Source organism: Mangifera indica, unplaced genomic scaffold, assembly GCF_011075055.1.
Source record: "Mangifera indica cultivar Alphonso unplaced genomic scaffold, CATAS_Mindica_2.1 Un_0025, whole genome shotgun sequence".
Lineage (NCBI taxonomy): Eukaryota > Viridiplantae > Streptophyta > Magnoliopsida > Sapindales > Anacardiaceae > Mangifera > Mangifera indica.
In genome coordinates, this window is record NW_025401117.1 from 292,284 (window position 1) to 358,764 (window position 66,481).

The 66,481-nt window shown below is 33.3% G+C and overlaps 2 protein-coding genes across 2 annotated transcripts; both read right to left on the reverse strand.

The window, feature by feature from the left end:
• Positions 1 to 6,866: 6,866 nt before the first annotated feature.
• Positions 6,867 to 8,508, reverse strand: LOC123206133 (spermidine hydroxycinnamoyl transferase-like). The gene has a single exon (XM_044623265.1). The coding sequence runs from the start codon at positions 8,473 to 8,475 to the stop codon at positions 7,114 to 7,116; it is 1,362 nt and encodes a 453-aa protein (XP_044479200.1). The 5' UTR covers positions 8,476 to 8,508; the 3' UTR covers positions 6,867 to 7,113.
• A 42,049-nt stretch (positions 8,509 to 50,557) lies between these two features.
• On the reverse strand, positions 50,558 to 60,719 carry LOC123206136 (villin-4-like). The gene is made up of 22 exons (XM_044623267.1): positions 60,714 to 60,719; positions 60,483 to 60,551; positions 60,154 to 60,390; positions 59,872 to 60,049; positions 59,660 to 59,792; positions 59,031 to 59,193; positions 58,791 to 58,938; positions 58,557 to 58,657; positions 57,583 to 57,738; positions 56,458 to 56,526; positions 56,291 to 56,359; positions 56,046 to 56,183; positions 54,665 to 54,793; positions 54,207 to 54,354; positions 54,044 to 54,054; positions 53,648 to 53,788; positions 53,213 to 53,338; positions 53,072 to 53,137; positions 51,908 to 52,232; positions 51,365 to 51,567; positions 51,090 to 51,290; positions 50,558 to 50,986 (listed from the first exon to the last, which is right to left on the reverse strand). The coding sequence occupies exons 1-21, from the start codon at positions 60,717 to 60,719 to the stop codon at positions 51,177 to 51,179; spliced, it is 2,730 nt and encodes a 909-aa protein (XP_044479202.1). The 3' UTR covers positions 50,558 to 50,986; positions 51,090 to 51,176.
• Positions 60,720 to 66,481: the final 5,762 nt, after the last annotated feature.

Below are 66,481 nucleotides of genomic sequence, written 5' to 3' on the forward strand. Positions count from 1 at the left end.
AGATAGTCTAGCAACCTTAAGTCAAAGAATCACATGCACCTATGGTGTTTAGAGAATTTGTTCCATAAACACTTGAGAAACCATCCATGTGAATATCCTTTGTTGATAGTCAATCTGATGAATATGTCTATAACATGCACCTATATGTTGCACAAAGCTGTTAAGAAACAATTTTGACACATGAGAATTGTCGTTACCTTTTAGTGTGGTAGCTCAACACTATGATAATCTCATTATCATTACATATGTCTTTGGTCATTATAATGTTGGTATTATTGACATTTCTAGAATGACCATCTAATGTATGCATAGGGCTTTCATAATCAATTGTCTGATCCCCTCGTCATAATTCTACCATTTTTAGAGCATGTTATTCACACAATCATATAACAGATAGGCATATGAACTAAAAAACTATAAATCCTTTTATTAACTAATTAGATAAATTGCAATTACAAATGTCAAATTAATTAGCTCTATGGCATATACCCTAACAGGTATATTTCATGATAACATGAGTATGGAATTCAATTATATGTGTAGTAAAGGCAGTTTAGAAGACTTGAGGTATAAGGGCAACTTCTTCACTTGGTGCAACAAAAACAATAGGTATATTTCATGATAACATGAGTATGGAATTCAATTATATGTGTAGTGAAGACAGTTTGGAAGAATTAAGGTATGAGGGTAACTTCTCCACTTGGTGCAACAAAAACAATAGAGAAAGAAAAATCATTTGTAAGCTTGATAAGGCTTTTATAGATAATGTTTGGATAAGAGACTTTGTTGATTCAAACACACTATTTCAACTTCTATCAATTTCAGACCATAGTCCTTGCATTATGTATTACGATGCTAATAAAGTTAAAAGGAAGACTCCTTTCAAATTCTTCAATATATAGGTGGATCACAAATACTTTATTCCTTTAGTGAGTGAAGTTTAGGCTAAGAAGATTAGAGGATCTCCTATGTTTAGGCTTGTCTCTAAGCTAAAATTGTTAAAGTCTAGACTAAAAGAGTTTAACAATAATCACTTTAGGAATATCTCATAAAGGGTCACTTGTGTTAGAGTCAAATAATGACCAAATTATCTTAGAGGAGACGACTACTCTTGATGATTTTATGACAATGGAGGAAATTGAAAATACCATGTTTAGATTGGCTACCAACAAGGCCTTGGGTTTGGATGGTTATGGAGCTATATTCTTCAAAAAGGCTTGGAGCATTGTTAGAGGTGATATTGAGGCGACTACCAAGAGCTTCTTTAAGACTAGTGAGTTATTAAAATAAGTGATTTGCACTATTATTGCTTTAGTTCCCAAGTGCCCAAACTTGTCTACATGTAATAAGTTTTGGCCTATATATTATTGCAATACAATTTATAAGTGCATAACCAAAATCATGGCTAATAGAACCAAAAGTGTGCTTCTGAGGATTATTGATCATGCTTAAGTAGCCTTATGGGCAGTAGAAGGATTAGGGACAATATTCTTATATGTCAAAAATTCCTCTAAAATTATCATAGACAATCAGAGAAAGGAAATGATTACATAATAAAGATTGATTTGATAAAAACTTATGATTCGATAAGATAGAGCTTCATTCTTGAAGTTTTTATAGTGATAGGGTTTCTCAACATTATGATTAAATGGGTTAAAGCTTGCATCTCCTTTCCTAAATTTTTAGTGTATTTGAATGCTGAATTGGTTGGTTTCTTTGATGGCTCCAAGGGACTTAGATAAGTCGATCCATTATCCCTATATCTCTTTATGATAGTGATAGAGGCTCTTTCTAATTTGCTTAATAAGATATATATGAACTGGAATTTCAAACACCATAAGGGATGTAATGCTTTGAATATAACCTATTTGTGTTTTGTAGATGATCTTATGCTTTTTTACAGTGTTGAGGAATCTTTAATCCTTCATCTCTAGGAAACCCTTAATATCTTTGGTAGTTAGTCAGATTTAAGGGCCAATTACATGAAATCCAACATTTTCTTTTCATCTAAGACTACTTTTTTCATAGAAGGCTTGTGGAATGTATTGGTTTTACCATCAACTCACTTTTAATCAAATATCTCAAAGTCCCATTGATCACTACCAAGTTAAGGAATGGCGATTTCAAGCCTTTGGTTGAGAGAATCATTGCAAGGGTTAATTTATGGAAAAGTCCATTCTCTTCAACATACAAATATACTATTTCAGCTTGTTTATTCTCCTGTCAAACATCCACAAAAACATAGAAAACACTCTTAAAACTTTCTTTTGGTTTGCTTTTTCAAGGGTGAAATCTAGAGCTAAGGTTGTTTAGGAGAATATTTGTCTCCCTAGGCAAAAAGGTGGCCTTGGAATCATGCGCATTAAGGAATGGAAAAAAGTAACTATAATAAGCCATATGTGGAATATTGCCTATAGGAAAAAAAGATTTAATTTAGGTTCAATGGGTTTATTGCACTATGTGAAGAATGATTCCTTTTAGAAGGTAAGTATTCCTCAAAATTGCTATTGGACTTGGAAAAGTATTTTCAAGCTTAGTGAGAAGGCTAAGTGTGGATGATGGTAAAAATATTAGTCTTTTGTATGACAAATGACACCTTTTTGGTTCACCAGTTGATAGATATGGCAAGTGAGTTATCTATGACTTTGGTATTGGTCACATGGCTAAGGTGTAAGATGTCATTAGGGATGGTAATCGGGCTTAGCCTAATGCTAACTCCTAGGAGTTGATGGGGATTAAGAAGGGAGTTAACTTTAATCCGATTGGAAAGTAAGATAAAATAAAATGGAATGCCATCTCTACTAGAGATTTCACCACTCATTCGACTTAGGAGCTTTTCAAGTCTAAAGAGTACTCTTTTTGTTTAAGCACCAAATCCCTAAAAACTCAATCATATTATAAATGGCCTTAAGAGATAGATTGCAAAACCAAAGACAAACTAATGCAACTTGGCCTGATCAATAACATGGATTGTGTATTCTATAAAAAGCCCTTGGAATCTATTAATCACCTCTATTTCACTTGCATGGTCACTAGACGGATTTGGAGAGAGGTTCTTAGATGGAGCAACATAGACTATAATGTGTTGTCGTGGTTGGAATATATTAACTTAGTGAGTTTGAATTGGTAGAATAAAAAATTGAAATTCTTGTTAGCCAAGTTTAGTTTTGGTGCTACTATCTACCTTATTTGGAGAGAGTGCAATAATAAGATTTTTTTCCAAAAATGTCTGAGATACTCATTATCTAATTATGGAGATTAAATCCTTTAGAGAAAGAGCCTTGACAATGTAAGGTATCAAGTATGAAGATAAGGATAGTTCCATCATTCAAAGTTAGGGGTTGTTGTGTAATCTTGGTTTGGGCGGAGTGAAGCTTTTCCTAATAGGCCTGGTTAAAGCTTTAGTCGTTAGTGGCCTTGGTGTGTTTGCTTTAATCTTTAAAAAATGGCATATTTGTTGAATTCCAACATTCGGATTGTCCTTCCTATGTTTGAGAGTTGTTTTTATGTTTTTTACTCTTTAGATTCTCTTGATTTCTATCTTTCAATGCCTTTAGATAGACTCTTAAGAGGATTACACTTTTGTGTTATTTTCTATAAGCTTTGTAATACTCTTCACCTAGGAAATTGTCCTATAAGAAGAAGGTTGTTATTAGTGCTTTTATATGATCCTTTTTGTATAGATTTTGCTAACTTGAAGATTCACTCTTCAAGCACGCTTAAGTTGTTTTGTTCTCGCTTTGCACTTGTTAATTTATACTTACCAAAAAAGATGTTTATTTTTGTCAATTGAATGAATGATTCCAACACCTTTAATAGGTAATTCTTTCCCATTAGTTATGATAAGAAATTTATATGTGAGAGATATCTTAAGGTTGGAAAATACTTGTTTTTGTCCAGACATGTTGTTCAATGTAGATAAATCAATAAACCAAGGGATTTTAATTCCTTTACCTAACAAGCTAACAACAGAGAAAGCAAAGAAGATAACACTTGGAAGTGTTGATTGCAAAGAGTCTTGTATCATCTATTGAGTAGCTTCTTATGAGATATGATTGCCGCTGAAGGTGGATCTTTCCTCACTTGAAGTAAAGAATGCAGGTTGATTTTGTTTATTCTTCAGCAATCGGTAATCAAGAATTATATGCTTATTCTTTTTGCAATAATTACAAAAATTTCTCTTCTTGCAATGAGATTGTATATGTCCAATTTCATTGCAATGTTTGCATTGGACATTATTGTGATCACCATGCTTTTGTTTTGATTGAAACCTACGACTAGAAGAAAGAAAAATAGTATCTATTGAATTATTTTTAGCATCTAACATGGCTTATGTACTCAGCCTAGTTTTCTTTTGTATGAGTTCACTAAGAGCACTATTAAGCTTCTTAATACCTTGATTAATAATGTTTGCTCTAGCATTTTCAAATTATGGTCTCAATTTTATAAGAAATTCCATGACTCTACTAGAAGTTCAAAATCTCTTTCTTTCTTTAATTCTTCATAGGTTTGCTCAAAAATAAGACTGTTGACATCATATCTTCTTCTATCCATAATTTTAGAAGTTCAAAATAAAAAGTTCTAACATCTCTATCTCTTAGGCAAATTTTTGCAATCTCAAATTCTATCTCTAATTGCCTAGATTAGTTGGTTTGAGAATATATTTTCTCCAAGTGTTTCTAGATTTCAAAAGCAGTTTTAAATGGTCTAAAGACATTATGCAATATTTATTTCAACAAAATTCAAAATCCAAATGGTGACTAGCATTTTTAGTTTTCCATTGACTTTTTTTTTTTTTTTTTAATCTATAGGTTTAGTTATACATCTATCATGGATTCAAAACAAATCCTTTCCTTCAACAAAGGTTAGAAAATGAAATTCTCATAGAGAATAATTCTTTCCATTAAATTTAAGTGATATGGTTTTTGATTTTTCAAAATTCATCTTAATAAAGAAAATATCACAAAGTAAATGATTAAAGTTCATATCACACTTGTCCTTTAATTGACAATAATTAGAGAGCGAATCACCACAAAAGGTTGATACTTGATCACAATTCAAATAATAGCAAACTAATGCCTAGAAGTGCTGAATGTAACTAGTGTTTGTTGATAACAATATGATTAATGATACTCTAAAGTATTTCCCTCAAGGAGGGTTCAATAATCTTGAAAGAATTTCTTTTAACCTTGCTCTAATAACATGTTAAGTAAAGAGAAAAATAGGTATGATATAAAAAAAATCAATAACCAAGAAGAAGACAATCAAATTCTATATCTCATTAAAAAATTATAGATTTATTTATATTACAACAGTGAACTATCCATAGTAATTAAGAACTATTATTTGCCTAATAAAGAAGATTTTTCTACATAATTTCACAACAAATTATACAACATAATTACATAATATTATGTAATATTTGATCATAATTAACCTTTTCGATTCTTTCTATTTTGATTCTATTCACACCGTAGTTTCACATCCAAGTGCTAAGGTAGCTTAGACATTGGCGTGTTATCTATTAAGGTATGGAGGTTTGGAGATCAAGAAGACTCAAGATTGGAATAAGGCAACAATTTAAAGCATGTTTGGTGACTTCTCATAGATCACGACTCTATTTGGTCATCTAATGTTTATAGGGTTCTTCTTTGTAGTCAATAATTTTGATATATCAAGGTTACCTCCAGGGTTTTGTGAATGTGGAGGAAGATTCTCTATAGCAGAGTTTCGTGCAGAGACCTTTTTTAAGTTGCATTGATGGGTGTGATGCTTTTCTTTGGCTAGATTACTAGTTACCATAAAGCCCAATTGGATAAAAATGTTATTAGATAACACCAAACATCCCTTAATATGGTTGATATGTCCATTATAAAAAATTTGCTAATAATCAATGCCATGGTCATGCTTCCTTTGATGCACAATCATGCATCTGATACTTAATCTCCAACATGACAGATATTTATATCATTCATGTGACAAGTTGATAAAAAAGCATGCACCTTACATGTATACTTGTACATCAGACTAGAATTCACATCCTCTTTAACACTTAGAAATTTTCAATGCATAAACATATATGAAATACATAAAATAACTACTTGTACGTGTTACATATTGCATATTTCAATGGTTAAATAAGATTTCAAAAATTAAAATTGTATCAAACCCTAAATTTTAAATTTTAATCACTAATTTCAGTCTCTGAATTTTAGATTTTATAACCTACAACGTCTAACTTTGATAACACATGTAAGATTTAATTTACATTAACAAAATAAATTCATTCAATCCTAATATGCAAGATCTATGCATAGAGCATAAAATACTAAATTAAAGAAGAGATTTTAGGAAAACTTGAAACGAAATGCTTTCTAAATTCGCCAATTTCCTAAAAATTTCTTGCATTGAAGTAATAGGTTTTCCTCCTTTAAAGCTCTTTGAATAACGACTTTCAATGGATAAAAATATTCTATTAGGGTTTTAGAAACGACACTTAACCCTTCTATAGTAGGTTATTGGAACATATTAATAATGGTCTATTAACTCTTAAGATCCATATTTATATTGTTTATCTATATCATAACTTTTAAGTCTATTAGGTTATTTTTGTTGATCATTTAAATTAATTTATAAATTATTATTGAACTATTTATTATCTGATTTTATTAAAACAGAAAAATATGATTAATATTAACCCGTATCGAAAAATTTTCTAACAAAATATGTATAATTTGTACTAATTATATATATTCAATTTGGGTCTTTTGCAATAAGAAATAGTTAAACCATTGATATGGTATTTTCAACTCATTAAAGGAAGATATAATTCCATGAAAACTAGAAGGACGAGGACTATATTACTATGATAATAAATAAAAACTCAATAATTTTTCCTTGGATTAACGTGAAAAAATAATAAACCTATGAAACTTGCTCATTCACATACAGCATCGGAATAAACTTCATGTATATATGTAACGTGAAAATAGATCTCGAAATTAAATTCAAATCAAATCCAAAGTGACCAAGTTTCATATATTCTTCTTCTTTAAATTCCTTTGTTTTTTTTAACTCTTAATTCTTAATTATTCTCAATATGTTTAATTTCTCCTACATTATATCTTCATAGAAATACTTCTTGAAAGCTTCCATATGTCCAACTTGCAAACACAATGCAAGAATCAACCCTCCATCTTCATTAGGATTTTGCAAAATCAAAGAATCCCCATCAAAATCATGAGTTCCTGGCCCCATATAAACCTCCTTCCCCCACCCGAAATCGAGACCGTAAATCGGCAGCGTCAACCAACTCACCACACCAAGATTAGGATTTCCATAAAAGGGTCCTTCTGTTCCCCCCAATGCATGAATATCTTGAAACTTTGTTAAGCTCGGTTGTTTCTTCAAGAACTCAATCCCAGACTTAATGAATTCACTAGTCACTGCCATTATCGCTTCTCTTATCTTGCTCACCGCATAACCTAATGGCTTCGAAACGAGCTCACCAGTGCAGCTGATGGCGATGACATCAAGAGTTGCATTGCCAAAGTAACCAAGTGGCAATGCTGGCTTAATGCGGCTGCGTGAATCGACGCATACGCCTAGTGCGGTGGGCTGCTGGGGCATGTGCCCGCGAGCCTTGCAGGCGCAACGCCACACATGTCCTGTCACTGTCTCGTACCGGCTAAAAGGGCGAGTGTATCCTGCGTTTTTGCTTTCATTAGCCATGTTTTTAAGCTTCTCTACTTGGAATTTGCTCAGCTTTAACATGGCTACGATGGTCTTCTTCTTTCTCTCTTCTAAGTTGTTCGATTGCCCGAGCAAGAGCGGTGGGTGGTTGAATTCTTCATGATTATGATCATCAGACTCTTCAAGAGAACCCACCACAGGCTCTCCAGCTCTCAGGACTCTCCGGTCAAGGAACGGCGCCACACTTAAAGGCTCACCACGGGCTATTCTCGCCCACTCGGATATGAAATGAAGCGCACTCTGACCATCCACAATTGCATGAGATATAGTGAAACTGAGACTAATACCCCCACATTGAAACCTGGTAACTTGCACTAGCAACAGTGGGATTTCTTCAATTGGGATAGTATAATCAACAGATGGAACAAGAAGTTCATACTCTGGAGATGGGGTAAAATCACCCAAAGATTCAAGTTTTGTTTGAGACTCGGCCTCAATGAGCCGAACACCTTTTGCATTGCAGTCGAGCTCTAACCGACCATTACCTATCCAACGCAAACGGCCCGCAAGAGGGTAGAAATGGACCAAAGCACGGCTAAGTGAATCCTTCAAGGTATCGAGAACGGAACCTGAATCGAGTTTTAGAGATTTTTTATAGAAGTAGATGGTGGGAACATGAGTTATGGTGCCAATTTGATCCCACTCTGAGAGGGCTACAGTGCCAGTCCATGTCGTTTCAGCTGGCTTCACCATTTGAGAATTCTTCAAGTTCACAGTTGCCATTTGTTGGTTTTGTGATGGTCGCTGGAGATATAAGTATTGTATATATAATTAATGAGGTATTGGCCTTAGCGATTATAGAGACATAAATAGGCGAACTTGAAGAGTAAAAATTGCAAGGAATTGATTTCAGTTACCGATAATGCAGAGTGCAGTTTGAGAAAATGAATGTATCATGAACTTGGCAGTTCCCTGGAAGAGTAAGAATTTATGGGAAAATTCTTGGCACCTGTGTTTAATTTAATATTAATACTAATATATTCATGATATATTCATTTTAGAATATTTTAATCTTGCAAAATTTTAACTATAATTTGTTACATGTTACATCTCGCTCACAAGTGTAAGAGTTGATAAGTAGTATAATAGATATTAATCTCACCAGAATTAAGAAACTAATTACTAATTTATTTTAAGGTTTGTATTAGTTAAAGAGACTGTTATTAAGGATCGTAAGGAAGTGATAATAATAACTCCTAATATTAATAATTATACAACTACTAATATGATTAACTAATGCGGTTGAATAATACGATAGTATCACTGTTTCTTAACCTCGTATATGAAAGGCTCCTAGCACTTGGGACTTCATTGAACCCCATGTGGGACTATAAATTGTGTTAAATTGTTATAATAATCATAATGTATTGATGGTTGAATATCTTGAATTACCTTAATTCCCCTTACGAAGTTGACTAAACATGCAAGTGCTAACCGAGAAATTTTATTTTTTGGTGGTAACAATTTTTCTCACAATAAATCTAATTTTTGTCATAATATATATGTAGTGATAATATTTTCTGTCATCACTATTATCCAAATAATTTCGTCTTTTTAAGTTTATTGTAATGAATTTTATTTTTGTCATTATATTTTCAATATATTGTGAAAAAATTTTTGTCACAATTACTATGAACTATTATTGTCATAATATGTATATAGTGACACTATAAACGTCAAAATAAGCGCGTTCTTTTAAGTTTATTATAATAAGCTTTATTTTTGTTACAATATTTTAAATATATCATGACAAAATTTTTGTTACAATTACTATAAATTATTATTGCCATAATGCGTATATAGTGGCAAATTTTTGTCATTCCTATTGTCAGTTTAAGTCCATCCTTATAAATTTATTGTGATAACATTTATATTTATCACAATATTTAAAATATATATGACAACTACTTTGGCCACAAAATGTATGTCTTATTAAAGTTGTGACGAAGTTTTTAAAGAAATTAAATTAAATACCCCATTCTATCCTAAGCTAAGAAGAAATGTCTCATTTTCCATTTTCTTAGTGAGAATGGCCTATTTTCAAAGCCACAAGCAAAAATGCCACAAATTTTTTTAAAAATACCAAGACTACCCTTCACTACTTTTATATAAACTCTTATTCTCACACTTTCTCACATCATTCAAACTCTCACCCTTATTCTCACATTCATTTTTAGTTAATATTTAATACTATGAGTTCGTTCGAAAGAAAAAAAAAATTTGTATTTCTAAATTCAAGTAAAAAAATTAATTCATAAGAACAAGTTATTTATACGAATCTTAACCCTAAATTTAATTTTATTTATTAAATCAAATTTTTATATTATATAAAGGGGGCATTTTGATATTTGATAATATATTAGGGTGTTAAAAAATGTTAGAAAAATACAGGGATATTTTGATAAAATGTAGGGTTATTTCAATACAAGACAATATATAAGTCTTAAATAAAATGTTAAATAAATATAAGGGATATTTTGAAATTAAACAAAATATTAGGGTGCTAAAAAATATGTTTAAAATGAGGGGGCATTTCGATATTATGAGAATATCAAAGTCGTATATATTATGAAAATATAGGTTGCATTTTGATAATTTGTAATATATTAGGGGGTAAAAAAAATATTAAAAAAATAGTAGGCATTTGGATATTAATCAATATATGAAACAAACATTTTGATTTCAAATAATGTATGGGGTTGTTTAATGAAATATTGAAAAATTAGAAGTGGCATATGATATTTGACCATAAATGAAGGGGTTAAATGAAATTATAAGAAAATATAGAGGTCATTTTGATATTGATAAATGTTTGTTCTGGATTTTTTATAATAAATATTTATTTTTTTAACCAAAATTTTATATTGTAGAATTGATAATTGAAATATCTAGTTATGCTACTGTGATCAAAACACAGTGAAGTATATTGAAGGCTTTAAAAAGTTGGTTAAAATTCCATATGGAACAATATTGAAGGATTTATCCAACTTTTCAATTAAAAGTGTGGTATTGTTTCAATCTGAAACTACATTCAACTATGCATGAAACCAAAAGTATCGAGGTCGACTGTAACACCCCAAGTCCAATAACCCGACCCACTGTTAAGATATTGTCCACTTTGGACATACAGTCCATCATGGGTTTGCTTCTGGGCTTTGCAACCCAAAACGCGTCTTAACAGTTAAAGAGCTCACAGGCTATTTAACCAATCCAATTCTCCCACCACTAACCAATGTGGGATCCATAGACAGAACACACACAGACCCAGCATCTCTCCCGTGCTTTGTCGATGTGGGATTCGCCTAGGGGTATCACATACACCCCCCCTTACGGGACTCAGCGTTCTCACTGAGGTTTGCCCTACCATCGTTCAAGAGGACACGCGGAGTTGCTCTGATACCATTTGTAACACCCCAGGTCCAATAACCCGGCCCACTGTTAAGATATTGTCCACTTTGGACACACAGTCCATCATGGGTTTGCTTCTGGGCTTTGCAACCCAAAACGCGTCTTAACAGTTAAGGAGCTCACAGGATATTTAACCAATCTAATTCTCCCACCACTAACCAATGTGGGATCCATAGACAGAACACACACAGACCCAGCATCTCTCTCGTGCTTTGTCGATGTGGGATTCGCCTAAGAGTATCACATACACCCCCCTTACAGGACTCAGCGTCCTCGCTGAGGTTTGCCCCACCATCGTTCAAGAGGACACGCGGAGTTGCTCTGATACCAAAATGTAATACCCCTAATTTTTTTTTTTTTTCATACCCTTGGCAACAATCTATATTATTACTATTTTAAAGAGAATAATATAATAGCCATAAAATTCAATACTTGTGAGAAACCATCATAATATTTATTAGAAATCAATGAGTGTCTCAAAGTCTCCCAAAAGAAATTCATAAATTATAAATAAGCTAATAAATTTTCGAATGGATAAATTCTATTAAATATCATAATAACAAACCAAAATAGCTGTAAAAATAAGTGTAGCTAAAAGCGCATTTCAACGTGTTGATCTGCTCGCCTCCCTGCCTGCCCCATTGTTTTTCCTACCTGCAACACCCCAAAATAAATATATATGAGCTATAAAACTCAATAGGCCTTTAGAATAAATTCGACATCTCTTATGATTATTCTCGATGGAACTTTACCATCACATGCGTCATTGACGCACTCGGCTGGACGCCCATCTCAGGTGTCTCTTACGCCAACGTATTAGGGCATCCATCTCAGATACCTCTTATTTCATACTTCTCAATTTCGAACATCCATAACAGATGTTGTTTACATAATTACCACCAAACTAGTTAATAACTATATATATATATATATATATATATATTTTCATTAACTGAAACCGTGACGTCTCATCAAACGGTTCAAACATTAACCAGATCAGGACGTCTCATCCACTGATTTCTAATTACGAGTGATGCTATTGATTCAATTAGTATGATTATATTATCCCATGAATATATATATATATGTATATATATATATATATATATATATATGCACATAAAATTAATCTGGAAAAACAGTCTACAAAATTAATAATCAAGACCATATATGCACATAAAATTAATCTGGAAAACAGTCTACAAAATTAATAATCAAGACCATAAATTAATCATCATATAACTTATTCTATCCATAAAACTAATTAATATACTTTCTGTGATTTAATTAAAAATGGTGCAGGTGCAATATAATAAGTGTGGAAGCATGCACAATATCCTATCCACCCAAATAACTTACACATGCTTAATTCCTTCTCCTTTTCTTTTATTTCTTCTTCAACCTACAGACTACGTAATTTAAGCTGGCTTCCTGGAAAGAAGATGACGGTAACTTGCATGTTCTTTCAGATTTCGCTTCCTAACAGTTTCAGGTGGTGACTCAGTCACAACACCATTACATCAGTTTCGTGCAAATACGCCTAGTGTCTACTGCCACGCATATAATAGTCGATCTCCGTTTGTTCATCAAAGATCCATGATCACTCTCTCTCTAACTCTCAAACATCAAAACATCCCATAACTAATCATTATCATCAATACTGTACGCTACCTCCACATAATACAAACATATAATCACACACACATATATATATATAAAACCAACTTTCAAAATCTAGTTTACGACATGCAAAGTTTTACATGGAATTTATGGCCTACCTCTCCTCCGGCGATTACGTCGGTCTTCACGTGGCAGTTATCTCCTCGTCTAATTCCTTTCCTGGTCGACAAGCAACAGGTTCAGCTCTCTCCCTTTTTGACCAAAAGAATCGATTTTAAGAAAAGAAATCTGTGAAGATGTGAACTGTAGCAGCCAGAAAAAAAATGGCTGTTTTTCTTTTCTTTATATAAGGAAGCAGCAAAGTATTCGCCCCCAGGAAAGTAACCACTTTAATAATGAAAAGGAGACGTTTCCCTTTCTCTGCCCCCATTTTCCGGCGTTGATATCACTCCAAAACGCCTCCAGAACAAAAATTTATTTGTGGCCTTAAATTCCCATATCAGTGTGACTTTTAAAACTAAACGTGTAAATATACATATATTTAATTCGTATATTAAAAAAAATATAGCAACGAAATGCTCTTTCGAATTCTCCCTTGATGTATATAATTTCTGGATACAAGCATATACACACAATTTTAATACTAACAAAATAATCGGACAATGATAACGAAATGACTAAATTGTCTTTTTTATTAATTTGAGAATATTACAATTCTCCCCCCTTTAAAAGAATTTCGACCTCGAAATTCACTCAAATAATTCAGGAAATTTCTGTCTTATATCCTCCTCTATCTCCCAAGTAGCCTCTTCTTCCCGCTGATTTCGCCATTGGACCTTGACCAAAGGGATTTGTTGGCGCCTAAGTATTTTAATCTGTCGATCCATTATCCGTGCGGGACATTCCTCATATACCAAACTGTCCTCTAGCTCAATATCTTCAGGTCTAACCACTTGGGATGGGTCACCAAGACATTTTCGCAGTCCAATAACCCGGCCCACTGTTAAGATATTGTCCACTTTGGACACACAGTCCATCATGGGTTTGCTTCTGGGCTTTGCAACCCAAAACACGTCTTAACAGTTAAGGAGCTCACAGGCTATTTAACCAATCCAATTCTCCTACCACTAACCAATGTGGGATCCATAGACAGAGCACACACAGACCCAGCATCTCTCCCGTGCTTTGTCGATGTGGGATTCACCTAGGGGTATCACATACACCCCCCCCTTACGGGACTCAGCGTCCTCGTTGAGGTTTGCCCCACCATCGTTCAAGAGGACACGCGGAGTTGCTTTGATACCATTTGTAACACCCCAGGTCCAATAACCCGGCCCACTATTAAGATATTGTCCACTTTGGACACACAGTCCATCATAGGTTTGCTTCTGAGCTTTGCAACCCAAAACGCGTCTTAACAGTTAAGGAGCTCACAGGCTATTTAACCAATCCAATTCTCCCACCACTAACCAATGTGGGATCCATAGACAGAGCACACACAAACCCAGCATCTCTCCCGTGCTTTGTCGATGTGGGATTCGCCTAGGGGTATCACATTGACTTCCTTGTAAAAATAAAAAAAGATGAAGATATAAGGGCCTTATTGACATGTCAAAATACTTCCAAGAATGTATTCCAAATTTTTTTTATATGTATCACAATCCAAGGAAAAGAAAAAGAAGAAATAGACAACAACAATAATAATGAAGTAAAAAAGTAATCCGATGGGAAAGACTTGATTAATTTCCATAATGATGCATTCTATACTGTTATAGAATGGGTTCGTGATGACAAAGAGAGGGTTCCAAATTAAGGTGACTTTGATGGGAGCAAGATGATTGATGTTCTTTTTAATGAGCTGGATTTTAGGGATGTGTCACCTGTTAATTGTGATATAAATAGTCTCCAGCTTAAAGATCCTATTATGGGTGACAAGAATTATTTTGGACCATTTTTTAATGAATGTGGTGTAGGGTTGCATCCGTCAAGCAAGCCTATCATGTTTACTTGTATAAGTTGTCTTAGAGTTATATACGATGATCAACTAATCATACAAACCAAGACTTGATGACCTAATAGGCACAATCAAAGTTTATAATGATGAAAACCTAGAAACATCGAGAAATTATAATGGACGCATTGTTGTGTAGAAGTAAATTATAATAGAAACACACATATACAGTACCCTATCGACCTCTTACCATGGTTTGTAAAACAAATCAGGCATGTAATCTGTCTCTACCATGTTTGTGAATAGCTCAGGCCACTCGTACTCATTTGGCAGTGTGGTACTCCAACTCTCATATACTATCCTGATATGCCTCATGAAGAAGTTATGAGTCGTCATCCAATTCTGTAGGATGATGACTAGCTACTCGTGTTGATGTTGATGTAGTAATGTCAAGAAGGAATCTAAATGATGAAATGGATATAAAACATGAATTGTATTATGTTTTCACGAATATATAAAATATTTAAACAAAATCAATAGATACATACCACTTACATCATCAGTCAACCACTCACGTAGCTTGATAATGGTGTGCCAAAAAGTGGCTTTGGACTTCGCTCCTATGAAATACATATCATGGTTGTCGGATGTTGTACCTCTAGTGTACCACATAAGTAAAGCTTCCTTACGCTCTACAACAGAGGATGGAATGGTCTGAACTAGTCATTTTGCCTTCAATTTTATTGGATTTGTATACAGAGTACAAATGAGTGGACCCATCTAAATGACCCTACCATGAGCGGTCCACACCAAATGAAAAAATTACATAAATTGTTAATTCAATAATTCATCTTAATTAACAAACATGATGAAATCAATTAATGTTACCTTCTCGACATACGATGGAGAAGGTTTGGCAGAAAAATCATCTATTGTTGTCAAGTCAACCATCTGTACCCCACGATGGATTAGAGAAGTAATTTAATATTACCAGTGATCAATATATCTATAAATATACATTTAATTATGGATATATCTCATCATGCTCTCCCTGTTACATAACATCGAGTGACTCATCCCTTTGTGAGCTAATATCAATGACCTCTTTGCTTGCACTAAGGAGGTCAACAATTAACCACAATCGTTCATCCTAAAAAAAAAGGAAAAGAAAAATTTAAATATACATAATAATATTTAAATACATTCAACTAACTGAATAACAAGAATCTACCCTACCTTTACGATCAAGGAAAGTGTACGTAGAGAACTCTCAACCGATACTATTTTATGACCAGTACTCTGTACGAATATTAATAATAAATTATTCAATGATATTTCATATATAATATACTAATGAAACAGTCTAATGACCTTAAGTCATAGGATGACATGCACTTATGGTGTTTAGAAAATTTGTTCCATAGACACTAGAGTAACCATCCATATAGATATCCTTTAGAGAGATCAATTTAATGAAAACGTCAATGACGTGCACCCATATATTGTACAAAACTATCTACATGAGTGGAGAAAGTTGATGAGATGACTTATAGGTTTGCGTTGCCAATCTAATCCTTACAACGATACATTGGAGAAAGTCGGTAAGATGGCTTATAAGCTTGCGTTACCAACGAGCATGGATTGTTTTCATGATGTATTCTCTGTCTTATCATTATGCAAATATATAGTTTATCCTTCTCATATTTTAAGGATTGAGGTGATTGAACTCTCAAAACATTTGAGTTATAATGAGAGATAAAAGAATCAAGCTTGCGTTTTCATGATGTATTCTAACATTTGGCTTATATAGTTGATCGTTTTCATGCGTTTTCATGATGTATTCTTTGAGATAGAAGAATCAAGCAATTGAGGAATTAACAGATTCTCTTGGTTAAGTTCTTTAAAAGAATCACAAGATTGAGGAAGCTACCTAGGAAATAAAGCAAACTATGAGAGATAAGTATCCTGAGCTATTTCCAACAAATTATAAGGTTGAAATTCCATTAAAAGGATAGGAATTGTAACACCCACAAGTACGTCCCAAGGGTAAAATAGTCTTTTCACATAAGTTAGTATGTTTTTTAAACTCCAAATATGAGTTTTAGGTGACACATGGTTATGTATGGGTAGGCCAAGGTCGTGTTTCATTACTATGTTAGTCAGATAAAAGGAATTTGTGTAAAATTCAAATTTAATAGATGCATACTTATGTGCCTCAACACAAATCTATGTGTATTGAACATGTAATCAATTTTTATATAAGTCATGTTCACTACGTTTAGGGATTTTTAACCTTAATCAAACACACGTATTTCCTTGAGTGACAGAAAGATATTTGAAGCTTGATTTTCAAGCTTTCTCATGGCAGTTCAGTAACCTAACATTGGTGTTTGTACTTAAGATATAGCAACACTACTTATATGAGGTAAAGGGTAACATCTACACTAATCACAAGAGCCTTAAATATTTCTTCACTTAAGAGGAACTGAACATGAGATAAAGATGGTGGTTGGAATTCGTAAAAGACTATGATCACAGGGTAATTATGAGGTCTCTAGATTTAGTCGACCCTTTTTAATGAGATTTGTACAACACAAGCTTCAGATGATGAATTTCTATAGCTTAGATGAAAACTGGTTAAGAATACTGAGATCAATTTCAGTATAATAGAAGATATCATGAGGTTTTGAGAGAGGATATGTGTTCCCTGAAAGTAAAGTTTAGGAGATAAGATTATAGCAGAAATGCATAATTCCTTTTACATAACCTACCCTAATAGTGTAAAGATGTATCAAGAATTAAGGATATCTTTCTAATAGTCAGGTGTATAAAAAAGGTATAGTAGATTTTATGGCCAAATGCCTAGTGTGCCAACAAGTTAAGGTTAAACATTAGAAACCATCAAGACTATTGCAACCTCTTAGTATTCTAGAATGGAAATAGGAACACATCTCAATGAACTTCATGGTTAGATTATCAAGGGTTAGAGGTGACTATAATGCATTATAGGTTATAATAGATCGATTGACCAAGTTGATGCACTTCATTGTAGTTAAAGACACCACGAGTACACATAAGCTTAGTTAGATTTATACTATAAAGATAGTTAAGTTTTATTGGGTACCCAGAATGGTAATACCAGATCAAGATACTAGGTTTGTCTCAATATTTTTGAAAAAAGTATGTAGAGGTATTTAGGTATAAGGTTAACCTTCAATACAACCTATTATCCCCAAACAAATAGTTAGGCTGATAGAGTTAACCACGTGATAGAAGATATATTGAGGGTTTGGTGCCTAGATACAAAAGCATGTTGGATTCATAAGTTATCATTAATAAAGTTCGCATTCAAAAATAGCCATCAGACAACTATATTAATAGCTCTATATGAGGCACTTAAAGGTATAAAGTGTCAATCACCTTCACATATGGATGAAATAGGTGAGAGAGATGTCTCATCATAGTCATAAAGGCTAAAGTTAACATAAAGGTTATTAAAAGATGTTAGGAAATTCAGAGATGGGATAAGTAAACTAAAGAATATCGAGGGAGTATGTTGACAAGAAGAACTAAAATCTTGAGTATAGAGTAGGCGAAAAAGTTTTTATAAGAGTAACACTTGCAAGCATACTATAAGTTTTCACAGAAAATACAAGTTAGCACTAAGGTTGGTGGGACCATATAAGATATTGGAGGAACCATCTAGTCGAGAAGGTCACATAAGAGGATAAGGAAGGCATGAGAAAGAGGTTCCCATAACCGTTTGGCTGAATTTCGAAGACAAAATTCATTTAAGAATAGGAGAAATGTAACACCCACAAGTAAGCCCAAAAGTATTTTACTCTTTTTCTTATATTTAAAATTATGTTTGGAGTGTCATTCAAATGGATTTATAGTTGGAATGATTATGCATTGTAAGAGTGATCTTCGTTCTTACCTAGATGTATAGTTGTTAATTAAAAAAGGCATACCCCCATGTGTCGTGTCTGGGCAGAGTTTTATTTAAATGTGAAGTTTAATCGTTTTACGAGATGTTTTACCCTAGCAACTGCCAACCAAGGGAGAAAAAGTGAAAAGAGAGAGAAAAGGACCTTTATTGCTAAAGAGGAACCCATGGTCATCAGAATCCTTATAGCAAGGCCAAGAACTTGCAAGCTTTGGATGAAAAGTAAGTATGGTGACCCTTTGGCATGTTTATGTGAGATTTATAGTTATTATGATGTTTACATGCTGTTAAATTCAACTAATGCTATAAATAGTTGCTAATCTACATAATTGGCATAAAGATAGTGTCAATGATATGCAGTGATGTAGTAGAAGTGATCATAATCATATCTTACTTGTTTGGTGCCTTAATAATATTTTTTAAGGGGTTTAGAGACAAGTATGCTAGCTTTGATGTATGCTCTTGCTGTGGAATTACAGTTTGAACTGCATAGAAACCTTAGGATATGATTTCTAAATCACAACACATGATCTTGTATGGTCTCATATATGTCTGTGTGTCATTCAAAGATAAGGAACTTTTAAGTTTCCTAAGCTCATTTTGAAGGGAGACATGCACAATCATGTGCTATGGGATGCACACCCGTGTATAGCTTTCCAAAAACGAATGGCATTTATCAAAAGACACATGGCATAGTACAAGTGATGAGTTATGCATGGAAATGTGTCAAGAGCACCTTCCCGTGTGAACCTACTCTATACATAGTCATATGTTGAGTGTCATACACTTATGTATATTTGCTTGGAGGCACATGGGCACAAGTGGAAAGTGCATAACTATGTACTCTTTATAAAGGTAAAAAAACAATAATACCCCTAGGTTATGTGCATAGAAAAGGGAAAGTTAATAAAAGAGAATAAAGAGTAACCAGAGGATACAGTAAATCAAAAGAAACATAGAATAAGTGTTTGACTACGTGGATGACAGCAAAAACTTAGATCGAGTCGAATTTGGGTCAAAAATTAGAAAATCTAAATATAGTGGTACATAACTAGATAGTCATTAGCTATATGCGTAAGTAATGATAATTTGTGAAAGCATTAAGGTCATATACCTATAAGATGCATCATGCACTCAGTGCTAAAGCACATAACCACCTAGTTTAGTTCAGTTATGCATGGTAAGGATGTGGCTTTTAGTTATTCCTCACATGATCAACGAGATACACCATATTTGTACCCAAGGTAAGAGACAACTTTGGATCATTAATCAATAGTTTCGATTAACTTATGTGGTAAGGGAAGGGGCTACTATAAAATATTTCCCTGTGTGATCAGGATGTCCTAGTCAGCTAGCCTAATAGCTCATATGGCATATGCACAAGGCATAACAGTTAATAACATGCAAGGTGTTTTAAGCTTTCACTACGACATTAGCTATGTCGAGTTTAGCTTAGACACTAAGTATCCTTAAGGATAACTTATGTCAAGGCACAAGAGTGTCAAGTTGTGACCACACCCAAATTCATAAGTAGAATGTCAGGTTCATCAAATTGATATGTTATTTGGGCATCTTAGTTAGTTAGCATAATAGGCCACATAGCATGTGCACAAGGTTGTCGTCCAGGAGCGCGCCATGTAAGGTAATCTTTCCAACCTTAATTTCTACACTTTCCAATGGTGAGAAATCCAAGATCCATTATGCAAAGACAAGCCAATAATCATATGAGCAACCAGCTATTAACCTTGAATTTAATCCTGCATAAACAATTAAACTCAAGAAAATTTTAGGAATAATCACTCAATCAATTTAACTTATCTTTACATTGTTCTTGAATTTAACAAATCATGCAGCAACAAGATTGCAAATTATTTTTACCAATTTTGGGCTTTTGATTATTGATCAATTATATACAACAACATATAAATATAAGCAAACCTTTTAGGTATATTTACATAAAAATATACCTAAATGGTGGCTTTGATACCAGTATAAGGTTTCAGGGCACCGTTAACCAGCAACACAATGGAATTAAAAATTTTTTAAAAATCATAGATCCTAAAATCCATCCAAGATACCTATTTTAATATATTGATGCATGAACATTTTAAACACACATAAAGTGTTTAGAAATTACACCTGCATTGTTAGCTCCTCCAAGATTCACGTGACTATGTAAAGATCGTTATCCAACCCTCTTAAGGTGGTACCTTAGTATCCATGTAGAATATGAATAGAAGGCGATCTAAAAAAAGGTTCTTAAAGCTTCTATCGACTAGATATTGGAAATTAGATCACAACAATGGAAGTTTATGTCAATAAGAATCTAGAAGCAGAGATGTGTGTTTAAGATTATTGCGTTAAGAAAAATTTGAATCAAACTAAACCCCTTTATTTATAAGATATGCATAAATCCTAAATTAGTTAGTACTCTAACTACTTAGGTGATAAAGTATCCAAAAGTTCTTATTAAATTAAGACTTTTAAGTTATTGAATGTTTTAATGCATTAGAATCCTAATTAAATTAGGATTCCAACTTAACCTAAACTTTCTATCAAATAAGGACTTTGAAAAACCCTGTTTAACTAAAACACCTTATCCATAAGTTAACTCAACTAGTTAACTCGCACATATCATTTGGACTTGCTAAATTGGACTCCTAAGTTGGTCAAGCTAAAACCATTCTGCGTATTTGCACAATGCCATATGGCATTGGGCACACCAAATGATTCTAATCAAAATACGTCTATACATTTCTCTTTTTCCATGATCTCAAGATTATTGTTAAAACATCCTTGCCTCTTGGTTCGTATCAACCTCTTAATACATATGACCCATAAACTCTCTATCGAACTGGTAGTGTCTGAATTTAGATCAAATTTGGACATAGACCAAGATTGGTCTATAGAAAAGCCTCATCGCCACCTGGATGATAGAGTGTTAGCGAACATTTCTATAAGATTTTACAACATCACAGTTACATGTAATTCAATCCTTTCGCTAAATGATATCTCTTAAGTCTGAGACATAGAAGTGTGTTTATCTCAGTAGTACCTTGATATAAGCTAATACACATTAATGACTTATACGGATTAGGTTATAACCTCATCCCATTGTGGTCATAGATTCAAGCAGTCATGAATGTCTTTTAGCATTCACATATAAGATATTTTCTCCTTTGCTCAAGAGTAAGGAATCCTTTATTAATCATATATAACTTCCATGTATCTCACAATATGGTAATTCATTACCTTTATGATACCTCTATTATGATGATACATTGGATAGTGTCAAACCATATTGATCATTACACGAAACGATTTAATAACCTTAAGTCAAAAGATCACATACACCCATGATGTTTAGAGGATTTGTTCTATAGATATTGGAGTAATTATCCATGTGGATATCCTCTGGTGGGGTCAGTCTGATGAACACATCTATAACATGCATTTATATATTACACTATGCCATCAACAAACAACTTTGATATGTGAAAACTATCATCACCTTTCGGTGAGATAGCTTAACACTATGATAATCCCATCACCATTTCTAGAATGATCGTCTTATATGTGTATAAAGTTCCTACAATTAGTTGTCTGATCCCCTTGTCACAATTCTAACATTCTAAGGGCATGTTATTCACACAATCATATAATAAACAAGCATATGAACTGAATAACTATAAATCCTTTTATTAATTAATGAGATTAATTACAATTACAAATGTCAAATCAGCTAGCTCTAGGGATCTACCTTAACAAATGTCTATAGCTCCCTCTTTGCTCATCCGTTAATTTTCAACACCCTCATGACTTTAATATATAAGTCATCTCATATAGATTGGTAAAGCTTAAATTGATCCCAACATATCTGATACCCCAATAAAAGCATATGACATCTTGCGTATCCACTAACTGTTGTGCCTTGCGTACATGCCATATGACTTATTGGCTAACTAACTATGATATCCTAAATAATATATCAAGTTAATGAACCTGACATTCCACTTGTGCATTTGGGTATGGCCACACTCAAAACTCTCTTGCCTTAATATAGGCATCCAAATGGATCCTTAGGGCCTAAGCTAAACTCCACATATCTGATGCTCTAGTGAATGCATAAGCCATCTTGTGTGTCACTAACTATCATGCCTTGCACACATTTCATACGACCTATTGGGCTAACCAACTAGAACACCCTAATCACACAGGAAAATATTTGGTAGCAACTTTTTCCCCTCCTACATAAGCTAACTATAACTATTGTCTAAATCACCCAAAGATAGCCTTTATTTTGGGTACATATGTGGTGCATCTCACTAATCACGTGAGGAATAACTAAAAGCTACATCTTTACCATGTACACCTGAATTGAACTATGTGGCTATGTACCTTAACATCAAGTGCATGATGATTTCATAGATATCTAGCCTAATGTTTTCATTGTTACTGTTATTTACACACATAATTGGTGACTACCTAGTTATGTACCGCTGTCTATAGATTCTTCTATGTTTCAACCAGAATTTGACTTAATATGGGTTTGTGCCACGTCTATGTAATCGAGCACCTATCTTAAGCTTCTTTTGATTTCCTTATTCTTTCGTTGTTCTTTATTCTCTCTTTTTAGTTTTCCCCTTTTATACATGTAACATAAGGGTATTATTGTCTTTTTACTTTTGCCTAAAGGTACACAATTGTGTGTTGCCATCTATGCTTATGTGCCTACCAATAGACAGATACGGGTATATGGCATTAAATGTACAGTCATGTGTCACGATCTGGAAATTGAGTCTTATGGTTTCTATGCAATTCATATTACAATTCCATGGCAGTAACACATATCAAGGCTAGTATACTAGTCTCTAAACCCTATAAAACACATTATTAAGGCACCAAACAAGCAATATATGATTATGATCACTTCTACTACATCACTACATATCAGTAAAACTATCTTTATGCCCATTATTTAGATTAACAACTATTTATAGCATTAGCCGAATTTAACATCATGTAAACATTATAATAACCATGATTTCATGCATTTAATACACTGGAAAAAATCAAGGAAAGATGTATAACCTTACATGCAAAGACTATTACTCCTTTACCCATGGATTCCCTCTCTAAAAAGCATCATAATAATTCCCTATACACAGAGATTAAAAGCATGACTTTTAACCTTTTTTTAATCATCTCTATTCAATAAATCGATAAACACAACTCTAATATCCATAAATCTTGCATAAACATGCTAGAGGGTCACCATATTTATTTTTCATCCAAAGCTTACAAGTTCTTGACATTGCTATAGGAATTTCGATGGTGGTGGGCTCCTCTTTAATGACCATGGTCCTTCTCTCTCTCTTTTTCCCTCATTTCTCCCTGGGTTGGGTGACTGCTAGGGTAAGAATTTTCGCAAAACAATCAAACTTCACATTTTGGTAAGTGCTATCATCAACAAAAATGCAGTAAAAAAAAGTAAAGATCGTTCCCTTGAAGAGTTCCAATTAGTACGTCGTCACAAATCAATCAAAATAAGGAAATAAAAAGGGTTTTGAATAGAATGCAAATTATAATTAAAAATAGTAAATAAAAACTCAGCAAAATAATCTAAAACAAATAATTAATTAAACAAACATTGGTTTACAGTCACATCCACCATTGAAATACAATTGATCATCGACACCCAACATATCAAATTAATTATTTAAATAATCGTTGTGTTATTAATTACTTGTCATTCCTTATGATTAGTTAACCAAAAACATGTATTTTAATTAACCCTTATTGATTAACAATTCAAATACAATTTCAAATTTAATTAATCAATAGCATTAAGAATTAGAAAGACCAACAAAACAAGACAACACAAGCATATAACGTTGCAAACAATAAATCCAAGTGTAATACCCTTAAGTACGTTCCAAGGGCATTTATGTCTTTTAGCCTTGCTTTGAGACATTTCTAGTTTTAAATATATGTGTTTTATATGTATATATATATACAAAGCAATTACAAAAAAAAAACAAAAAATAAAGATATATATGTAGATATATATATATATATAGAAAGAAAAGTCAAAAAGAAGGAAACTTATACTTTTTCCATCATCGTCTCTGTCTCTTCCAAAAAAAGAGCCTTTTTCACGCTTTTTCTTTGTTTTTAAAAAGAAAGTGGATGATTTGAAGGGTTTTGGAAGAAAAGTAAGAAAAGAAAAGAATACGAAACACTTTTAGAGCCTTGGTAACCAAAAGATCTCTTTCTTTTCCCCTTTTTTCTATGTTTATATATATTGGATGCATGTTATATGAAGATGTTAGTGTGTTTCGATGTTGATTTAAGGTGGTTTTGGTGATCAAAGAAGGAAGACAAAAAGAAGGGAGCTAATTTAGCAAAGATTGACTTGAAATAAGGTAAGGGGTATTATCTTTGGTATGTTTCATATTTTATGCTTTTGGTTCCTTGTCTCTATGTTATAAATGATGATTTTGAAGTTGAGGAATGTTGTTTTGCCATTTGGGGTATCTATGTGTGTTAGTTTGTTCATGGTAGAAAGTTGGATGATATTTACCATGTTGCCACTAATTTCGTCCCATATTTTGGCTATCTTATCTGATGAATCATGAGTGCTATTACAGCTTGTTTGAAAGATCTTTGAATCCTTGTTTCAATGATATATAGCTTGTATGAATTAGAGATTGTTTGGATTGTTAAATTGTATGAACAAAAAGACTGTCTTACCAAAATAAACAGTGAATACAGTTTTTTGCCACTGATTTCATTCCACGTTTTGGCTGCCTTATCTGATAAATCATGGGTGCTATTATAGCTTGTTTGAAAGCTCTTTGAATCCTCATTTCAATAATATATAGCGTGTATGAATTAGAGACCGTTAAAACTATTAAATTGCATGAACAAAAAGACTATCTTACCAAATGAACAGTAAATACCATTTTTTGTCATTGATTTCATCATATTTTTTGACTGCCTTATTTGATGAATCGTGAGTGCTTTTATAGCTTTTTGGAAAGATATTTGAATCCTCTTTTCAATGATATATAGCGTGTATGAATTAGAGACCGTTTAGACTGTTAAATTACGTGAAGAAAAAGACTACTCTATTAAGTGAACAGTCCCGTAAACAGTGATTTATAGTTTTGGAAAGAAAGAAAGAAAGAAGAGGAGAAGAAGAAAAGAAAGAAAAGAAAGAAAAGTAAGAGAAGAAATTTGGGGCTCAAGATTCAGGGGTTGTCCCAAAAGTGTGGTCTGGTGGGTTATGGATAGTTTTAGATGGAAGCAAGATTAGTAAGGTATAATGCACGCATGCATGCTATGAACTATGAGGGGGCACTTTACACTATACCGCCTACAATAGGACACGTTTGTAGTATGACATAGACCCACAGTAGAGTCCACTTGTAGTAGAGCATGCTTGTGGTAGAGCTCAATTTAGATTCAGAAATGGTGTAATGAGAGAAAGAAAGAGAGATCGAGCTTAGAAAAGTGTCAAATCTCTATAATCAGCTTCCAAAAAGTATCAAATGAATATCAGATGAGACAAAGTATAACCCAAATAATAAAGAATGAACTAGATTATCCCATCGATTCCTTATAAAGGTTATGATGTGAGATTGAGTCTTGAGAATGAGTTAGAATAGGAAATGAGATAGTTTATTTAATTATTTCCCCTTACTGAGTATTTGTATCTCTCACTTCCTTTTTTTTCACTATTACAGGAATAGGTGATTGTGGTAGCTGCGAGACAAGGTCAAGTCAACAAAGATAGATTCGACTAGAGCAAGTTATCTTTGGTTTATGTTACATGCATACAGTCATATGTCTTTTTTACTTTTGACCTTCTTGAGATAGTTGTACAGTTGTATATGATTACTCCATGTCTTCAGATGCTTTCAGATGAGTCTTCATATGGGATATATACATCTTTTGTTCGCTTCCAAATTTTCAATTTTTTTAGAATAATTTCTAAACACTTTTAATAATGAGTTTAGTTTAAAGTAGTTTTTTCAAAAAAAAAATAGACGTTCTGAATATTAATTTGTAACATTTCTCCTTCGCAGGGTAGTAATTATGGGGAGAGATGTTGCACTCAGTTGCCACTTTGATTACATGGATTGAACAACTATGGATTCAACACCTAAACTAGTAGTAGATTATATTAATTGATAAACTAATCACACACCTTAGCAATCAACCAACACAATCATGAAAAATAATTCAGAAAGATAATCAATACTTGAATAATTAAAAAATGCATTAAAAAATAAAAATTAATCTCACAATTCTTCCAGTTCTATGGTTTCAGATCTCTTCAACCAAGATAAAAGGGTTTAGCCACTATAAACCATCCTAAGCCAGCCAAAAATCTAGAAAAACATTTATGCCAATTACAATGATAATCTTCCAGCAAAATAAAGTGTGTGTATATATATATATATATATATATATATATTCCCCTCTACTTAGATCCGAAAATAAAAGGCAATAAAAATCCTTTAATCCAGCCAAGTAAATGATATATATATATCTTTCCCAAAAAGAAAGGAAAAGATATATATTTTGATATATATCCTTCCCCCAAAAATATCCTTCCTTATTTATCTAAAATAATCTTTTTTCCTAGTTAATAATCACCCCTTTTCTAGGAAGCAAATCTTTGAATTTTTTTTTGGAATATCTCAGCTGATCTGGACATCCACATTTAAATTTTGAAATCTGCTCTCGTCATTTCACGTGCCCACGCCTAGTCAGCATCACAGATTTTGTAGATTAATAGGTCTACTTCAATTTTTAATCTTTTTGGCCTAAATTCAGCTCCAAAAATGTTCAAAACTTCCTAAATGCAAAGAGATAAATAATTCCATTGGATTGAATTAAATTTTCACATAAAGGAATTAGAAATCAAAATAATAACAATTAACAATGTTATCGAATCTCATCTAGAAAGATTGACTAGATTTGAAAGCCTGCTAACTCAAGCTATGTATTGGTCATCTGATCTTATAGTCCTTCAACTATTGAGAGGCATATGATATAACTTTACCTTTATACATTAAAACTTCTCCCAAACCCTCATGTGAAACATCTGTAAAGAGATCTTACTATTTTCCATTTACTAGCAAAGTCAAAATGGGAGTTAATGTCAACCTCTTTTTTAATTCTTGGGACCCTTGTTTATATGCATCAGACCATCTAAAAGGGATGTATTTATAATTCAGCTTTGTAAGTGGTTAGCTAACTTAGCAAAACCCTCTACAAACTACCAATAGTACCCTATTAGCTTAAGGGAACTTTATACTTTCTTCACTGTCTTAGGCCCTTTCCATTCCAACACCAACTTTATCTTGCTAGGGTCTATCAAGATAACATCTACTAAGACCATATGTCTAAGGAATGTCATTCTGTCTAACCAGAACTCATATTTGGAACACTTAGGATACACTACCCCTTTCTTAGCTATTGCAGCACAAACCTTAAATGTTGCACATGCTTCTCTTGAGTTCTAGGATATACTAGATATCATCTATATACATCAAAATAAACTTACCTAGGCAATCCTAGTTATGAAGGCAATTTTGGGTATATCTTGCTTGGTAGCTCAGACTTGGTGATATGTTGACCTCATATCAATTTTAGAAAAATATTAAGACACCCTTATATTGGTCAATAAATCATCTCTCCTCAGGAGTGGGCATTTATCCTTCACTATTGCTTTCTTCATCTCTAGAAAATTGATGCATATCTTTCTCGATCTATTTCTTTGTCTTTTTTCACAAATGGGATCAGTGCACCCTATGATAAGTGATCCGATCTAATGAGGCCATTATCTAACAACTCTTGTATTGTTTATTTAGCCCTTGTAGTTTGGTTAGCCATCTTGAATGGTGCTTTTGAAATTAACGTTGTGTCTGGGGCTAAAAAGGTGTTAACTCTAACTTTTTCTCTTAGGTGCTAACCCTAAAAGACTGTTAGGAAAAAAATGTTTGGAAAATCCTACACCGTTAGAGTATTTCAAACTCGGGGTTGCCTTATATGACTTGTTTATTATATGCACCAAACATGCTATGAACCTTTTACTTAGCATGTTGATGGTCTTAAAACTATTGATTATCACATTGAGAACTTGACATTCTCCATAAGTGAACTCATTACACCACCCAAATTAAAACAAACCTTTTTCTTATTCTTTCTTTTTATTATTATTATTATTATTATTATTATTATTTTGCAATCTATCTCTGTCTCATGATTACTTGAGAAATCCATGATGAGTACTGTATTGGAATATGGCATATCCCTCAATATTATGTCTATGACTAACTCTCAGCCTCTCAGAGGAATTGTCTCTTCAATCAACATATGATAGTTGTACAAATTTTTCTCTATTGGGCAACTCTATACTAATTTGTGAGACTTATTTGGGTTTTAACCCTAAACTCTCTGTTTGCCACTTGGTATGTTTGATCTTGTCTTTAGGCTAGAGTTATTGACCTGATTAATCTAATATTCCTCTCTCGCTTGTCATTTTCTGCCTTATGGCCTCTAACCTTTATGCTCGACTTAAAGCCTCTAAATTGGACTTAAAGGCATGGTTTTTTTCTATGACATCCTTAGCTATGTTTGATCTGATACCACTTATGAAAACCTCTATCTTGCCCTTATCTATACTTGCTAGTGGAACACAATTTAACTAACATGTTTACTGGTACGTACTCATTTTCAAATGCCTAAATCATTTAACTTGGTGGAACACATTTTAACTAACATGTTTTTTTATTTGAGGTTGATGAACTCTTGGGCCCTTATATAAAAAAATGTATGCTAGTATTTACTCTTTTTCAAATGCCTATTTGAAATCAACCCAACTCATTCCTACAACAAGGCGAGTATCACGTAACATCTACCACCCAATTTTGGCATCTCTTTTTAGAGGAAAACTAACATGCTAGATCCTTTTTGCATCAATCATAACAAATAGCCTTATGTCATCCTCTATTGTTGCTAAACATTCTTGAACTAGAAATCCTCAAGGAACTGAGCTTCCTCTAAACTCAGGAGGTTGATATCTATTTGTCAGGTTACATATAAAGTGAACCAGCTTTTTAATATCACCCATTAATATAACTTTTGATGCCTCTTAGCTCACTTTATCCTGTTAGGTGGTAACTCAACCACTGTAGGCTACTTTGTCACTAATGAGGCCTAAATTAGATGTTCAATACTCTTGAAAGCCTGTTTATTCTATTTAAGGATATCATTAACTATCTACTTGATAACTGCACTATCTATAATTAGCGTAGCTATTATACAGTATGTTTATCCTTAAACCTTAGTTTGGCTTCTCTCTTGATAAATAACCTCTCTTGATAAACTATCTACTTGTACTTGCAAAACCACAAAAAGAAAAGTGTAAGTTAAAACATTCAGTAAGCCGATGATATCTCGATATCATACACAAGGCATAAAACTGAAATCTTTGCGTTCCATCATTGAATATCCATGCTGCTGAAGTGAATGTTTATGGCTTTCTTTTTGCTCATCTTTTAATTCTTACCATTTTCGTGCCTTAAACATATAAGCCATCTCATATGGACTGATAAGGCCTAAGTTGATTCTGGCATATCTAATGCCCCAATGAAAGCATATGACATCTTGCGTGCCCATTAAATGTCGTGTCTTGCATACATGCCATTTGGCCTATTAGACTAGCTAACTATGATGCCTTGAACAACATATCAAGTTAATGAACCTGACATTCCACTTGTGAATTTAAGTGTAGTCATAACTCAACACTTTTGTGCCTTGACATAGGCTATCCACAAGGATCTATAGGGCCTAAGCTAAACTCGACATATCTGATACCCTAGTGAAAGCATAAGACACCTTTCATATCACTAACTATCATACCTTGGGCACATGTCTTATGGTCTATTGGGCTAACCAATTAGGACACCTTGATCACATGGGAAAAAATTTGGTAGTATCTTTTTCCCTTATGACATAAGCTAATCAAAACTGTTATCTAAACCACCAGAAAATAGCCCTTACTTTGAATACATATGTAATGCATCTTATTGATCACGTAAGGAATAACTAAAAGCCACATCTTTACCATCCCCACCTAAATTAAACTGAGTGGTTATACGTCTTGGTGCCAAGTGCATGATGTATCTCATGGGTATCCAGCTCTAATGTTTTCACCATTATTGCCACTTATGCATATAGCTAGTGATTACATAAATGTATACCACTATCCATAGATTCTTCTAACTTCTAACCTGAATTTAACTCAATCTAGATTTTTTCCATCATTTACATAGTCGGGCACCTATCTTAAGCTTCTCTTGATTTCATTATTTTTTAGTTGTTTTTTATTCTCCCTTTTTAGTTTTCCCTTTCTATACACATAGCCTAGCGGTATTATTATCTTTTTTGCTTTCGCCTAAAGGCACACGATCGTGTGATGGCTATCCATGCTTATGTGCTTACAAATAGATATACACAGGCATATGGTACTAAACACACAATCATGCAGGAACTAATACATATAAGGAACTTCTCATAAACACGCCCGTGCACTCAAAATCACGTGTACAAACCACATGTCTTATGATACACGTCATCCACTTTTGGAAAGGCATACACAGGTATGCATCCCATTCCACACGACCATGCATGTCTCCCCTCAAAACTAGCACGGGAAACACAAAGATTCCTTATTTTTGAATAACACACAGGTGTGTATGAAACTATACACAATCATGTATCATGATTTGGAAATTGTGTCCTAAGGTTTTCACGTAATTTAGACTACAATTCCATGGCAACAAAACACATCAAGGCTAGCATACCAGTCTCTAAACCCCTAAAACACATTATTAAGGAACCAAACAAGCAATATATGATAATAATCACTTTTACCACATCACTACATATCATTAACACTATCTTTATGCCCATTATTTAGATTAACAACTATTCATAGAATTAGCCAAATTTAAAAGCATGTAAACATCATAATAAACATAATTTCAAGTATTTAATACACAAGAAAAATTCAAGGAATGATGTACAACCCTACATGTAAAGACTATTACTTTTTCACCCACGGATTCCCTTCCCAAAAAGCATCATAATAATTCCCCATACACAGATTAAAAACATGACTTTTAACCTTTTTTATCATATCTATTCAATAAATTGAATATAGAAAAAAGACTAAAATACCCTTGAGCTTATCTATGGGTGTTACACAATCAATGTATACAAAGGGCAAGAATGAAAAATTAACTTACCTGTCACTATTGTTGGGTTAGCCTCAGCTTGGATTTAAGTGGTCGCATACAATTAGGCCTGTCCTCCCCCAACTATTTGCTTTACTAGGACTAGTGCTACTGGGGTAGTGTTATGCTTGGTAAAATGGCTAGACTACTTACATTTATAACATACCCTTATATCAGCAAGGCGTTATCTAATTGATCCTCTCTTCTCTATTTCTTACTCTTCTAATTCTTCTTGTTTCTAAGCTAAAAGGACTTTTTACCTTTAAAGTCTCCACTACCTCTTTCTTGACTATCACCTTCTCAACTACCACCTAAACTTATCTGATCTAGTCTCTAAAATAGGGCTAGTGGTTGGCCTGGTATCCCTCTTTCTCTAGCCATTCTCTATTTTATGGCCTCTAATTTTAAAACTCTGCCCAAGGCCTCTGATAAAAATCTGAGAGGATTATCTCTCATCATGACTTCTTTAATGATATCTTATTTGAGTCCACCAAGGAAAACCTTTAACTTGTCATTGTTTAAATTGGCTACCCTTAAAGTATACTTAGCTAAAGAGTTTAGCTTAGTGGAAAACTCTCTAACTATCATATTACCTTGTCTCAAGTGGATAAACTTTTGGGCTTTCACATAAAGAATGTCTACAGATTGGTATTCTCTCTAAAAAGCCGATCAAAAATCAACTGAAGTTATCTTCAATATGTGACGTGTCCCATAAAGCGTCTACCACCATAACATCGCCTCATTTTTTAATAATAGGCTCTTATATTAGATATTATCTACATTTCTTATGGTGTAGATCCTTATGATGGCATCTATTGCTTCTTGCCTTTAAACTAGTACCCCACCTAAAGTTATACTGCCTTTAAAATCAAAGGGCTAATGTTTGCCTACTAAACTATAAATAGGGTTTGCCACCTTTTTGAACATGGTCTCAAATAAAATGATATATGATTTTAATATGCTTGGTTCAAAAATGTTGAATGGGATTTTTGAATAAGCTAATAGCACTTATACTATCACACAAGATTGGAGTTTTAGATAAGCTAACTCTATAATCCCTAAAGGTTTGTTACATCTATAAGGCTTGGACACTACAACTACTAGTGACAATATATTTTGCTTTTGTAGTCGATAATGGAGTTTTGTTTTCTTGAAAACTATGAAACTAATGAATGACCTAGAAAATGACAAATACTACTAGTACCTTTTCTGTTGACTTAGCTTCTGGCAAAGTTGGCATCCGAATAGCTCAATAGGTCAAATGAATTTTCTCTAGGATACCACAAGCTTAAAAATCTTGTATCATGTAAATATTTGAAAATTCATTTAATGGCTTTTAAATGAGATTCCTTCGGACGTGATTGGAATCAAGCACACAAACACATACTAAACATAATATCGGGTCTACTAGCAGTTAAATATAAAAGAAAATCAATTATACCTTTAAACATTTTTGACATCAACATTTGACCCACTTTCATCTCTAATGAGTTTAATAGTTGAACTTATTAGTGTACTTGAAGCTTTTAGTCCCTCCATAAGAAACTTTTTTAATAAGTCCTCGATGCATGAACCTTGGTTGATGAAGATGCCCTCTTTACTTTATTTGATGTCAAGTCCAAGAAAATACTTGAGTTCTCTTGTCATGCTCATTTCAAACTTTTTTTCATAAGATTAGAAAATTCTTCACACAAAGAGACGTTAGGAGAACCAAAAATGATATCATCAACATAAATTTGAACTAAAAGTATATCATTTTCTTTATGCTTTATAAACAATACGGTATCTACTTTTCCAATGCAAAAGCCTTATTCAAGCAAAAATTTACTCAAACATTTATATCATGCTCGAGATGTTTGTTTTAAACCATAAAGAGCTTTTTGAAGTTTAAAAACATGGTTTGCAAAATCATGACTTTCAAACCTAGGAGGTTGTTCAACATAAACTTCCTCCATGATAAATCCATTAAAAAGCACTTTTGACACTTATTTGATATAAAATAAAATTTTTAGAACTTGCAAATGCCAAAAACATCCTAATAGATTTTAGACTAGCTGACAGTACAAATGTTTCTTCAAAATCTATTCCCTATTCTTGTTTATAGCTTTAAGCCACTAATCTAACTTTATTTCTAATAACCACTCCAGATTCATCCATTTTGTTTCTAAAAACCCATTTTGTGCTAGTAATGGATTAATTATCTGGACAAGGGACTAGTTTCCAAATATTATTTATGTCAAATTGATTTAGTTCCTCTTGCATGGCTAAAATCTAAAACTCATCATTTAATGCATCATGAAATGTTTTGATTCAAATTGTAAAAGACATGCAAAATCATTACAAATATTGAAAGATGACCTAGTTTTAACACCTTCAGTTTCCTCAACAATTATTAATTTTAGGATGAGCATTAGCATACCTTCAACCTTTAAGAAGATCTTTATCTTTTTTATGTTTTGGCTCTTCTTTTATCTTATCTTTAACTTCATTTGGTGAATCATGAATCTCCATTTGATCTAGATTTTTAACTTGATCATCATCAATATCAACTAGCAAACTAGTTGAATTATTAGATTCAGAAAAAATAACATGCATGGATTCCCTGACTACTAGTGTTCTTTTGTTAAACACCCTACATACTTTAATAGATAATGAATATCCAAAAAAGATGTCAATGTCCAACTTTGAATCAAATTTTCCTAAATTTTCTTTTGTATTTAAAATAAAACACTTACATCCAAAAACTTTAAAATAACCAATATTTGGCTTTTTGTTTTTCCAAAGTTCATAAGGAGTTTTATCCACTGATGGTCTTATTACAACATGACTTAAAACATAATATGCAATGCTTACAGCTTCCACCCAAAAATATTGAAGTAAAGCTTTTTCATTAAGGATGGTTCTAGTCATCTCTTGGATTGTCCTATTCTTCCTTTCAACTACACCATTTTGTTAAGAATTTCTAAAATAAAAGAATTGATGTTTTATACCATGCTTATCATAAAAGTTTTCAAACAAATGACTTTTCAAATTCTCCATAATCACTCCTAATGCCAGAAATATGCATTTTTTTTCTTTTTGTATTTTCTTGGCAAATTTTGAAAAAGTATGAAAAGATTTATCTTTTGATGCAAGAAATATTACCTGAGTGAATCTTGAAAATCATCAACAATAAGAAAAACATAATGTTTTCCACTTAGGATTGCGGTTCTTGAAGGACTGAAAAGATTAATATGAAGAAGTTGTAAAAGTCTAGATGTGGAAATATGAGTTTTGCTTTTGAAACAACTTTTTGTTTATTTGACAAATTGACAGGCATCACAAATTTTGTCTTTAGAAAATCTATTTTTTAAATACCTTTGACAAACTCTTTCTTGGAAATTTTTGAAATTAAACCCATGCTAGCATGACCTAATCTTTTGTGTCATAACCAACTATTTTTATGAGATGCATTTTCTATATTTATAGTATAAACATTTTCATCTCTATTTCCTACAAAAATTGGCTTTCTATCATTTATATTTGTTGACTCAAGGAGTCATTATACTCTTATTTTGACGATAACAAACTAATATGTCTCTAACCATATTAACTAATGATTTTACTTGAGTGTGAGCTTAGATTGCAAGAATTTATCTAATGCACTTAAAGGAGTTTCAAGATGGAAATGAAAGACAAGACTCAAGTGAAGAATTCTTGAAGATTTGAAGAAAAACTCAAGTTTAGGTAGATATATTTGTAATTTGGAGCATTCGTTTTGATTAGAATATTTATTTACATGTGATTGCTTACTTGAAAATTTATTCTCATATCTTTCACATTTTGGGTTAAAATGTTGTTTTTCAAACTTATTGGGTTAAGCCAATTTTTTCATTAAAGTTCATTAATTCATTTAAAATGATGAAGTTTTGTGAACTACATTTTCATATCTTAAAGCTGGTTTTGAAAGAATTTTCAAAAATTGGTTAAATTGTCACTTTTCAAAGTTTTAGGGGTCAAATTACAATTTTTTAAAATTCAAGGGGTAAAATATAATAAAATTTGGTCGACCGAATTTGACCGATCGAATTCTTTGATAGCAACTTTCGAATTGTCCAAAAGCCATGTATTTTGACTTTTAGAAATTCGGTTAACCGAATTAAATTCGATCGATCAAATTTTGGTTTGAACTTTCTAACGGCTAGTGCCACATAGGCACCACGAGAGTGTCACGTCACATCTAGTTGATCGAATTACATCCAGTCGATCGAATTGTGCATTTTTTGGAAAATTAAAACGGCTAGTCTTTGTGCACAACAATAACTTTCTTCATTTTCCCTTATATAAACCTAATCAAATTCATTAAAAAAAAAACTTTTGCTACCAAGTACTTTCATATTTTTGAGAACGAATTAGTTTTGAGCTATTCACTTGCAAATTGTCTTCTCTAATCAAAACTCTTGCTCATATACTTTGTAATTTCATTTGTATTGGATTATACTAAGCTTAATCTTTCATATACACTCTTTAAGAGAGATCATACTTCGAATTCATACTAAAATTTATACTATAAAAGAGTGAGGTTCACTCTTGGAGAGATTAGAAAATTTCTAGTGAGAGAAATTGAGTTTTAACACTTGTAAAGGTTAATAGCACCTTAGAAGCTATTTTGTTGTGAAGAAAAGCTTGGTTTAGTTTTTGGTCAACTAAGGATTAGTGGAATACTCCAAGGGAGAAAGCTTAGAGGAGTGGACGTAGGTCGGGTTGAGTCAAACCACTTATATTACGTGTTTGATTTTCTCTTCCCTTAAACTCATACTTTATATTATGTTCTTTTGATTGTATTGATTATTTGAAATATTTTTGTTATTCTCATAAATTGGATTAAAAATAAGCAATATTCATTGATTTGAATAAATTGTTTTAATTCTCTAATTTGGTAAAGATTGTTTTAAATTGTCTAATTCACCCCCCCTCCTAGGCCATTAGATCCTTCAGTATTTTCTCTAATGCAACTATTTGGCTAAAAAATAACTCTAAATTCTATCTCTTATAGTTGACTAATGTTAAGAAAGTTATGGTTAAGGCTATCAACCAAGAAAACATTTTCAATAATAGGATGAGAATTGTTACCAATATCTCCAATACTAATAATTTTATCATTCATGTTGCCTCCAAAGATGACATGTCTTTCACCTTTCTTGCTCAACATTGAGAATGGAGAGATATCTCTAGTCATATGTCTTAAGCAAACACTATCAAGGTACCATTTATTCTTCCTCCTTTTGTTCTCCCATTCCTATAAAAAAAATAGACATTCAAGAATTTATCTTAGGTACCCAAATCATGTTAGGTCCTTAAAGGTTAGTTTTAGTTTCCTTAAGAACTGACACTTTCTTAGTGCCAATATGATATTTCTTTTAAATTGGGCAAGATGATGAGACATGACCTTTAACTTCACAATAATTACAAGTTATATTAAATTCACTTAAAGTTGAAGCTTTGACAAAATAATTTTTTAAATATTTTGCTTTGATAAAAGGCTTATAATTAAGTCCACTTTTGTTTAAAACTGCCCTTTGTACCTCAAACATTTTATCACTTGAATCTTTTGCTCCCTTTTTTAAAGCTTCAATTTCATTTTCTATACTTTATTTTTCTTTTTGAGCTATGCAATAATCATTTTCAAACTTTTGTTTTTCTTTTTCAAAAATGGCATACTTGTTTTCTTCATTTTCTTTTTCTTTAAGCTTAGAGATTTTTTGGTTAAGAAATTCATTTTCTTTCTTTAAAGGCTCATTTTGCTTTTCCAAGTTTAAATTTTTCTTTATAAGAGTTGCATTTTTTTGGCATACAAAGAGCAAGTTTTTTATTCATCACTTCAAGTGTATCATATAATTCTTCATATAAGAGGTTTCATCTATCTTTTCATTTATATTATCTAAATCATCAAAAGCATTAGATGAGCTAGAGTTAGTTACCTCATTATTTGTTAATGCCATAAAACACATGTTGGCTACTTTATTTTCCTCTTTTTTGAATTCACTTTCATCATATCATCCAGTGTAGCCTTTATTGCGTTCTTTTTCGATCTTCCATTTTTTAGGAAAGGGCAATCATATTTGATATGCTCTGGTTTCTTGCATTCATAGCACATAACTTGTTTTCTCCTTTGTCTTTTTTCTCTTTCATCTTTAGTAGCCTACTTTTTGGTGAAGTTTTCATTTCTTCTTAATTTCCTATTTCTTAGAAGCTTTCTAATGTTCCTAGTCAAAAGAGCAATATCCTCATCTTCATCATTTGACATTTCCTCTTCCTTTTCTAGGAGTTTTTCACTTTTTTTTATAGATGATTTGAAGGCCATAATGTTTTTCTTCTTTTCCACTTCTTCAATTTGTCATTGTTTCATGGTAAGTTCAAGAGTGAGAAGTGACCCTAAAAGTTCTTCAAAAGGTAATGTCTTAACATCTTTTGTTTATTCAGTTACCATCACTTTGGGATCCTAAGAAAGAGGCAAATATCTAAGACGTTTCTTGACATTTTCTTAGCTATTATAAACTCTACCAAGATTTTTCAATTCATTCACAATAGTAATGAATTTATCGAACATTTTACTAATAGTCTCATTTTTTTTCATTTTGAATAATTTATATGAATGTGTGAGCATGCTAATTTTAGTCTCTTTGACTTATGAAGTTCCCTCATTTGACACTAGCAATAATTCCCAAATTTCTTTAGCCAAGGTACAAGTTTACACCTTGTTAAAGTTATATTCATTAAAAGCACAATATAAGACATTCATTGCCCTAGCATTGATGGCTATATTACCTTTATCTTGAGGGGTCATTTCCTTCCTAGTTTTAGGCACTTGTATTCTATCTACTTCCTTCATCGGTACAAAAGGTCTATCTTAGACTACATCTCACAATTCAAAATCACTTTAAAGGAAAATTGACATGCGATTCTTCCAATGGGCATATCTAATGCCATTAAACAATGACGATTTAATGGGGGGAAGCCCTTTACTAACAATAAGAGATTTTCCTAGGTTCATGGCCATTGTTTTAAACAATTAAGTTTACGAAAAGGAGCAACCTCTCATTGATACTAATTGAAGGATCAAATGTGCTAAGAGGGGAGGTAAATTCGGTAATTTAAATAAGTTTTTACCAATTTATGAATTAAACCAATTTATGCAACTTAATGAATGTTAACTATTTTTAATGCAATTTATGAGGATGTCAAGAAATGTTTCAAATAATCAACACAATCAAATAACATATAACACAAGATATAAGTTCGAGGGATGAGAAAATCAAACACGTAATATATAGTGGCTTGGCACAACCTGGCCTATATTTACTCCTTCAAGCTATCTCCCTTGGAGTATTCCACTTATCCTTGGTTGACAAAACCCTAACCAAGTTTTTCTTCACAATACAAATAGCTTTCAAGGTGCAACTAACCTTTACAAGTGCTAAAACTTAATTTCTCTCACTAAAAATTTTCTCAAGCCTTAATAAGAGTGAAGCCCACTCTCTTACAATACAAATTTGTATGCATTCGAAATATAATCTCTCTCAAATAATGTATATGAAAATTTAAGTTTAGTACAACTCAATACAAATGAAATCAAGAAAGTGTATAAGCAAGGTTTTTTATTAGAGAAAAGGATTTGCAAGTGAATAGCTCAAAAATGATTTACTCTCAGATATATGAAAGTTAATGATGGCAAAGTCGTTCTCAAGTGGATTTACTTGATCTTATATACAGGAAAATGAGGAAAGTTACTATTATGCGTAAGACTAGTTATATTAATTTTATAAAAAACACAAAATTTAGTCGACTAGATGTAATATGGTCAACCAGATATGCAATGACATTTTTGCAGCTTCCATATGGCACTGGCTATTAAAAAATTCATAACACAATTCAATCAATCGAAAGGAATTCAATCAACTAGATTTTTGAAAACCAAAATACATGGTTTCTAGATAATCTGAAAGTTGCCACCAAAAAATTTGCTTGGTCAAATTTGGTTAACCAAATTTTATTATATTTTACCCCTTGAATTTTGAAAATTTTTAATTTCCCCTAAAACTTTGAAAAGTGACAATTTAACCTATTTTAGAAAACTCTTTCAAAACCAACTTTGAGACATGAAATTTTAGTCCACCAAACTTCATAATTTCAAATGAGTTATTGAAATTTGATAAAAATTTATCTTAACTCAATAACTTTGAAAATGACATTTTAACCCAACAATTTGAAAGATTTGGAAAATGTCAATTTAACATATTTTTGGAAACAATATTCAAACCCAAATTTGAAATATGATATTTTAGTTCACAAAATTTCATAATTTCAAATAGGTTATTGGAATTTGACAAAATTTGGTTTAACTCATTAGGTTTGAAAAATGACACTTTAACCCAAAAATGTGAAAGATATGAAAACAAATTTTGAGTGAGCTTTCACATGAAACAAATTTTCTAATCAATACTAATACTTCAACATTCAAAAACCATCTACTTAAACTTGAGCTTTTCTTCAAATCTTTAAGAATTCTTCATTTTGAATTTTGTCTTTGGTTTCTATCTTGATACTCTTTCAAGTGACTATGTAAATTCTTGAAATCTAAGTTCACACTTAAGTAAAGTTATTAATCAATATGATTAGGGACTTATTAGTTTGCTATCATCAAAATAATAACATTATGATTCATCAAGTCAGTATTTCATCAAACATAGGTCTTCTACAAAAATATCATCCATCTCTACCCCTTAATTTAATACACCCCAAGTCATTACTTTATCATTTTGATAATAAACTCATTCTCCAGTGGTCACATACAACTTTATATGATCCTTTACATCTTTGTCATCAACACCAACATTCACATTACACCTTTTTGTTAAAGTATGTGCCTTAGAGCCAATCACATTTAACATTTGTGGATATAATTTTATATTAATAATTAATAAATGATTTATTATTATTCTATTTAGTGACCCTCTTAAAATAGCAACCGTTCTTATGTGTCAAAGCTATTGTAGACAGCTTGGTGCAATACATGGGTATATGTTGTAGACGTGTTCATCAGACTAACCCAACCAAAAGATATTTACATGGATGATTGCTCTAGTGTCTATGGAATAAATCTTCTAAACATCATGGACGTATATGATCCTTTGACTTGAGGTTGTCAAACTGTCTCATGTAAAGATCAGTATAGTTTAACGTTATCCAATGTGTCATCGTTGTTGGAGTATCTATAAAGGTAGTAATGGCCATATCATGAGATACATGTAGGTTATGATTGGTGATAAATGATTCATAACTCCTAAGCACAGGAGAATATATCTCACATAAGATTATTGAATGACATCTAAGACTACTTAAATCTACGGCCACAGTGAGATAAGGTTATAGCCTAATCAATAATGGTCACTAATGTGTATTAGCTTATACCAAATAACTACTAAAATGGACACTTTTCTATGTCTCAATCTCGAGAGATATCAATTGATAAAAGGATTAAATTACACGTAACTGTGATGTTGTAAAAATTTAAAAGAGGTTTATTGACACTTTGTCATTCAAATGGCTATGATGCTTTGTTGGAGGCTAATCTCGGTTTTTATTTGAATTCAACCTGAATTCAGATATTATCATCTTAACAAAAAGCCTATGAGTCACACGCATAAATGAATTGAATCAAACTCAGAGGTGAGGATTGTTTATTGATAATCCCAGTGTTCATGATTGAGAGAGAGATTACAATGGACTAGGTTTGCTTATTAAGGTTGAAATGATCCAATTGACCATGCTTTGACCAAGTGCACAACCATAAACCTTAATGTGACAATCGTGCACTTGGTGGGATAGTATCAGTCATGCAAATGCATGATGCTAGTCGACACCATGAGTAAAAAGCATACTAACCAATACACATATGTGGTGTCAGTCATGCAAGCCTTTAGCCATCCTGACTAGTACACATAAGTGATTTCAAATATGCAAAAGCTTTAGCAGAATGTCGATTGTGCATTCCACATGCTAGTCGTGCATGTGTGTGTTGATGATTGTCGTGCTTGGTTGAGATTCCAACCATGTTTAGACACATGTATATATAAAATAAAGCATAAGTTTGAGAAATAAAAAAACAACACAAATAACCCTAGTCATTTTTTATGTTCTCTCTTTCTAACATGAACAAGTGCATCTAGTCAAGAGCCCTAGTAGCCTTTTTTTCTTGGATTTCTTATTCTTGTTCATGCTCTACGTGGATACGAAGGTGCTACCTTATAAGGGTTAGATAACATTCTCTCTCTAGCCACATGAATTTTGAAGAAGCCACCAACATATGTATAAAATCTAAAACAGCCTATGAGTGTTTTGCATGCTTCATGAATTTTATGTTTAAAATGGGTATCTTGGTTGGGGTTTTCAAGATTTTTTTATTTTGTAATTTTAAATTTCATTGCTCTATTAATTATTGATGCCCTGAAAACTCTATAATGGTATCAGAGCCATCGTTTAGCATAATTTTCATGAAAATTATACTTATAGTTAGTCTTAATTAATTTTTTTATGTTGAATCCACGTAATTGACTTTAATCAAGACTGAATGAAATTGGTAAAGGTGATTTGCAATCGTGTTATTGCATGATTTGTTGAGTATCATGTATAACGCAAATTGTGTTAAACTATTGAGTGATAATTCCTGAATTTTTTTTTTTTAAAGTTTTGTTGATATATGCAAGCTTGCTATGGTTGAATGTCATAGGTTTCATGTTGTTACATAAAATCGCTTTTGAATTATGTTGATTGCATAATTTGAGGGTTTTTGTGAGAGTGAGTACATTTTACGTATTGCATTTTCTCATCCTAACAAATTGGTTTGTCTTAAACTGAGAAAATTTTTGGATTTTCCATCACTAGCAAAGTCCAAAAATTTGGCTTTTGAGAAAACCCACCATGCACAACTAGGGCCAAAACGCACATGGTAGTGTTAGGTGCACACCACTCAATACCATATGGTAATGTCGAGTGGTCATCCTTGGCACTATGCCATGGTGCATAACTAGACATTCCTTATCTAGTCATGACCTCTACATGGTGCAAACCATCCACCATTAGTAGATTCTAGTCATGCCCACTATCTTCTGGTCGTGTTGTCTAACTGTGCATCATTCTAGAATTTCGGTGAATTTCATAAGCATAGTTGGACATTTTACTTGCTTGCCTGGCAAAGTTGAGAATATTAGTTTAGTCCTATTTTATTGAATTAGGACTGAATTGACATTTTCTTGAACTTTGGGGTTGAACTACAATTTTGTAAAATTTTAAGGATCAAAATAATTTATCACTTGGGATAATAATAATTAAATTTTAATTTTAATTGGTATGTACATGTATATGTGTATGGATGTATATATGTATGGTGTCTAGTACACAGCCAATGGATCATGTAAATGTTTTTTTTATATTTATTTTTTTAGATTGTAACTTTTAAATAGGGTTTACGGGTCATACCTTTATCCTTTTTCTTCTTTTAGATTAAGTTGTCTATTTTTTTTTAGAATTATATAACTAAAAAACAAAGTCATATAATAATTAAAGACTGGAGACGAAAGAACAAACACGAAAACCTAAATAAAAAGATTCACCTAAGTTAACCAATCAAACTTCTCTTGGCTCAAAGGGCTTAACATTAGTTATGGTTGTGCTAACACATTTTATTTTACTTTGTAGAATGTTTGTAGAATGTCTATGTAGATTTTATTTTGCAAATATCACCTAACATATGGCTTAAAATCTGATAAGACTAATTAATAAAACCCTCAATTTAAATATTAAATCTAAGATTTAATTGGTGTCTTCCAATATGACGCTCTAATAAGCCCATGTTTGTTGGAATCTAATTTGTCAAAGTGAAGGGTACACTTCTATCAAGTGTAAAATTAGAAGTTGATTAAATTGGGTTTGACTTAACTAATGTACTTTGCTTGTTTGTCAAAGCAAAGGTGAAGTATGTTAGAGGCATGCATACAAAATGTGTTTTTCAATGTAATGAGGTATGTAGTATTTATCCTACTGATACCGAGAGTCACATTTGAGGTCGCATGATTTGTTAGGTTAACACCTGGTATGAGAGCACAGGCTTTTGGTAATTAACTTGAAACTTACTTATTCGATTAGTTTGAATTTGTTCACCAAAGCAAAAGGTCGAATTAATGTGATAGGATCTCAGTCCATTAGGAAGCTCATTGAAACTTTCCAAGTTCAATAATGAGGGTTATAAGCTTAAGAAAAATGGTGAGAGTATTTTAATTAATTAAATATGTAATTAAAATGAATATTAATATTTAAATATAATTATTAATTCTTTTATCTGTAAATTGTAGATCATAAAATCACTCTGTCAAACCTAATGTATCGATCCATTCTTGAAAAGGAAAATAGGCTTACTCAAAGCAACTTCACTTATTGGTATAGAAATCTTTGGATTATTCTACGTCAAGAGAAGAGGTTATAAATTCTTAAAGGATCATTGCCCTTTGAACCTAGCCCTGATGTCCCTAAGAGCAAAAGGATACTTTTAATAAGTATTTTGATAACTCTAGGGAAGTTTAGTGCCTCATGTTGACTTGCATGTCACTTGAGCTTTAGAAATAACATGAGGAAATGGATACACAATCCATACTCGTTCACCTTTGACAGTTATATGGCACTCGTGTGAAGGTTGAACGATATGAGGTGTCAACTGAGCTATTTGATTATAAACTCTCTAAAAGAGGACAAGTTAACCCTCATGTGGTCAAGATGATTGGCTACAGTAATTAGTTGACAAGCTTGAGCTTTATCATGGACAATAAGTTTTCCATTGACTTGGTGTTGAAATCTCTCTCTAAATCGTGGGCTAATTTCATTATGAATTTTAACTTAAACAAAAAAGAGAAAACTCTTAAAGAGTTGTTATACATGTTTAGGCAGACTGAACAAGAAGTATGAAAGGTAACTTTGACTAATCTACTTGTGGTTGAAGCCTAAGCATCTGATACTGCTACCTAACCTACAGATGGCGTGGGGAAAGGAAATGTTGTCTGCTTATTTTGTGGCAAGGCAGGTCACTAAAGAAGACATGCAAGACCTTTCTAAAGAACAAGAAGAAAACGGCAATTGAAGCTTTACTTCAGGTATGTTTGTCATTGAGATAAACTATTCATCTTGCTCATACTGGGTTGTAGACACAAGATGTGGATTTCATTTTTTTTTTTATATGTAAGGACTATAATAAAGTAAATTGCTCATCAAATGAAAGGTTGACTTATATGTTGGAAATGGAGTACACGTTGCTATATTAATCATAGGGATTTATTATCTTATATTGCCCACTACGCTAGTTTTAGAACTAAAAAATTGTTATTATGTACCATCTGTTTCTAGAAACTTCGTTTCTATGTCTATTTTAGACAAAGAGGGATAGTTATTTTTTATTGTCAGTGGTATTATAATTATCATCTTAAATAATATTCTTTATGGAACAGTTGAATTGCATAATAGTTTATATATTCTAAAGTTGGATAATGAAATTTTCAATGTGAAAAATAATAAACGACCAAAATTGAATTATCTAAATACCACGTATTTGTGGCATTACAAGCTAGGCAACATCGGATTGAAACATACATCAAGACTTCTTGAACAAAGAGTCTTGCAATCATTTGGTTTTCAGTCATATGATGAATGTGAATTATATCTATTGGGTAAGATAGCAAAAGCACCCTTTACCAGACAAAATGAAAGGGCGACTGAACCGTTAAGGATCATACACAATAACATAAGTAAGCCCATGATAGTGCATAACAAATATGGGAAAGTTTACTTCATCACTTTTACTTATGACTTTAGTAGATATGGCTTGTGTTTTTTATGAAACACAAGTCTAAAAGTTTTGATAAATTCAAATAATTCAAGAAAGAGATAGAAAAACAACTTGGGAAACAAATTAAAATCCTATAAATGGTCATGGAGGTAAATATCTAAGTGCTGAATTCAAAGAATACCTGAAGGAAAATGTGATGGTTCCTCAACTCACTCATCTTCATATACCACAGTATAATAGTGTATCTAAGCAGAGGAATAGAACCTTGATAAAAATGGTTAAGTCTATGATAAGTTTTATCAATCTACTCATATCTTTCTAGGGTCATGCCCTAAAAACTGTTGTTTATACACTAAACCATGTCAAATCTAAATCAGTAGACAAAATGTTATACGAGTTGTGGACTGGACGAAAGCCTAATCCATATAACTTGAGGATTTGGAGTTGTGAAGCTTATGTCAAAAAATTAGTTTCAAACAAGTTGAACGCTAAGTTTAGAAAGTGTATCTTTGTGGGGTACTCAAAGGATATTTTTTCTACCATTTAAAGCAGTAAAAAGTCTTTGTTACTCATATCAATATGTTCCTTCAGAATGAATTTATTCTCAAAACAACTAGTGAGAGGAGGGTGGAACTCGATGAAGTTCCTATACCACAAGATACCATAGATGTTAGATGTGTCATCATAGATGGTTGATTAGGATAAGAAAGTTCCTCTACTCCAAGTGAAACAACCTTAACACACACAAGAGTTACGAAGGTCTACACAATACATCATGAGCCAAAGAGATTTGGCTTTCTCTTAGCTCAACATGGTGATGTACTGGTCATCCACGATAACGAACCTAAGACCTATAATGAGGTTGTTTTGAGTCCAGATTCTTATAAATGATTAGCTGCCATGAAATCTAAAATAGACTTCATGTATCAAAACCAAGTATAGACTCTAGTGGATGCACTTGAAAGACTAAAAGTTGTAGAGTGCAAATGAATTTTCAAAAGGAAAACTGACATAGAAAGTAACATGTATACCTAGAAAGCACAATTGGTTATCAAAGGTTTCACTCATAAGTATGGCAATTGCTATGCTCAAGTCTATTAGGATTATACTTGTTATAACTGTATTATATGACTATGAAATCTTCTAGATGGATGTCAAGACTACCTTTTTGAACATTAAGAGTACATTTATATAGTGCAACTCGATTATTTCGTTCTTGTTAGATAGGGAGATAAAGCATGCAAATTGTAAAAATCCATTTATGGACTTAAGTAGACTTTGAGAAGTTGGAATATTCATTTTGATGAAGCTGTTTGAGAGTTTGGATTCATCAAAAATGAAGATGAACCGTATGTTTATAAAAAGGTTAGTGGGAGCATAATTGTATTTCTAGTATAGTTTGTCGATGACATCTTAATTATTAGAAATGACATACCAAACTTGCAATCGATAAAGGTTTGGTAATCTAAGTGTTTCTCCATGAAAGACTTAAGAGAAACATCCTACATTTTTGGGATTAAAATTTACTAAGATAAACAACATAAATTGTTGGGTCTATGTCAAAGCACGTAAATAAACAAGTTATTGACTAGATTATATATGGAAGAATCTAAGAAAGGATTTCTACCCATGTCCCATGGTGTATATCTTTCAAAAGATATGTGTCCAAATGCATAATCTAAGAAAGATAAGATAAGAAAGATCTCATATGTCTCAACTATAGGATCAATCATTTACATCATATTATGTACGAGGATTAATGTCTCATACACCTTAAGCATTTGTAGTGAATATCAATCTGATCTAAATAAAAAACATTGGATGGTTGTCAAGACATCTTGAAGTACTTGAAAAGGACTTAGGATGTATTATTGGTTTATCGACAGAAATCTAAACTCACTGTTAGAAGCTACAGTGACTCAAGTTTCTAAACTGATTGAGATGATTAAATGTCTCATTTAGGGTTTGTGTTTTATTTAAATGGTGGTGTAGTTAGTTGGAAAAGCTCTAAGCAAAGTATAGTGGCTAATTCTACAATAGAGTTCGAGTACATTGCCCTTTCAGAAGTAGCAAAAAAGGTTGCATGGATCAAAAAGTTTGTGACTGAACTTGGAATGGCTTTGAGTATTGTCAAACTGATTGAGCTTCATTGCAACAACAATGGAGTGATTACTCAGGCAAAGGAATCATAGTCTCATCAAAAGTCCAAGCACATACTCAGAAGATATCATCTAACTTGTAAGATTATTCAACGGGGTGATATATAGATAGCAAATATTGATACAAATGACAATTTGGCTGACTTATTGACAAAGCCTCTGTTGCAAAAGAAGAATGATAAGCATGTACCAAATTTGCCTTTGGACATATAAGTCGCCTATAGTGCAAGTAGGAGATTGTTAGGTTAAGTGTCCTAGAGCCAATTGTATTTGACATTTGCGGATGTAATTTTATATTAATTATTAATAAAAAGATTTATTGTTATTCTATTTATATGTGTTTAATTATATGATAATGTGAATAACATGTCTTTAGAATGGTAGAACTATGACAAAGAGATCAAATGACTGATCATAGGAACCCTTTGTACACATTAAATAGTTATTCTGGAAACGTCTGTAATCTTGACATTGCAATGAACAAGGGCACGGATAATAATGATAGGAGTGCTTAGACACCTATACATATAAAATAAAGTGTGAGCTTGAGAAATAAAAAAACAACACAAAAACATGAAGAACCCTAGCTACTTTATGTGTTCTCTCTTTTTGTTGTGAACAAGTACATTCAATCAAGATCCCTAGTAGCCTTTATGTCAGGATTCCCTCTTTTTTGTTCATGCCCCTCGTAGATACAAAGGTACTGCCTTGTAAGCATTGGATAGCGTTCTTTCTCTAGCCATGTGAAATTTGAAGGAACCACCAATGTAGTTATAAAATCTAAAACACTCCATGAGTGTTTTGCATGCTTCATAAATCTTATGTTTAAAACAATTATCCTGGTTAGGGTTTGCAGGATTGTTTTATTTTAAAATTTTAAATTTTGTTGTGCTGCCAGTTGTGGCGCCTGAAAACCCTACACTTTTATCTTCTTTTAGGGCACATTATGGTTCCACATTAACTAGTGCATAATAGTGATCCTCTTTCGCTAATATGGAAGGTCCCTCTGTATGTTGATCATCATAATGCTCTTTTTAAATTTTGCTCTTATTTTCATATGATTACGCATCACATAAAGAGGTGTTCACTTGTTTCATTTTTCTAGCTAATGCTATCAAATATCGAATGTCATGATTGTCTTGGATGTTTAAGGCAATCCATGAATTTTAGTTATCACCATTCATTATTATATGAATATGTTTCTACCTTAGATTGATTCTCAAGCGAGAGGTTAAAGTCTTAACCAATCATTTGTAAGTGTTTTCATTCTTTATCTTCTTACAAAATGATATGAAAAAATAAATAACATAATCCATATTACCTGCAATGAGTATGATAAGGAAAGATGATGAGCGTTTGTTAATACTGTAAGAATAGTTAATTTTGGATGCCTGCATTAACCTATAAATCAGTAAGCATGGAATAAATTGTGCTTCTCATCTATACTAATGAAAACTTGAGATTTTCCCAACATAAATTGATTTTATTATGATATACATTATAAATACACATAGCATTCCTCAATTAATCAATATTTTTAAATGATAATAAGAAGGCTAAAGGACTATTTCCCACCCAAGGTATGTTATATTCTCAAGTTTTTCCCCTTTAACTTTGATAATCTCCAATACCCACCTATGAGCAGTTAAAATTAACGAAACTCTAACTCCTTAAATTTTTATCTCTTTTAGCCCTCTAAACTTTAAAAACTAAAAGTTTTCCCCAACCTAAGTTTTAAAAAATGATAGTTTCCCACTAGAGTTTCGTTTCGAGATCTTCGACTCCATTGCCGATGGCCTCTTTGTCCCGAAGTTTTCTCTCCCTCCGACAGTCTCCCTCCACTTATTTGGACATCCAATAGGCGTCAAAAGAGCTATGGAAGACGAAGACGAAGGAGACGAAGAGCTTTGTCGTTCCATGGATCCTCCGACGTCGATTGAACATCCAAATGAGATAAGAGAAACCGCTAGAGGGAGATTAAGCTTTGGAAGGAAGAGGTCATCGACAATGATACCAGAGATGACGTCGGAGATCTCGAAACGAAACCGTATGGGGATACTGTCATTTTTTAAAATTTAGGCTGAAAAAAACTTTTAGTTTTTAAAATTTAGAAGGACAAAAAGAGATTATATTTAGTTTATTTTTAATATTACAGAGAAAATAACGATTTTACCCTTACTACCATTAATTTTAACTGTTCATGAATAGGTATTTGAGATTATCAAAGTTAAAAAGGAAGAACTTGGGAATACAGCACAACATCGGTGGGAAATAGTCCTTTGGCCTAATAATAAATACTAAGATGAACTTTTATAAATACTTAATTATGATATCCCAATCTGTATTATTTTCATAACAAAATTGAACTTCTGTTAAAGCAATTAGATGATACAAATCCCCATCAGTTCAATGTTATAAACATTGTATCATAACTTTTACCGTAAATATTCTAATAATTCATGTATCAATAAAAACATTTTTTACAGGGTTAACGCCCTTTTTCTGGGAACAGTTAAACTGAAAGTTCATATTGAAAAATAGAAGGCAACCAAAAAAATCACACTTTTATTATCAGGAAAAAATAAAATAACCAGTGGACTAGTTTTTACACTGCTGTACACATTTCCATCCTCAGTTGTACAGTACAACCAACCTAAATCGTCTGGCATTTCCAAGCCCCCTAATGACTATCATTGCAATTGATCCTTTTTTCAAGAAAATTTGAAAATGAGAAACAAAAATGCAAGCTCACAACAAACCTGTAATCATAAGGAATAACAAACTGGCTAACTCCACCCAAATGAAAAAATAAAATAAAAAAATAGAAATGCTAGACATGCAAACCATCAAGTGAGGAAAAAAAATCTGAGTTTGATCATCAATCAAGAAAACAAGCTTCTTGGGAGCAGAAGCAGCTAAAAATGCACTGTGCTGTCCCTTTCAAACCTGAGAAATTACGTTTGTTGACTGCACGTAGAAAGAAAGAAAAGTGAGGTAAATAGGGTTATGATTGGAATTATGATTAAAGGACACTCAAGACAAGCTTATCGTAAAAGAAAAGAATTTGTACAGATTTGCAAGCAAGCTTTCTTCCACCTGCAAGGCTGCAACCTTGAAAGCAGGGTGCTGACGAGATTGTAGTTGCAATGAGCAGATTTTAGAACAATTGAAGGGCCATTTTAAGTTTGTTCTGTTTCCATTTCGGCAACTTATAGAAAGCAGCTTTTGCCATTCCAAATTTCTCCTTGAATTCCTCTGATGACAGATAAGTCTGCACTCATTGAGTGCAAAAACTGTAAGAACAAAATCAAAGATGTGACATGAAGAAATGTTTTAATATCATACCTCTCGCTTAGTCACATCAATTTCTGTCACAGGATCATCTGATGATATCTTCAGGCGCTCGTAAGGATAAACTGGGAGACCTTCGTCATCGTCAACTTCATCCTCTTTCACATCTTCTTGTATAGTGAGGGACCCTATTCTGTTGCTCATATCATCCTCCTTAGAGTTCGTTTCCAGTTTTGACTCGACTGACCGAGGGCTTGCTAAAACCATGACAGAAAATTTTTTCAATCTTAGTGGTGTATAAGAAATGTACAATAGGAATTGAACTAGCAAGATTAAGTGATTCATGACTCAGAAAACTTTTTTGCTCTTGAGAAAGGAAGAAAGCGAAAATTGTGGACAAATGCAGGTTCAACCAAAAATATTTTATTTTTATTGTCCCTGAATGGGGTGGTCACCCCCTCAGCTTTTTAAATTCATGGTGGTCTATTGCTTATTTTGGTAACTTCATCTTTTTTCACTATTTAAGTTAAATCTAAAGTTTCTTAAAAAGGACTTAACAAAAAATAACTACCTTTAAGGTACTTCATCAATGCATACCTTTTACAATTTTTGGTATAAGAAATTCTCGCGTCGGTGGCGATTTTTCAAAAGAAGTACTGAGGGCAGCTATTGCAGAAGATTTGGAAGCCAATTTCGACTCTGTCACAGATTTAGGATAGATCTTCCGAACCATTGGGGGTGGAGTTGAAAGGTTCCTATTACCAGGGTTCTCAAAATTAGCAGCTAGTGCATTGAAAGCAGGAGACCTACCCCTCACACGAACTCGATCCGGGCTGAAAGACACGCTTCTAGAACGCTGCTGTGATTTGTCTGGCATAGTAGACCTTCCTCCATATGATACAGGAGTTCTGCGTTTGGGTTTCTGATCATGCATCATATATATATTATCAGAAAAATAGCTCAGGCAGAAATATATGGCATTAGAACCAAAAACTTGAATATGAAAACCCACACATGCAAATTGGTCAAACATAAAATAAGTCAACAGTATATCATATAGCTCACTATGTTATGCTAAACAATTCAAGTTTTAACAAATAAGATATTAAACTTGGAAAGTGCAAAGCCAGTTTTATGTCCACTTCAATCATTTCTCAACTGTTCAATTTATAATTTACTTGTCAAAACAGCATATAAGTCTTCTATGGAAAATATTAAGTTCAAAGGTGCAAGGCAAACTTTATGTCCTCTTTGATCATTTCACGACTTCTGTGTTTATCCATTCCTATTCAAGGCAACATAAATTTTTAATGTTGGACACGTATAACAAGAAGCTTGAACAAGCATCTATTATGTAACTGATGAAGATATTTTGAGGTTCTTCAATTTACCACAACAACTAAGATCAAATGTCAAAGCATTAACTTCAAAAACTGCATCCACTGATCTCCTTCAAATGTTTTCAAGATTACTTTCTTATATTTTCTCTTAACGGAACTTCATAAACTTTGAACAAAATATGTTACCAAGCGAAAATTTCTTCAATAAGATTGAATTAACATCTAACACTTAAAGGTGAAAGCATAATTGACATATACACAAAAGGGTGAAAGTATAATAGACATATAGACAAAAGGATGTAAAGCAGTTAGATAGGACAGTAAGAATTCAAAGTTCAAAATGTGCATGGACAATAGGAAAGTGATAATTCAAACTCCAGACAAGAAAGAAGTTTAACTGAAAGAGAGATAAAATTCTTACATCTACTAATGAAGTAACACCATGCTTCACTATTGCTAGTTTTCTTTGAAATGAGTTTCCATGCATCTGCACCAAACTAAAACGTTAAGTCCCAAGAAAAGTTCAGAGTTAAAACAATTAATTTCAAATAAAGCCACTTACATTAGATTTAGCAGAGTCCCATGTAAAGAATCGTGTGAAGAAAGGTGGTTCACTGCCTTCCATGATGATATATATTGGAATTTCAGGAGATAATTTTTCCAAAAGGAAATCATGCTCAAGAAATTTCTGTAAAGAGACCGAATCAGAGAAGATAAGCAAGTGAAAAGCAAGCTTACAATTAAGAATCATAAAGACCCTAAATATGGACAGCAAACCATTATCACAGCCTTAAGTCAATTTGAACAGTTTCTATGGTCAGGTAAGTTGGCATTTCATAAAGGTTTTAGGATGTAAATTACAAAAACCAGATGTTAGCACCCATAAAATGAGTTATTTGCACAGACCAAAAACACATTCCTAAGAAGTATGATGCAAGGTGCACCCTAAGAACCAAAGTGCTACTGCTGATAACACCCAAGGGCCACTTAACCTTACCTCACCAATGGTCAGAGCCTGCAATTTTGTTTTAGTGTCAACTTGTTTCCCAACCCAGACAAAGATCTCTGAGTGACAATCCAGGATGAATATATCTTCAGTCATTAAATCGTCCTGGGCAAAGTTATAGATCTCTATCACCTGCAGCAACGACTTTTAACTTAAAGCCATGTTGAAAATAACAATGCAAATATAATATTGCTCTTCATTCAAGTGAACATTGTAAGGTATGATGTCAAATAACTCACCAATTAAAAACAAAGAGAATAATCAAGCCACAACAACAGGACACATGAATGTAAAATGCATAAAAATGAACCTTTCCTAAAATGATCAAATCTTATTAATTAGCAAAACTGAGTGAACTTCAAGTTATGACGTCAGTTTTCACATTACCTTCAGATTTCCTGCAGATCAGCATGGATTTTGGCAGTAATCAACACCCATGAAAAAGGAAAAAAAATAAAAACAAAAAGAATTAGATTTTTATATTAACAACATAAGAGAACTGGAAATAGATAGAATTTTTTTTACTATCAACAGAGATACGAAACCATACCTTTTGAGAATGTGCAAGAAAATAGGTGAGGATCACTTTCAGCCTCTCTTAAAATTTTTTGACTTCCATATTCAGACTTTCCTCCTAATAATTCCCAAAAATGTTCAGACTCTGTACCTTCCTTTTGCGGCTTGCTCTGTATATTCGGCTGCACAAAATCAACAAAATGTGAGAAATATATAATCAGAGAGCCCTGACTTGGAAAAAAAAAAAAAAAAAAAGAAGACAAGAAATATGAATATCCTAATGCATCAATTTATTTATTCAGCAGGAATCAAAGTACTCCCAACTAAAAACTTGAATTTAAAGAGATTCACTGAGTGCTTTGGTCCCTATAAACAATTTTGCAGCTTTCTTTAACTTCATGTTCAAAAAATTTTAAAAAATTTTGCCAGATAACATTTGAAAAGCTGTGTACAAACTGAAATAAACTTCCCAAACAAAAATATATAATATACCTTTATCAGATCAAGCTGACGCTCAACAATTTCTTGGTTCTCCAAGGTTGTAAGGCTTCCAGCCCACGTAAAGACAGTGGAATCATTATGTAATATGTAACAGTATGAGGAATTCAATGATGATGCAACCTGATTGAAGTTAAGAAATATTTAGTAACAATTCAGATTACAATTTACAATTCAGCAACAGAACCAGCAGTTCCAAATTATATAACAATTAATAAGAGTAAAATCAATTCCAATGACACATTTTACTTTTATAAAATAATTATTTTTGCAATGCTATTGAAATTAAGAGTCACTAATGAGGAAAAACTGAGTCAGATAATATTGCAAAACATTTGTCAGTCAAAGATAACAACTGCACATGCTCAGCTCATAAATAATTGTTTAGTCGACACAATGAAATTCGAACAAGCTTCAAAAACTGTAGGTCTCAGCCAGGAATAGGTTAGAGAATAAGAAACTGAAAGTGAAAGTCTGGAAATTGGTTATTTTGGAGTTATCCTCCACACACCTCACATTGTATTCATATGAAATTAACAACAAAAGTTCAATAATACCCTATCTTAAAAATTAACACTCTAGCTGGCTTCAACAGAATTTAATTTTTCCTCTGCAAGACAGTGGCCCCATGCAACAATACATGGAAGTGCATATGTGAAGCCAGAAACAAAATTATTCAACATGGAATCCGTTTCATGTGTTCCTGTAGGGAAACGAACAAAGACACCATGATAACTTGCACAAGGAAAGTTAATAAAAAATTCTCAAATATAATGACTTGGAGGATTATACCATTAGGTTCAGCCAATCATTGCAAACTTGTCATTAAGGACCTAAGAAATGAAAGAAAAATTTTCTCAAATATATAATAGCTTTTAAAAATCAAAATGCAAACACAAACGAACAAAATGCTTTAAAGCATTTACGACAAATGCGAAGAATTTATCTACAACCAAAATCAATTAAAGATTTTGGGTTCTAATAAAAGCACAACTTCTGAACATCAACTGGATTCAGTACCCATAACAGACTCCAATAAATTTGAATATGTAGTGTTTTATTTTTCACTTCAAACACTCAATTGTAACATCATTGTGACTTTACAGATAATTAAAAGATAAACAAAGATATTTGAGAATAATAGGGTTCACAGTCAAAACGCATTCAAATCTTGCAGGACTCATGCACATGTAAGTAAGTTATGTAAAAAGCAGAAGGTTACACAGCCATCTACTTGCTATGAAAACCAGAAGAAAAAGAAGAAATCTAATGTGTGTCTGAAAAAAGTAACTAAGAGGGGAAAGAGCTGCGACATAAACACATTTCCCAATCAGTTCCAGAAGACATAGACAACTTAGAGAAAAGGATAACTTACAGCTTCAACTTGTATAGATTGCATATTATCAGGTCCAGAACCCTGAACCCGAAATAGAGCAACACCATCTTCTTTGCATGTCTCATCTGGGATTTCCTTCTCTGCAATGAGATTCTTGTATCCATCACTAAGACCGCCCTGTTATATTTAATATTGGTTCATTTTTATAGTCACAAGAACAATAAAAACCAAATTATGAATTTTCAATGATGAAAATTAAGGTTTTCAATCAAAATCTGACAAACCTTAAAAACAATGAAGCTCTGAAAAATTGTAAAGAACTGAATCGGTTCATGTCCTTCATAAATGCGAGCCTAGAAACCAATAGCAGCATACATAAGAATAATGAGACATAGCAAAGACAAATAACTTCATCAACTTAATAAAACAATCACAAATCAAAGAAAATTACCTGGGCAGGCAGAAACTTCATTGACTCAACCATCTTACTTGCCAGTGAATTAGCAGTAGCTCTATCTTCCTATAATCGAAAAGAAAAAAGTAGTAAGTATATAATCTAACAAATGCAAGACAGTTAGATCATAAATAAATTAATTTATATTTGTGCATCTCTGTGTTTGTTTTGATTTGTTCACCTATGCACACACACAGATATATATATGAATCCATGTCGTTAAAGAAAGAACAAAAGATATAAAGAAAAATCCTACAAAAACAATGAATCACAGACTGTTTGTGCACAGCAATTAAAGCTGGCTTCAGCAATATACTATGTATGGGAGTACCATAAATGTTCTATTCTGATTATGTATCTAAAATTTGGAGTACCATTTTGTTAGAATTCTTAAGTTCATCTAGTGACAACATGAATACCAAAAAGGAATAACTCATTCAAATTCAGTATCATTAAAAAGAACTCCAACACTGTCAATCAAAAGATTGAGCAAAACATGTAGTTGAAATTTTAGTTTCTAACATTATCACAAGATAAATTATAATTAACCGGTTTTGACAAACAATAATTGCTTAATAAAAGAATAGTGTCCAACTCCAATTGATAACCGGGAAAGAATTATTCAGATAATAACCATCCAAAATTACAAAAGAAACCTATCAATTAGATAGAGAAATTGCAGACTGCCAGAATCACCGAAACATTCATTATGCGAGATTACACCAATGGTAAGAGTAAATAAATAAATTAAGGAAATGATAAAGATTTCTAAACGGCTCCTTGACAGCAGAATTTCACATTAATGGAATAAACATTGTTGAGATTTATTAAATACTTTTCCAAGGAACATTTACGGAAGCTCAATTATTACTAGTTATAGACCCCTAAATCAAGCAGCGTAATTAATGTATCTAGAAAATGACATGAATTTGATGCAATCTCAAACATTAGAGTTCTTGGATTCAATGATCTATAAATGATGTAAGAAACTGACTAAATGTTTGGTGCCATTAATCTACCACGTGAGTGCTAGTGGTGGTGAAGGTGACGAGAGATTGGAGACAATTTCAGCAAGAAAATAATTACAAAAGGAAATGTAGCACAAAAAGAAAAAAAAATCACCTCCACACTCTGCTTCCCAAACCAAGTTCCAATAAGGTATTCTTCATTATCTTCTCCAGGAAATGAATACTGGAAAATAAAGCAATCCCCACTGTAAAATTTTGACTGATCAGCAGCAGGAATGAGAATCCTTTCCTGACCATTTACACGCCAGACCTGTGCAACCAGGAAGAGAAAATCCACAAAATCATACAGAGTCAACTTCAAATTTGACCTACATTTTCTAGAATATATCATAAAAGATCCTGAAGTCTGACCGTTTACACGCCAGACCTGAGCAACCAGGAAGAGAAAATCAACAAAATCATACACGGTCAACTTCAAATTTGGCCTACATTTTCTAGAATATATCAAAAAAGATCCCAAAGAAGGGAGAGAATCTAGTTGCTATAAATTAATCTTAGGCAACATAAGAACTTATATATTTTAGGTAAGGAATTTTATTTTATCAAACACCTAGGAACTTCTAGAAATGTAACTGTAATTTTTTCATGTTCCTTTGATTTTGCCCATATATTTCATTTAGCACTCCTGATACATTTCTCACATAATGTTTTAAACCCCTACGTTAAGGCTTCTACAAATTTTGTAGAGCTCATATGAAGTCCAAAATTAATTCTAGAGCATTCTTTAGACAAGCAACATATCTACTAGACCACTATTCTCCTGCCTTCAGTCTTTCTCTGCTTACATTTCTTATTACAGTAACGAAAGGAGACATGGAAAGTAACAAAAGATATTTCACAAGAACAATGTCTCGCACAATTTCTGTTGCAAAACCATATATAAGATGGAAATAGTAATAGGATAAGATGGTAACTTTCTCTTCTGAAGTTGGTGAAATTATATAGAAATGTAAATTAAATGGGGAAAATGGGCTGGGGGTGGGGGGAAATGAATATAAGAACAAATCCAATGATGTCAGCCAATCTAATAGAGTACTGTATGTAAACATAATACTGTTAGCTAAACACCTGCAGATTTCCAGTGCAATCAATGAACGGTTGAGGTTCCTCTTTAAAAGGCTCAGCTTTCAACAAACCCCGGACATTAACCCCCTGACGTTTTAAAAGAGCTGCAAAATCCATGAAAAGAAAACAATGACAAGAGTCTCTAGACAATGAATATGAGAAAATATAATAGTTCTAATCTCTGGAATATTTCATATCGGCAGGGCAAAAGCATTTGGAGAATATTCATGAACTTACCAGCAACTTTGCCTCTACCATCTTCAGAGACAGTCACATTAGTTGTCTGTGGCCAGGAATCAAACTTTGATCGAAACATAACTGTCTCAAATCCCTCAATTACACGAATTATGTGAGATTTTGCTCGATCAACACTCTGGAGTAACTCCTGTTCAGAGAAATCAGAAGTAATATGAGAGTCAATTTGGTATGTCTACCAAGATTTAGCTAAACATATTGAAAAAAAGGATTGCATATTACTTCTGCAGCTCCACTGGCACTTTTTCTTTCTTCAAGAGATGTAGTTCTCCCCATCCACACAAAAATTTCTATGCCACAATCTAGAAGATAGCACTTGTTTGTCTCTAACAACTCCCTTGCTAAGGAGTCAGCTTCAACAAGTTCAGCCTGCCCCTTGTTAACACTTAAAAAAGACAATATGTTTCTGTCAGAACTAAAGCACTATCAAGTCTGATAACAAATTTTTAAATATAAGAATTTAATTCACTAAGTGCATACTACTATATCTGATTTTCATCATTTATGCAACTTTTTTTCTGAATATATAAAAAGAAAAAGATTTTATAGCATATTTTATGGAGAAGTTATTGAAATTAGAAAGTGAGATGCAATATGTACAATTCATGCTCTTTTTTAACATATAAATAAAAATATATCCATATTACAGAAATATATCTTCCAAATTCTATAAAATGACTTCAAAAAATTCAGAAAAAATAAATTGGATGTAGATAAATACACAAATGCAAACACAAATATTTATATTTATGTTAAAGTACAACCTCAGATAGAAATAAAAAGACATCATCACCAAAGAGATCCACCAAATTTGCTGTTAAAAAGGAAAGGGCAAACAAAATCATAATTACCAGTATAGCTTAGTAGTATGAGACTCAGGAGTATTATCCTCATCAATGGCCGTTTTCCTGGGCAATGGAGCAAAGCCACCAAAGAGACCCCAAAATTCTCCAGTTTCAGCATCAGCCATCAACTTTCCATCCTCTACATAAAAGGTAAACCATTAGGCTCAACAAAGAGCCATTTTGAGGGTCAACTTTGAACTTTAAATCCAGAAATTTACCAATGGCAGCTACTTCACACTTTCCATCATGATAAGTATCTTTAATGTACTGTACAACTTCAAGAGCCTTTGCTCTCTCTTGAATAGATGAATTGGAACCATTAAATTGAAATATCTTAGACTGAGTATCTAGAATAAATATATCATCATGACTGAGAGATGATCGAGCAAAAGGAACCTGTCACAGCAAGGAAGAAACTATTTTCACGAAGAGAAACCACATATAGATAGTCTTCAAGGAATAGTATCTAATTAGAACACAAGCTATGCTAATAGACTTGCCTCTTTCACATGAACAACGTGCTTTCCTCTGCAAACAAATAAACGTGTTGAATGTTCTTCAGCCTCAGCATGTTTAAAACCGGACGCAACACCACCTTCTTGAGGTATGATACATGGTTTAAAATAAGATAAGAACTTTTCAGTCTCATGGCCCTGTACTTCACGATACTGAACAGCACGTCCTCCAAGTGCTGCATCCAATTCAACTGTTTTGATGGCAGCCGTACCTGCTTCATCCTATTTTAACACAGTGCTAGTCATGAAATCACAATTATATGCCAAGATATTATTAGCACAAAAACTAGACTTAAATATTAACAAGGACTTGCCTGGGAGGTATCTTTACCAAGCCAATAATGGATATCATGACGTAAGGCACCACTTTTTGAGGCAGTTGTCTACACAAGAGAAGGGTAAAAATTAAGTGTAATAAACTAAATTGACAACAGTGGAGGGCATTGACCATTCAAAATGAGGCAATTAACGAAATGCCAAAGACTTCTTTGGAAGTAAAAAGCAATTCCAGAGTTTTACCCAGGTCCAGGATATCCTATACAAACAGCCATGTTAGATTTGCTACAACTGTCTTTTCCAAACAGTTGGGTTAATGAGAAAAGAAAATAAAAAATTAATTAAGTCACAAGCTCCAGTGTCTGTCATTCTAAACTTCCCTTACTAAATAAAAAAATATTTTGCAGCAGCAGATTATTATCAATTTGGGTTATAATATGATAAAGCACTCATCACAAGAGTCTACTCTTGCAGGCACAAAATAAGGAAAAGATGCAAGGAGGTAGGAGCTGAAGAAGCTAGAACTGGATTAAAGCAAAATGTGGAGGCAGAAGCTAAATTGGCAGAAGCTGAATTGAAGAAAAGAGAACAACAGAATGAAGAGGCAGAATTGAAGAAAAGAGGAGAAGTTGTAGATGAATTTATAGGGAAAATTCAGAAGAATCAAGAGGCACCTGGAATTCTTGAGAAGACCAGAGAAGAAACCGGAAACATGGAGAAACAACAAGGAGCCTCCAGCACCCCCACTTGCAGCAACCAGAAGATTCTAGCATCCCCGATGGTTGGTAACCAAGCAGCATAAAAGGAGGTGATGAGGAAGGAAGAAAGGCATGGAGAAAATTATCAGAGATTAGTCTTTGTATTGGAGGGTCCTGGCCTCTCGAATTGCCAGAGTGTTTTGTTTTTTGTTGTTTTCATTTGTTGCTATTTTTTTGTTTTGGAGATATGGTTGAATTCTGGGAGTTGTGGTAACTTTTGTTGCTAATTGAGATTAATAAAGAAGCATTTCCATTGCCCATTTTCTAGTCAATACTCTCTTTCAATTTTTGTTGCTACATTCAATTCATTGTCTGTGTTTGTTCTCTTCAAATTGGTATCAAAGCCGACGTTTCCCGCAAATGGTGGCGACCATAACGGAAAGGAGAATAGAGAAATTGAAGCAAGGATACAGAAACGTAATGGAATGCATGGCTCACATGGACCATAAGATGGAAGAAATAACTATGAAAGTCAGCAAAACTGAATGTCATTTTGACGCCCTAGACAACTACATGTATGAAATACGTCAATATATGATGAAGGTAGCAAGGGGAAAGACAGAGCAGTGGTGCACTCTTTGACGATCAACAACCCTTAATCACTACTTCAATAAAAAGAAGGGGGATCAGAAACATTTTCTCCAAACATTGTTCAACAACAATTTCAGCAAGGTATCAGAATAACAATTGGAGAGAATTCACACGCCCAACAACCACCAACTTTGATCATGATGGAGTTACCAACCCACAAAGAGCAGCATGGCCAACAACTCGAATTGCTACTATTCAATGGCGAAGATCCTCACGGGTGGCTAGCTAAGGTGGAACATTACTTTCGAATGAAGGGAATCAATGAAGCGGAGCGAGTTTCGATGATTCAACTCTCTCCAGCTCTGATCACCACAGGAGGAGTTAATCAATCTTAGGCAAACCGACATTGTGATCGAATATAGAGAAAGGTTTGAAAGCTTGGGGTAGAGGTTCCAAGGACGACAAAAGAATGGCTAACCGAAGTTTATATGGCGGGATTGAGGGACAAGATTTAAGCCGAAATTCACATGTTCAGGGTGACGTCTTTAGATGCCCTAATGCACCTCTCCCTGTGCGTAAAAGCTTGAAATTGGGCACTCAATGGATTGGGTCCCCTAGATCCAACAGCAAAAATGGGATCAACTCAGCCTAAGACCTCACAAACCAAGTCCAATGCTTCCATTAGTCCATTATCCGCTCACCTAATATACCAATCTTTCAATCCAAGTCATACTCACAATTTCAATCCACAAGCCCAAGCCCAAATCCCAACTACTCTCCACCCACACAGCCTCAACACACCCCAAAACACAGTTAACGCAATTATGAGGCCCAACCTAAGTCCACCTGCTACCTTACCCCCAATGACTCTTCCCGACCCTCTCCCAAATTCACCAAGCCCTTCATCTAACCTAAACGCCACACAAATTGCTCACCAACCCATTGCTTTGCCACAACAAAATCTCCCAATCAAAAACTCACCCACCAACCAACAACCAACAACCAACACTGCAAAACAAGTTCAAGCAACTGTCACCAACCAAATTCCAAGCCAAAATGGCGCAAGACCGTTGCGATGAAAATTACAGACCCAACCACATTTGTCGAATCAAACAACTAAGGATACTTTTGTGCCAAGATGATGACAATAGGGAATAAAGCTCAGTCTCAGAAGTAGAGGAGACTCCTGTGGTGGAAGACAAGGCTATTGAATTATCTCAAAGTTTGGTGGCTAGTTTTGACTCCCAAGAACCATGAAAATTTGAGGAGAGCTAGTTATCGTCCCTATCAACTATGGAGCTATCCATAGCTTCATCACCCAAAGTTTGGCAAAACTTTTGCAACTTCCAATCAGCCAAAAAACTTTAAAGTAATTTTGGGGGATGGATAGAGTATTAAAAGGGCAGAAATTTGTCGAAATAACCCTCAGACATTATCAAAGGTTCAACTGACCCAGGATTTTTTTCCTTTCAACTTAGGAAATGTGAACATCATATTGGGTATTGATTGGTTGTCGACCCTCAGAGAAGTTTGTAGTAATTGGAAGACCTAAACCATACATTTCGAATGGCGGGGGAAACAAGTCCTTCTTTAAAGGGATCCCTCATTGATCACAATGGAAACCACTATCAAGGGAATATAGAAATCGATAAAGGCAAAAGAAACCAAATATTAGCTAGAGTTTGCAAGATTAGAAGGCACAATAGCTTTCGAGAGTACCTAGGTTGTCGATGAATCAGTAGTTTCTCTTCTAGAAAATTACAAGCATCTATTTAAGGAACCTACGAGCCTCCCACCGAAGCAGCCAAATGACCATGCAATCCAATTGGTGGAAGGGGCTCAATCTCCTAATTTACGACCGTACCAATGCCCGCACCACCAAAAATATGAAGTTGAAGGATTAGTTAAAAAGACGTCGCAAGTAGGAATTATCTACCCCAACATTAGTCCTATTTTACTAGTACAAAAAAATGATGGAGGATGGCACTTCTATGTGGATTACTGGGCTCTCAACAAACTCACAATATCAAATAAGTTTCCTATACCTACAATTGATGTATTATTAGATGAATTGGGTAATGTCACTATATTTAGCAAATTAGATCTCAAGTTTAAATATCACAAATAAGAGTCCTTGAATCTAAAATTAAGAAAATTGCATTCCAGACACATAATGGCTATTAAGAATTTCTCATAATGCCCTTCTGATTAACTAATGCCCCTGCAACTTTTCAGGATCTTATGAACGAAATTTTTTGGGAAAAGTTACAACAATTTATTCTAGTTTTTTTTAAAGATATTTTAGTGTACAACCGAACCATGGACAGTCATTATACGCACCTATAGGAGATTTTCAATATACTACCTCAACATCAGTTGATGGTCAACAGAAAAAAAGGTCCATTCGCCGTCCGCCAATTGGAGTACTTGAGGCACACCATATCCACAGAAGGTGTCGCGAGCAACCCAAAGAAGATCCAATGCATGGTAGATTGGTCATAGCCAAGAGACATCAAAGAATTACAAGGATTTCTGGGACTAACAAGCTATTACTGCCGCTTTGTTAGAGGCTATGGGAGGATTACGGAGCTGTTAACCAATCTTTTAAAGAAAAATTCATTCATATGGAGCAAGGAGGCTAACAATGTATTTCAAGAGTTAAAACAAGTAATGACAATAGTACTAGTCCTAGCGATGCCTAATTTTTCAAAACCATTTGTCATAAAGACAAATGGTTTAGGTATAGGTCTTAGGGTGGTTATGATGCAAGAAGGACGACTGATTTCATACATGAGTCAAGTGCTATCACCAGGAGCTTGAGCCAAATCGGTTTACGAATGAGAACTAATGGCCACTGTTTTTGCATTACAAAAATGGAGGCACTATTTACTTTGGCAATGTTCCATGATCTGTATGGATTAGAAAAGCCTAAAACATCTCATGGAGCAACCATTGTAAATGACGATTAACAAAAATGGATAATTAAATTGTTTGGGTTCGACTTCGAGCTCTTCTATAAGCCAATCAATGACAACAAGGCTACAAATGCATTGTCCAAAAAACCAGGGGATTTTGTCAACCTTACTACCTTTTCAATCAGTTAATAGGCTGATGGGAGACCACGAATATAGAGGATTATGCTAATACACTCTATCAAGGAGTCATTCAAGATCTGTTAAAGGATCCACAAAGCCACGGTAATTTTTCTATGAAAAATGGCACTTCATTGTACATAGGGCAATTGGCCTTAACTTCTCACTCCTCTCTCCTCTCTCCTCTCTCTTCTCTATCATTCTAATCGAATTTCACTCCACTTCATTCGGTGGACACTAGGTTATTTAGAACTTACAAGCGCATCATTGCAGTATTTTATTGGATGGGAATAAAGGTTGCTATACGCCATTTTATGGAAAGTTGTGAAATGTGTCCCGAAACAAGTACCAAGCCATGAGCCTTGGGACTTTACTACAACCCTTGCCTATTCCGAACAAAGTATGGGATGACGTGTCCATGGATTTCATTAGAGGCCGTCCAAAAACAAAAAAAGGAGATACAATTTTTGTCGTAATAGATTGCCTCAGCAAATGCAATCATTTGATGCCCTCCACCACCCTTACACAACAAAAGAAGTAGCTGAAGTATTCGGACCTCACAGATACCCTCAGTCCATAGTTTCTGATCAAAACAACATCTTTATTGGACTAAGTTGTTTTGAAATGTGGGTACCACTCTAAAATTTAGCAACACCTACCACCGCAAAACAAATGGCTAAACAAAAGTCGTCAACAAAAGTTTACAGATTTATCTACGTTGTTTCTATGTTTGACAACCCAAGGGCTGGGTTCACTAGCTCACTTGGGCTGAATATTAATATAGCACCACATAACATAGTTCAGCAAGTATGACTCCTTTCAAGGCCTTATATGGTAGGGAGCCTCCCACTTACTTCGATGTGACCCTGCCAGTTCGAAGGTAGATGAGCTTGCAGCTCAATGGCAAACACAAGATCAGATATTGACTGAACTCAAAAAGCACTTACATTGTGCCTAAGACCGCATGAGAAAATATGTGAATTCAAAAAGAAGGAAATTCATGATCAACCTGGCAAGATGGTTTTTCTCAAACTACAACCATATAAGTTTCAAAATTTGGCCAAAAAAGCCAAATGAGAAACTAAGCCCTCGATTTTATAGACCTTATCAAATTATAAAGGTGGGAGTCGTAAAATGGGCCAATCTGCCTCCTTGTGAAAATATGTGGGAAGACTACTTTGAAATTTGCAATAATTTCCCGAGTTCCACCTTGAGTATAAGGTGAGGCTCGAGGCCCCAAGCGGGGGTTGTCTATAGCACTCATCACAAGAGTCTACTTTCGCAGGCACAAAATAAGGAAAAGATGCAAAGAGGTAGGAGCTGAAGAAGCTAGAACTAGATTAAAGCAAAACAAGGAGGCAAAAGCTAAATTAAAGAAAAAAGAAGAACAGAATGACGAGGTAGAATTGAAAGAAAAGAGAAGTTGGAAATGAATTTATAGGGAAAATTCAAAAGAATCAAGAGGCACCTAACATTCTTGAGAAGACCTGAGAAGAAGCTAGAAACATGGAGAAAAATCAAGAAGCCTCTAGCACCCCTACTTGTAAACCCCACTTGCAACAACCAAAAGCCTTTGTATTGAAGAGTCTTGGCCTATCAAATTGCCAGAGTGTTTTGTTTTTTGTTGTTTTCATTTGTTGCTATTTTCTGTTTTGG

Excerpts from the sequence above, each read along its gene's own strand:
- LOC123206133 (XM_044623265.1), bottom strand. The coding sequence starts at position 8,475 with ATGGCAACTGTGAACTTGAAGAATTCTCAAATGGTGAAGCCAGCTGAA.
- LOC123206136 (XM_044623267.1), bottom strand. Across the intron at positions 58,658-58,790 it reads TGGTAGAGGCAAAGTTGCTG|CTCTTTTAAAACGTCAGGGG; the intron begins GTAAGTTCATGA and ends TGGATTTTGCAG. Across the intron at positions 56,184-56,290 it reads AGAGCTTCATTGTTTTTAAG|GGCGGTCTTAGTGATGGATA; the intron begins GTTTGTCAGATT and ends TAAATATAACAG.